Source organism: Helicoverpa armigera, chromosome 12 (assembly GCF_030705265.1).
Source record: "Helicoverpa armigera isolate CAAS_96S chromosome 12, ASM3070526v1, whole genome shotgun sequence".
Classification (NCBI taxonomy): Eukaryota; Metazoa; Arthropoda; class Insecta; order Lepidoptera; family Noctuidae; genus Helicoverpa; species Helicoverpa armigera.
Genome location: NC_087131.1, coordinates 5,366,306 through 5,436,204, shown reverse-complemented (window position 1 = coordinate 5,436,204; position 69,899 = coordinate 5,366,306). Strand labels below are relative to the sequence as shown.

At 36.2% G+C, this 69,899-nt stretch overlaps 10 protein-coding genes and 1 pseudogene across 11 annotated transcripts; 6 read left to right on the top strand and 5 right to left on the bottom strand.

The window, feature by feature from the left end:
* Positions 1-28,373: 28,373 nt before the first annotated feature.
* On the top strand, positions 28,374-31,749 carry LOC110374224 (uncharacterized). The gene is made up of 4 exons (XM_021331848.3): positions 28,374-28,676; positions 28,763-28,855; positions 29,523-29,609; positions 29,687-31,749. Exons 1-4 carry the CDS (start codon positions 28,622-28,624, stop codon positions 31,747-31,749), a joined length of 2,298 nt encoding a protein of 765 aa, XP_021187523.3. The 5' UTR covers positions 28,374-28,621.
* A 39-nt stretch (positions 31,750-31,788) lies between these two features.
* Positions 31,789-33,590, bottom strand: LOC110374240 (signal recognition particle 19 kDa protein). The gene is made up of 4 exons (XM_021331870.3): positions 33,396-33,590; positions 33,060-33,237; positions 32,277-32,416; positions 31,789-31,933 (listed from the first exon to the last, which is right to left on the bottom strand). Exons 1-4 carry the CDS (start codon positions 33,449-33,451, stop codon positions 31,867-31,869), a joined length of 441 nt encoding a protein of 146 aa, XP_021187545.3. The 5' UTR covers positions 33,452-33,590; the 3' UTR covers positions 31,789-31,866.
* A 427-nt stretch (positions 33,591-34,017) lies between these two features.
* LOC110374232 (tRNA (guanine-N(7)-)-methyltransferase non-catalytic subunit wuho) lies at positions 34,018-35,398 on the top strand. Its single transcript, XM_021331859.3, has one exon. It carries the CDS (start codon positions 34,202-34,204, stop codon positions 35,330-35,332), a length of 1,131 nt encoding a protein of 376 aa, XP_021187534.3. The 5' UTR covers positions 34,018-34,201; the 3' UTR covers positions 35,333-35,398.
* A 1,804-nt stretch (positions 35,399-37,202) lies between these two features.
* LOC110373812 (myb-like protein P) lies at positions 37,203-46,885 on the bottom strand. Of its 2 annotated transcripts, XM_021331189.3 has the most exons (15): positions 46,733-46,885; positions 46,483-46,628; positions 46,051-46,255; positions 45,469-45,665; positions 42,951-43,206; positions 42,635-42,809; positions 42,414-42,553; positions 41,778-42,333; positions 41,512-41,699; positions 41,130-41,431; positions 38,913-41,052; positions 38,590-38,837; positions 38,380-38,476; positions 38,096-38,265; positions 37,203-37,778 (listed from the first exon to the last, which is right to left on the bottom strand). In XM_021331189.3, exons 2-15 carry the CDS (start codon positions 46,608-46,610, stop codon positions 37,604-37,606), a joined length of 4,977 nt encoding a protein of 1,658 aa, XP_021186864.3. In that variant the 5' UTR covers positions 46,611-46,628; positions 46,733-46,885; the 3' UTR covers positions 37,203-37,603. The 2 variants fall into 2 exon arrangements, with proteins under 2 accessions (XP_021186864.3, XP_021186873.3); XM_021331198.3 differs by having other exon boundaries at positions 38,913-41,037; positions 46,483-46,878.
* Positions 46,886-47,966: 1,081 nt separating this feature from the next.
* LOC110374520 (zinc finger protein 830) lies at positions 47,967-52,177 on the top strand. The gene is made up of 4 exons (XM_021332270.3): positions 47,967-48,664; positions 49,359-49,456; positions 51,733-51,902; positions 51,981-52,177. Exons 1-4 carry the CDS (start codon positions 48,199-48,201, stop codon positions 52,126-52,128), a joined length of 882 nt encoding a protein of 293 aa, XP_021187945.3. The 5' UTR covers positions 47,967-48,198; the 3' UTR covers positions 52,129-52,177.
* Positions 50,152-51,507, bottom strand: LOC110374516 (ATP-dependent (S)-NAD(P)H-hydrate dehydratase). The gene is made up of 2 exons (XM_021332257.3): positions 51,185-51,507; positions 50,152-51,097 (listed from the first exon to the last, which is right to left on the bottom strand). Exons 1-2 carry the CDS (start codon positions 51,404-51,406, stop codon positions 50,357-50,359), a joined length of 963 nt encoding a protein of 320 aa, XP_021187932.3. The 5' UTR covers positions 51,407-51,507; the 3' UTR covers positions 50,152-50,356.
* Positions 52,178-52,568: 391 nt separating the features above from the next.
* LOC110374354 (26S proteasome non-ATPase regulatory subunit 5) lies at positions 52,569-55,318 on the top strand. The gene is made up of 7 exons (XM_021332034.3): positions 52,569-52,907; positions 52,989-53,133; positions 53,208-53,429; positions 53,536-53,788; positions 53,975-54,163; positions 54,244-54,564; positions 54,768-55,318. The coding sequence occupies exons 1-7, from the start codon at positions 52,723-52,725 to the stop codon at positions 54,962-54,964; spliced, it is 1,512 nt and encodes a 503-aa protein (XP_021187709.3). The 5' UTR covers positions 52,569-52,722; the 3' UTR covers positions 54,965-55,318.
* On the bottom strand, positions 55,043-63,343 carry LOC110374365 (dnaJ homolog subfamily C member 9). Its single transcript, XM_064037120.1, has 5 exons — positions 63,124-63,343; positions 62,669-62,941; positions 62,251-62,378; positions 61,980-62,121; positions 55,043-55,491 (listed from the first exon to the last, which is right to left on the bottom strand). The coding sequence occupies exons 1-5, from the start codon at positions 63,212-63,214 to the stop codon at positions 55,316-55,318; spliced, it is 810 nt and encodes a 269-aa protein (XP_063893190.1). The 5' UTR covers positions 63,215-63,343; the 3' UTR covers positions 55,043-55,315.
* On the top strand, positions 56,865-59,142 carry LOC135117616 (uncharacterized; annotated as a pseudogene).
* LOC135117617 (uncharacterized) lies at positions 59,113-60,733 on the bottom strand. The gene is made up of 2 exons (XM_064037119.1): positions 60,483-60,733; positions 59,113-60,307 (listed from the first exon to the last, which is right to left on the bottom strand). The coding sequence occupies exons 1-2, from the start codon at positions 60,608-60,610 to the stop codon at positions 59,149-59,151; spliced, it is 1,287 nt and encodes a 428-aa protein (XP_063893189.1). The 5' UTR covers positions 60,611-60,733; the 3' UTR covers positions 59,113-59,148.
* A 1,073-nt stretch (positions 63,344-64,416) lies between the features above and the next one.
* On the top strand, positions 64,417-65,626 carry LOC110374573 (uncharacterized). The gene has a single exon (XM_021332330.3). It carries the CDS (start codon positions 64,637-64,639, stop codon positions 65,453-65,455), a length of 819 nt encoding a protein of 272 aa, XP_021188005.1. The 5' UTR covers positions 64,417-64,636; the 3' UTR covers positions 65,456-65,626.
* The last annotated feature ends 4,273 nt before the right edge of the window (positions 65,627-69,899 follow it).

The following is a 69,899-nucleotide window of genomic DNA, read 5'->3' as shown; positions in this document are numbered from 1 at the left end:
TCAACACATTATCTCAAGGAGCGACTTTTAACTTGTGCTCATGGCCAAGACAATATTATTGTGATGTGAACAAAACTATTGATATAGTCACAAAATAATGATTTATTTATTACAAATAATGTTGAACAGGACTTGGCTTCTATGCGATCTCAAAACTTTTTACGGTGGAGGAATTGCGTAGAGGATTGGCTTTTTTTTACATTCAATGTTTTTGGTGGGATCTCATTTATTTTTTGTAGGTCTCTTTCTTCTCTAAGTATATAACAAGTTAAATTAACTTACATGCAAGTAACTAAATATATAACAAACTTTTGTACACCTAAAGTAGCACGTAAACAACATTTTTTTAATAAACTAAAACATTTCGAATTCTTGAATCGAATATCTTTAAGAATAAAAGAGATCTATTTCAGAGGTAAATGGCGCTATCACATAATTTTTTTTTAAGTTCTACTTATACTAAGCTATGTAACGAAACCATAGCGCGATTTAGACCAGGACAACGCCATCTATCGAGCGAGCATGCAGTATTTATTGCACTGCATTAATATGAAAGATTTTATCTGGATTTTATCATTATTCATTTCATTTTAACCTAGCTTTTTTATTCATATGTATGTTTATTTAATACATAATAACAATAGTGGTATATTGCACTACGTAACAATAAAACAAATAGTAACATTTTGTACATAAATAAATAACAAAGTTATCAATGCAGTCAAAATACATACACAATGTTCTTGAAAAACCGCAAATATAAATTTGTTTCCTATTTTTTTTTAAGTTTTAAGGTTTTTATAATTTTCCCTTTATATGTAGCTAATTACCTATCTTGGTGCCAAATTTGAAGGTTCTAAGTTTGCTAGAAGTACCTAAGACTTTTGATGATCGGTCAGTGAGTGAGTCAGTGACAAAATGGTGTAACTTTGATCGCTCATAACTCGTAAACTATTTATTCAAATGTCTTGTAATTTTGAGACTGAGCTTGTTCTAATACTTACTCTTGGTCATCGAAAACTTAAACTCCTAACTTTGTTCACATGGAAGATACAGGGGGCTGAAATAGCCGCGAAACGCTTCGAGAAAAGATGGTACGGCCATGCCCGTTTTGCTCGAGTCTTGGCTGGGGCACTGCCGTGCCCTCAGATATAATAATTTTCGTCAATTTCCAATTAATGTAATTTACAAGTGAATTCTAATAATTAATGTTATATTTTTGTTGAGTGCGCACTAAAAGAATGAGATGCCTGTTTTCACCAACAATCTCTTAACGTTTCCCTAACTAAGTGTCACTTAGAATAAGGGCTCCCCCTATACTTACAGGTATAAGGGACACTTAAACTTTGGTGAAAACAAAATTCGTATTAAGTGTTCCCTAAATGCTCTTAGGGGATCCCTAAATTTAGGTTTTTGTTGGTGAAAATGGGCATGAATCTCTGTACGCCGACTTTAGCTAGTAACTATGACAGATATATTTTTCAAACAATATAATTTAGAACGTTTTAAACAAAATATGGAATGTACTATATACAATATACAAGACAAAAATTTCACGATGTAAATATACAAGCCAAGCTGACTTCAAAAGTCTATCCGTGGTATTTACGAAACGAGACTGAGTAAATAATTTATTTGCGTGGGCTATGTAGAACATCGTCTAGGTTCTCTCTTCACTAGCAAAGGCTTCCTAATCGAAAGTAGCTCTTCTCAATAGAATCGCTCTGGTTATCATTTTAAATAGAAGGGACAGAAAGAATCGATTTTAAAGGTTAACTTTCACCAACAGCAGTAGTCAAAAGCAAGCAAGAGTTCAAAACTTTCATGGAAATTGTTTTTGTAAATGCCTATTCCGATTTCAGTTTGTCAGTTGATGATTTAATTTTAATTACAATATGTCAAATAGTGAATGTAAATTCACAAAACAATATCATCTTGAGTTAAACCGGAATGCTACTCATAGAAATCTCGGTTCCAAGCACTTGAGCTGCAAGGACAAAATTACCCGTTTAGCAAAATGTTACCATCGAAGTCTTTCAAATTCTATCTCAGATATCGGTGAAGGAAAATTTTGAAATTCATCCCAAATCCTCCGCTGCGCTGGTGGACCCTAACCTTAAGGCGGCACTTAGATAACAGACGGTCTTTTCAAGCGAGGCGGGAGCTTCCTTGTATGTATAGCGTTCATCCCGGCTTTGTCAAAGATATGAATAAGAATAATCTATAACACTTGAATAGCTTTTCAGGTTTCAGGAAAGTACTGTTATGTAGGTTCGTCGAATTTTAACGAAATTATTCTGTGTAAAGAGAAAATTGATTTTTCGACTTAATATGGGGTTTTTCATCACCCACGCTTTGTTCGCTTGAAAGTAAATTATGTAGACTGGTAGGTAAATGATTTTTTATAACATTTTTATGATTTCGAAATAGTCGTATTTTTATCCTTAATCCAGTGCTGGCAAAAGTATATAGCTTCTGACACAAAATGTCGGGCTTAATTAACTGGCGCTATCTTATTTTAGATCTGACAACCCTACGCGGGTCCATCAGCTGCATTTAATGGTATCTGTTCACAATGGCCAGTGTTAGCCACACCTCCACTACGGCCGATGGAACTACTTTTATAGGCTTACTTTGATCGAATGAAGCAAAGGAATTATGGTATACAGGCTCGAGACATTTACTTTGTTTACTGCACTATAATCTTGCGAATATTGTCCTTTTTTTTCAATATAGACAAAACCCAAGCTACTGTCAAACGGATGCGTCAAAATCAAATTGGACTTTACGATACAAGATAAACTACTACCCATGTCCAGCAGTGAACCAGTCTTGAGTGGGTTGAAGTACGGTAGTGGTATTGCCAACGGTGTCAATCGAAAATTCCTGCATGACCAGGGAATCAAACGAGCTCCTTTTGCTTCAATAACTTTTGACATAAATACGCACGCAGGTCTGTCTGATATGAAACCGTGTACTAAGTAAACAGATCTGCAAGCCGTACAAATAAACGGAATAGGACTTCAATTTTCAAATATTATTAGCTACTACAATGTATATAGTATAACATACTGGGTAGCTAGTAGGCTACCATCAACCTGTTAAAACTTTCATAGAAATGTAGGAAACTGGTTGAGCTTAACCTTTACTGTATCTACTAATATAAACGTTAGCTTAAAAAAGAACTACGTAAAAGGAAAAGCACGTTACCATGGGACATAGACTGACCAACAAGTCGTAGACACAATGAACCTATCCTTACAAGATTGTTTCAAAGAAACTAGTATGTTTTGATCAATCAACCTCCTTTCTCAATCATACCTACTAATTGGGTCATTGGTCGCTTTTCCAGGAACGGATAATTCTATGAATCCATTTCACTTCAACAGAAGATTATATCCAAAGAGACAAAACAAAGATCAATATTTTTTGTCACTCTTTTATTTAGCTAATTTTGGACTTAATAATATTGTGAAATTACTGGCTGTCAGAGAGTAAGTAGCCACGCTCACCTACAAACGCTGGCCATAAGAAATGGTTAAAATATAGTGAAACTTTTGCAGGTCATAGCCGTCGGCTGCCGGCTCTCCCACTGCCAACGTATATGTATGTAAATTCGCTTGCAAATTTTTAACGTTACAAGCTTTGTTCTACCTGCCTTCAGTTTTCTTTAGTTACCCCTTTGCTACTTTACCGAGCTGCAGAAAATCCTAGACCGTAATAGAACTAAGTGTCTGTTTACTGTAATTTCATTTGATGAAAATAATAAGTTATGATGTTTTTCCATCATTTATCTGCAAGTGATTGCTTTGATGAACATGATACTTACGACTTCAGCAAATAGAACTAGCGAATTAAAGTGAGCCTTTCAAGTTAGAGCGCCACATAGAGTTGTCAAGAAAACTGCCCAAAAGTTTTCTATTATAACAATAAATAAACCAATTCTTATATAAACAAAAGACAAAAGAAAAAACACGAAAATCACCAAAGAGATTTCAAAGCAATATCAGTTTAGTAACGACAGGACATATCGTCGCGACTGTAAAAACAGTGCGCAAACGGCTGTCCCCAACACGCCTCGACATTTGCCTTGAATACGAATATATCTGCGTCTGACCTCATTCAATATCCTTTTTCCAAGCGAACAATTTTATCGTCTTTGTTATTTCCACCCAATGAACACTAACCCCTCGAAGGGAATGATTGTGACGTGCACACAAAATCTTTTACTTCTTAAACCTTAAACTCGTATATCCTTTGAGATTTCTTTGTACTTTACATTAAATTGTTAGCTACTTCACAAAAGTTATTATTATGTTTTAAATTATTAATTGTATATTTTGACGCTTTTGAAAGAAAGTTATACGTTTTATTTTGAGTGAAAACAATATATTATATCGGATAAAAAACTACAAACCCTTATAATATAATAAATGGGAATCGAATGAACCTCAATGGCAGTAACGTGATCAGATTCACAATATGAAAACTATGAGCAACGAATTTCTTCACAGTGAAATGCAGCCATTCAGGAACGTGACTCAATATTATCCTCTTAAGATGGATAAATGATTTTCCCATATTTTACCAATTCTACCCGTAGCTGTTCGTAGTCATATTTAGTCATAATTTATTATAGAGCTGCGCATTGAATTGTATGGTACATTGGAACACTAATGAACAGTCGCTCCGTTACGTGGAAAAGCATTAATTCCGTTTTCGGCTAAAAGGACATCCGAGAAATCATATCAGCATGACAGCTCAATTACGTACTTGTGGTTGGTACAGGCGAATTGAAAATTCATCGCAGTATAGGCAAATTGAATATCGAGAAACGTGCTAAAGGAGTTTTCAAGTTTATTGTTTTACAGTTTCAGCTTTCTATCTACAGAATTTCAAGTTTACCCTAACAGTGTACCTAGATACATAAACCATAGTTCACAATAACAAAACGTCGTCTGGAAAATACAGTTCTTGGAAGTTCCCACTGAAAGTATAGTTTACAGAGCTATTCGCGTCGAACAGCTAGTTAGGCAAAGTTAACAACAGTTCATGTCGTCTGAATAAGAAAAAGCTGTCGCAACGTCTCTGATGCATTCACTGAAGAAAAAAACCTGTTATGTTAAGTTATTTTACAGTCGACTGCTCTCTTTAGCATTGGATGCGGCGCGGGCATTCTTCCCGGAGTTGTCAAGAACTTGTGGAGTTCTACACAATTCATCGACATCACTTCGCCTTACTTTGGATTAAGTTTACAAAATTTTGTGTTCGCTCAGTCGATCGTGATTTATTGTCGGGTCTGCTCGCTGGACTGGCACGTCCGCGTTCATAAACATGATGCTGGTTTGACTTTGCTATTTTTAAAACTCAGCAATTTTTCAAGTATGCCTTACATAAGCATGAATCGACATCATGTAGACGTAGGCACTTACAGAAAATAACAATTTAATGTCAAAAAAATATGTTTAATTGTCACGGAACACGAATGCGTCATACAAAGTACACTAATATACCTCTAATTAGAATTTAATCAAATATTGGACGATAGTCAGAGAAATAAAGAAAACAACAACACTAATGGTGGATTACACTAATATTTAATGGAAGCCATTAGCTAAATATAAACTACAATCCAACCATAATCCCTTAAATAGATTCATAGTGTAATCTATTATCACAGCGAAGTTGATTATTGCCGTATCCATTTATATAAGCTTGCCAGTGACACTCGTAATGCTAGGCCACTTCATTAATTTGAAGTAATATGTAGGTAATTTATGGGGAAATAAAAAAAACTATGTTATACGGAGAGTGGATTAAAAGAGGTTTAATATTTTATTTTATAATACTCTCATGATTAGGTTTAGATTTAAGATATTCCCTTTTTTATTTAAGTATCAATAAAATCTAAAAGATAGGTGTGAATATTTGGTTCAATAAAAAAGACTTAGGTATGCTTTTAGTGACAGACTAACATTTTCTCATGGCATGCATGGTCAGTCGGTCAAGTTCGGTGACCCGGAACCGCCCCTGTGCTTAGGGCGTTCCATTGTAACCCCCTATCTACAGGAAAACTATAGGCAAGCTATGGTTTTTCCTTACCCGTTTATATTATCACAAGAATTCTTAATTAATAAATACATAATATTACATAGAGTAAAATTATACAATAAAGTCTCAGATGAACACAAAACCGCCGAAAACTCAATAAAAATTTATATCGACTCCTGAGTATAACGGTACGATTTTTCAATACAATTCTGATTTTCCTTTCAATAAGTTTTATAACTAGAGCTTTCCAAGAGAAATTGCATTAAAAATAAATTGCTATTTGTATTTACGTTGAGAAAAAAACAGGTTTATTTTTTTATTTGTCTGCGTTGGTTGCAATTTTATCGCAGAAGTGAGTGCGTACTTGACATTTAAAATACTCTTGAGACTAAATCTTATGCGACGAAAGCTCTGTACACATTAAATTCATATTTAACTAGAGTGTTGCGAAGCGGCGGCTTCAAAATTGTTTAACACATAAATTATTATTAATTACATAAAACACACAACTTGTTGGTATGATTATATAATTATTCAGCTTTGAATTTAATTTGTCCCACGATTACTTCTTATAATGATCACTAAACACATTGTAACAGTGTTCATATTTCAGATTTGTGTCTAGAATCTAGATATACCAACATATTTTACGTTCTTATCCCGCAGCCGATATTCCACTTTCATCAAAGTGCTTCATAAGAAAGCTTCTTACTTCTTTATCCGAAAATATAATATAAATGAGATTAACCCGTTAGTGCTGAGGTACCGAGGCAGAGCCCCGAGCCGATGAAATCTCCGCCGCCGCCGGCGCGTAAACGGCATATAAATAACGTTTTATGACATATTAAATTCCGCTAAACGTTAAATATGCCATTCTCATGTTTGAAGTGTTCTCGACGAGAAAAATATTAATTTTCAAAGTACTGAAAATACGTTTAAAACACAATTGCATGCCCTCGCATGTGAAAATTCTGCAAACGGTCCAATCTTCATAAAAACGTTATGTTAGAACGGCTGTTTAAATTATTAATAACCATAACCGTAACGCCGAAAGATTAAGCAGATACGTGTACTTTCTTACATTCAGAGGCAGCTGATGGTGGTGAAAGAGACACGTCTGAAGAAATCTTACGAAATAATAGAGAGGGCGTTCTAAAGTTTAAAGGACACCAGACATGCAAACTAGAGATTGCACTATTTGATAGTTGTTACAAATATGTTTTAAAACCGGTCTGACATTTTCTTTCAGTAAACCCGATAAAAAAAACTGCTCGTTCAATTCAAAGCCATGTTCCAAACTAACACCTTTCTTTTTCACATTTATTTTAATATAGGGATTACGGCGTAACAGCACGATAACACACGTGTGAATCTTCGTAACGACGAATCCATTACTTTTGCTGACTACGCCCTAAAAATCTCATTAAATTGCGATTACAGTAACACTCGTCTCATCTAGCATATGCAGACTGTATAATCTAATAGGTACTTCTCTCACACGAGGGCTCCAGAACACCTTTTTTTCGTACATCGTAAAGGAAAATTCCGACATTGAATATTTTAAGCAAAGCTTTCTAGGTAAGGCAAATCAAAAATCCTTTAAAAGCTAGCGCCATAACAATTTTATGATGCTGCACTTTTATTGTTATTACAGCCTTTGCGACAAATTGGGTTTGTATGAGAAATATTTATCTCCACGTTTGCAGCACTGAAAGGAGATATGAGAATAATTTAACGAAGTCACTTAGTTGACATGCTTATCTGGCGAAAAGAGGCGGAACGGCGACAGAGTAAATGGTTTTTATCAGACCAATTTTGTTTCAATCCGAGCCAGTTAGTCTTATTATAGGTATGGCGGTAAGTATCTAAGTAAGATAGGTACTTAATACTATAGAGTACGAACAGTATACCTACCGGTATTCGAAGCATTTAGATTTTCTTTTCAAGTTCCTTTTATGGTAATCGATAAATAAAGTCGTTCTTGTTCTGTTTTTTCATATTATACAAACAGATGTTGTTATAGAATTTAGTACCTACCTACATATGAACAAAATAAAAGGTCGGAATATTTTTTCAGAGTACAGCAACTTTCACAAGGCGCGGCCACAAGGTTCAGAAGTGTTCGAGATAATGCCTCAGGTGATTGAAACTTCAGTAGTAACCCTACCTCCGTCTCGTGCGAAACATTTACACGTAAAGCTATATTTCAAGATACACGTACCTACCAGTTTTATTTTCGTCTGCGTCATCGGTATGGGGGAGATGAAAATCCGAGAAAATCCTTCAGGGACGCCAACATTAGCATATTTATTAGTATCATCCGAGCCGCGTCCGCGCCACGCTACGGATCTGTTATCAATAATGACTTACGCGGAATTACAATAAAATTTATATTGACTTGTGGCCGTTATTAGAAGCGTCTTCTATCGACCCGAATGGAAATTACTGCGAACATTGCAGTTACCAAGAAAACGCTTACCATCTAAGTACTTACCTAGTTACCTACCAAGACATGGTACATGATTTATAAACACAAGTTTTGGAGCCATAACTCCTTATAAAATGAGTACGGGAGTAAAATAAACACGGATTTATTTGAAACGTCGTTAATTGTTCTATTATGGTACTACAAAATAATTTGCATGTACTAATAGCCCAAGTAGTGACGTGGTGGAGGCTTTATTAAAGACATATTATTATACGAGTATATAGGGATCGAGTCGTCTGGTCTCCGGCGTTCTGAAGTCACGGCACGTCTTGCTTGTAGCAGCTGTATCTATTATTTTACATAGGTCTTAGTGGCATGGTTGTGTTCCTTCTGACGTGTGTCTACGTACTTACAAATGTCACTGTTGCCCTAGTGCGAGACTGAATATATTGCTGTTTATTTTACATCACAACTTATACATCAAGGCATATGCATATCTACTTTTAAATATGGGTAGGTAATGTATAGTCGATAAAGTTGTCACCTTTTTAACTTTTGTTTTTGCTGTCTACAAAATACGTAAAACCACCAGCAAAACCACATCAAATCAAAATGCAAAATGTTTAATTCATTGGTATACAAAGGTTGTCATACCCAATCACATTAAATTAAATACATTAATATACTGGTTAATATATGTCGATTAACACAAAGAAAAAATAAAAATACGCAATAATTTAAAAAAAGAATTATTCACTGATCTGTGTTGTAAGAGCGGCAACGTCGCATCGCAACAATATGTCGGCGAACCAAACGCGGCAGACTTAAACAGTCACTTTCATTTTGAATATTCATTATGATTATTATGAATCACTAGATCAATATTCACTTTGATTGCATTGCTCTTACAAAGATTCGGGAATCTATTAGGACAAACGCGACTGTTTCCATATCGCTCACGATATGTCCGCAAAGCTAGAGCATTTCAATTCAGGCTTCATTTGTTAACACCAGCAATAAATTCACTACATCATCTGTCTGTAGGTTGTACATAATCTTCTCAGCAGAGGTATTGAAGTCATTATGCAAATATCATGAGCCGGTGCAGCGGATGTTCACTTACCCCCGCTTTACTCTAAATTCTCTTCCCGCCCACGTTACACACGCACCCTTTTAACTGTACCTACTACAGTTCATAAAGAATTTAAAATGGCAAAGTGGTCTTTTTTTACGAGCGAGTTATAAAGAAAAAAATATGAGATGTGCGCCTGTCGGTCAAATTATCTACCACAACATAAGAAATTAAAGCCCATTTCTAAGTTATGGTACTATATTTCTAAAATTCTTGTAAATCAGCACATGAATGTACGTAACTACAATGTATAATGTAATTATCACATTCCAGCTTACCAAAAAGAAATTAGAACTTCGTCTTATTTATCTACAAATACTTTAACTTTCAATTACTGTTTAGTTAGTTTTTCTACTTGAGACTGAAGTTTGTGGATAAATAAAGGTTAATTTTTCACTAATACTATGTATTGTTATCAAGAATCCAGTTTCTAATTAAATAGCTTACTGTAATAAGTACAGCACCGAGCGGAGCACAGCAAACAGCGATGAATTCATCGGGGAAACAAATCAAGCGAAGCTACAAACATATCCAAGTGATTGTCGAGCGCAGTTCTGATTGTCTAGCTCGCTCATTCGATTTGGAGCTTTACAGTAAACTCCGTTGACTTTACCTTTTGTCCAGTAGCCGGTGTCATTGTGTGAGCAAGAGGTGGCCGTATGCAAATATAATTGCGGCCCGATGCAACGGACGGGCGCGCATTAGTAGCGCTTTGTGCGGGAATGACTCGGTCCATTTCACACCGCTCTCTGCAAATTAGCCGCTTTCGAGTCTACAGTTAGATACGCCTAGCCATATTTCCCTATGTTCCTCTCAAAGCGCTGAAGGGATCACAGTAAAAACATTTACGTCTGCAAAAGCGAATACTAATTTGACTCCACGCATACTGTTGACGTGGTACTCGACGGAACTAGGCAGATGTTAAAATTGTTTTCGCTCAATCAGAATGAGTCAAGAAAATTGCTTGTTACGGAACATAAAAATTACGGGCAGTATTCATCCTTATATAAAGATTTTTTTTTTATATAGGGATGATTTTTTTTTACTTGCCTTAAAAAAATATTGTAAGTACCTAATCATAGGTATACGTTCATTGTGTCTGCTATGTAAACTTTATTATGTATTGTACATATGAACGTAACAGCAATGTAATCTATTGAAATGTTAAGAATGAGAACTAATTTAGCCCCGTTAAACAATATCTTTCCAAATAAAAAGACAAGTTGACAGAAAATTTTTCTGTGAAAGAGTTTGAAGGGACACAGAAATTATGTGAAAGCAAATCAAAGGAAAGGGAGTTTGTCAGTTTTTAGCTCTGATCCACTGGAAAATAAACCTCAGGGATTTATTCATGCAGAAATATCATTAACGCTTATGCGAGTCAAACGCGGATCATTTTCCGCGCGAGTGCCGGCCGCTGCATACAAACAGAATCACAGAGTGCGCGCTAAATACGACCGTGTTCCAATTAACTTTGTCGTAGAAAAAATGCGGAATTAGGAGCGCAACTCACTCTTTGCATTCACCAGAATGTGAACGCGACCATACGAGTGCCGCCGCGCGATTTCCGAACCAACTTAGTTTAAAATTTGTTCTAAATTCAAACGAAGTCGCTCTTTGTAGTTCCCTGTGGACGCGCGATAAGGCTATTTCGAAGGTAAATTCTGTACTCGTATAAGTATCGCTTCATTGGTTTTGAATTAAAGATACTTTGTTTTCGGAAAATCTGTTATTATTGGAATCACGTACAGCTGCTGAACATACTTTGGTAATAGCAAAGTTTATTAAACGTAAAATAAAATTGAAAACTCGCGCTAATCCTAAAAGCATCCATATTACTTACGCCTCATGAGTTACAAAGATACTTTGATTAATTTCGTTTTAATCCTTTGGAATTAAATGCGCAGGTACCTAGTTTAAGCTTTAAGTATTACTTTTAGGTGTTTAAAGCTCTCTCTTATCTGGGTACAGCATTCTGGGCAGCAAGTGTTAGGTAAATATTTAGCAAAACCTTGTAATCCTGAGGGTTTTTGCTCGTCCGTACGGCGGCGGTGGGCGGCGTGTCGCCGTCGGCGCGACCGGTATTCCTTTGTCCTACGCTTAGTGAGAACAAGCCCTCTTATCATCACGCTTTGTGTGCAATGATAAATTGTTACCGCAACTTTGCTATTTTACCTTTCTTTCTTCAAACTGTATTTTTTTACGTAAATATTCAGAAGCGATTGTCATTACTGCGGAAAAGCGACGTAATTATGTACCTACGACTTTTAGCAAGTACCTACCTAACTACGTACCTATAGTACCATCACAATGTATTCCACGAAGCACACAATACCTAGCAGGTAGGTATACCGTTCACGTCGATTGGATTTACAGGCAGCGGGACAGATTGGATGCAAAAATTACAAGCGGCCTCCATGATGAATAGCTCGACGTTATTAAACTCATTCTGCTATAGAGCTCGTAAAAGTTACTATTAAAGAGCACAAAGATTTTGGTCCTTTTAAGTTTTCATCCCAAAGGCTAGCAGATGATTACGCGGACGAAATCCTTTTATAAAACCTTATAGACTGCGGGAAAAGAACAGATGCGGTGGAGCCAAACTCAAAAGTATGAGTTGCATATTTCTGACTAAACCAACGAGTTACATCAACTTCAGCGAAATTAAACGATGACTTATTAAAGCAACACGAATTCCCAACACAATTAGGGCAATATAAAATATGTGTAATGCTAGTCATAAAATATAATAACCTAACCGCGCCAATCTAACGGAGTTTGGAAGTTTCGTCAATTAGCTGGAGCCAACTAGGTCAATCGATCTATCAGGAATTGATCTGAGCCTTATAGGCTCATCTAGAACAGAAGTGACTAATAAATCAGATGTCCCAATTTACAATTAAGCAGTATTGCGTAACCATTGTAAGTATTTTCAACATAATTTTGTAAAAATTTGTCACTCAGCCCAGAATAGGAAATGCATCTCTCATTAAGTATCTGTGTACTCATACCTACGTATTGATGCATATGGTTATCATACCATGTCATGAAAACATGACAAGAGATTCGCAGTATCCTGACAGCACAGACCTGTTAATTCAATAAACATGGCAAATGTACTGCTGCTGATTTATAGACTGGCATTATGCGCCTCATCCATAACAGCCCGGTTTTAGCGCAACTCCTTATTTGCGAAACGAGCACCATGGCAAGTATCTGAGCGGATATAAACAAATAAACATCTGAATTAGTTGTTTGACAGGATAAACAATTTTATGAGCGGAAAATCTGTAGTAGCAAATCTCAGGGAGCTGTGGGGACGTTGTTGTGTGAAAGTGAAAATTTATCCGTTGGGATATCAAAAGCGCTTTTATCTCGCGAGATGACGTAACATTATCGCAATATCCGTGCGTCGACGCTGTCCCGCGCCCTGAGAATATCAAGAAGATATATTTTCACGGAACAATGCCTCTCCGGTATCTCAATTTTCATTTCCCCTCGGCGGGACATCCGGTGTGATTTGTAGCACGAGATAATATACAAAACGGTGGCTTCGCGGGACGTTCCGAACTCCCGACACTGCGTCAGCGGAAAATCTAGGCCCTATCTTTATCTCTAATACTTTAACCGGCTTTCTCTATAGAAATATCAAGCGGATCTTTCATGGCCATTACTATCTGATCCTCTCACATAGTGTTGGCTATGTTCTGTACATATTTACTTATTCACAATATTCTGTAACTATGAACTTCTCTAGTATTTAGAAGATAAATTTCAAGATGGTTTAACGCGTTAATTGACCTTCAATAAATTAATACAAAAAATAATTTAATTACAAATCAAACGCTGTCTTAATTAAAATAAACAGTTAATTGAACCCTCATACCCTAAAGCCAAAAATGCACTTATACTTATTTCTATTAACATTCAGCTATAGGAAATCCATAAATACTTAATGAAGTCAAGTACTTGCCAATAAGCAATTTTGGAGAAAATTATTTTGGAGGTAATTATGTAACTTAAGCTTTTAATCCCCTTACAAAGGCAATGTTTCCAAGTTTGTAATTTTCAAATAAAGCTAGTAGTTAATTCACAGCGAAAATTGACAAACAAAATGACGGTTTTGTTTTAATTATTAATTAAGTTAATTTTGAACAAAACGCCAATATTAACTTTCTTCTCGCAATAATTTATTCAGTCTCATGTCAGTAGGTACAATAATTCTAGATAGGTCACAGACGTCTTTGCGTCTCTTTGGATAAAATAACTGCCGTTACGTATTTCTACATGAACATCTGTTGCTACACTAATACTAGTTTTGCTAAAAGGTACGTCTGTAGAAGTGGGTAGACGTTTTGTTGTGGTTTCAGTCTAAATATTCATGTTTCACCAACACATACACATTTACCAAAGTTGCGAGGACTGTTGCAGCATAGATGTAAGTAAACTTTATCTAAGCTCAGAGACGGCTAGGCTCAGACAACCACACCTGGGCTCTCACAGAAATCTGTATTTTACTCTGCAACAGAAACAAATCTCCTTTACCGCAGTCTAAAATACGTTTATTATTTACAGCGGTAAGGAAACTGCACATCTCCTATCTGTGACGAAAAATGTCTATAAAAGTATTTTCGTTGCTCGTAAACACTACAATAAAGTTTAGTGGCCACTTACGAGTATGAACGTTTGCAACGTTCCCTCCGTTGTGTCTTCCTCCTAACGCCACTGTCCACTTTTAATTTATCTAATGTTTCCCCTCACATAACACTGTCAGGCTTTCTGAAGAATTTATCCCACCCAAAACAAAAATGTGAAAGACTGCCAAGTTCGATAATATGGGAATGCTTCGCCTATAAAAGAAGTGAGATCTGAATAAGTACCAAGTTCCATACACATACCTCAGTTAAAAATAGTTACTTTTTAATGATGTTACTTGGCAAGTTTTCATACACCTTGTTATAAACCTACTAAACGCAATGAATCAAGTATTTAATTTTCTATTAAAACTTGCCAAGTAATCATCATTAAAAAGTAACTATTTTTAACTGAGGTATGTGTATGGAACTTGGTACTTATTCAGATCTCACTTCTTTATAGGCGAAGCATTCCATATTATCGAACTTGGCAGTCTTTCACATTTTTGTTTTCATTTATTTTGTAAGGTTGTTTATTTTATTTTTTCTTATGATGAAGTTAGTTAAAGAAATGTCTCATTTATACTATCTTTTAGATTTTTTAATATGCACTATGTTTCTTACAAAGAAATGAACTAGATTAACTATGACTAGATTTACCAACTGACTGACATGACATGTTATCATATATTATGTTCGTGGATCAAAGTTACACATTCGTTATTTTCGAAAGTGATTCACACTTGGCCGTTTTCAGATTTTTACTTTACTTTGACTAAATACAAACCTTTGTACCATTCGAAGATATATTATATAAATATAGATAAATTTAGTTCGTTTTAGTTCCTTAGGGGTATAAATTTACACCGGGTATAAAACACCTTCATTATTTTGAAACCGACTCACACTTGGCCATTTTCAGATTTTTCCCTTTACCTTGACATAAAGACCTACCTCCATGCCAAATTTCAAGTCAATACGACCATTGGAAGTGGTCTAGGTTTTTGATGAGTGAGTCAGTGAATAAGTGAATAAGTGAATAAGTGAATCAGTGAATCAGTGTATAGTAAAAATAGCGATTTTCTGACGTCAATATCTCAAGACCTACAATAGGTATATTAATGAAATTTTGTATTTTAGATAAGTGAGGGGGTCTCAACAGATACTAGAAATTTGATATGCGTAAATAAAATAGATTTTGAGTTACAGGGGGGTCGAATTTGGCCCGAAATGGTTCGTGTAATATAACCCACGGCCGGTGTGTCGCCTTTTTTACTCGAACTTGGCGGACACACTGCCGTGTGTCTAGATACACAATATGACTTTCGATATATTGAGGTCTTCATAATGTGGAATTACTCTTGATATAGAATAGGGAATGATAAGGCATACCAAGGTATATTTTCTAATGCCAGACAAAATTATTATGCCTGAGATACACAAATAGTTTATTTTATCTGAGGCTGTCTCGTCAATTCTTCTGCCCGACAATCTATGTGTAATTGGACGTCTGCGAACATATTATCTCACGGTCTACTGTCATAATTCATCTCTAATATACATAAATGTACATAAAACGTACATTACGATCGTCCTCCATGTCCCCAACGTGGAGTTATCTCGAATAAATCTTAGTATTAATGATAAGCGTTATCATTTATCGCATAATTTATAGCTACCTAATAGGGAACGTACGCCCAAAATTCGACATAGATAAGTGGTTATGTAAGCAAATAAATATGAAGGACCCTATCCCAGGAATAAGATAAATAAAATTGACGGTCTTTCCTCATTTGACAATATTACTGGAGTCCGCGGTTGGCCCATACATATACCTACCTATATTATAGTGTTCCTATACGCCGGATCACTTATAGTTAACGCAGTTCAGAGGTTCCATTTTATTATGAATTTTAATGGGAATGCTCGGACGGAGGTATTCGCGAAACTCAGATAATCTTCAGAAGATCTTCTGTTAATGCCTGTTTAAGCTAAATCAAATAAAGTTAGTATTTAATAAAACATTCATCCGGTTTACATCTTATTACTTAATTTTGGGGTAACGAAGTTTGTTAGAGGTGAGTGGCGAGGCTCGTAAGTTAAAAGTTTCGTCTATGATATTAAGTTAGTAGTATCCAGTAGCAGCGGCTCGCTATTATAAACCTGCCAGTATCTAGCCGCAATCTAAGTTTCAATTCTATTTCTGTACAGATCTGAATATAAATTGAATTTGCAGCCACAATGGAGCGAGCATATTGTCCTCCGCAGGACTTTGCTCGCAGAGAACATTTGTGCTCGACAAATTGATTTATTAACCTGAACCGAAATTGCAGACGAAAAATCTATTCGTTTAACAATAACGAGGTAATAAACCCGTTTGTATATAAATTATGAACTGCACGGCTTTAAATGGGGTTCTCATTATTTTGAGCTGAATTATGGATTGTATGGACCTACTTAAAAGACCGCGTATTTATAGGATTGGCTTTCATGTAAATAGATGGCTTTCGGGTTAAAAGCACAAAGATGTTTAAAGCTTAAGGTACCGGAGCTGTGCATCTTTAGGTCGCGAAACACTGAAGTAAGCAAAAGCTTACAGCACGAGTTGTGATAAAACCATATTTTACTACCGAGAAGATTTTCTTGTCAGTCAATTAGCAACTCGAAAAGTTTATACGCAGACATTTATTACTCAGGTATGAATACAGAATATCGAAAATGAGACCGAACAAGTTAATAAAACAAAAGAGGAATACGCAATTTCAATACAGAAAGAATTCAAGTCGGCCTTATGAGTTGCGCAGAAATCATTCATGGGCAATAACACCCATTTCTGCTGGGCGCCACCTCAGTTATTGCCCCGGGATAGGATTATTGGCAAATTGTTCCGTTCGCATTCCGGCCCGACTCGCACATGAAATATTAAGCACCTATGTACCGATATCGAAGGCCTACGTGGGTACCTACTAACACACGTCTTGTACACGTATATAAATATGTGCCGAATGATGTTTGGCCTTGTATGACACGTTACTGAAACCTCTCATTTCTTTGAATATTTTATCATAATGCTGTAGCGACAAGTCTTGTTTTGTATTCCAATATTGATGTTAAGTTACTTTATTTAAAAATATACAGGTAGGTAAAATGGTGCTGATTTGAACAGCAAGGTAGGTAACGACCTGGAAAACAATTTACGTGATCAAGAGAAATAATATTGTTCGATAAAACCTAATCGACAATCATTATGAAGCAGCGAACAATAACAATAGCACTGGTACTAAAGATAAAGCACAGGTAGCTCCGTACCTTCTGTTGTACGTACTATGTAGTCCCCAGTAGGTAGTATGAGATAAAGCCGAGATTGTACTGGCGAATATTTAAATACGAGCTGAATATTTGCTCTAACTAGGTTGTAACGGTCGATTCCTGCCTCGCGAACGGATGTTAGCGCCCATAAACTGAGAGATAAGGCTCTCAGCGCGGATGCTGCTCCGTGCCTATACTCCAACTGACACATTAATGCGTGAAAATCAATTTTCATATGATTTTATACGTTGTAGTACAGTCGCAGGTATTGTACTACTGACCGTTATTACGTAATGTGGCACATAAAAGTTCCTTCCAACAAAATTCTTTAACGTTCAACGCATTTATGAGGGTTTCCACCTACACAGAGCTATAGTGTCTTACAAAATAAAAAGTCATAGGTATACATAAACATATTACATTTCAGTAATATCTACGTATACAAACAAGTTTTCTCTTTTTTTCTTAACAACGTAAGTATATGCCTACTTTTGGAATGTTGAGATGGAAAATAAAATTTTCAATATTCATATTTTTATGGTTTCATACATAACAAAAGGAGCTTTGAAGGTGAGATTTTACGTAAAAATGTAATACATACATACAATAGTATCACAAATTGTTAAATATGAATGTTTTATTTTTTTATGTTCCATGACATGACATTAGAGATAATCGAAAATTATACAATACGGTAGTTTCCAACGAGTCAAATTCATTACTTTTATTTAACTGTCAAAAACTGTCACTTTCTTTGCAATATGTATGAAAGCGCAACTTATGACGTCACAGATTTTTCACATCAAACTGGATTCTTATTTAGCTTATATTATCAATAAAAAAATTTAATCAATTATTCCATCAAAACGATAAATGGAAGTGACATTATTTTTAGATGCTTCACTAAATGAATATGACAACGTAATTTATTTTTGACCTAGTCATCCACCCAATTCTTAACATACGAGTAGGTACTGTAGCGCGTGGCGCGCTAGGAACCGGGGATCTTCAGGTTATTAAATTAAAACATTCAATAATAACTTTAACTTTGCGTTTATTCGCTGACTGGGGGTGAAGTGACATACTTCAATATCAAAACTATTCTACTTCTATTTATATTATTGTCCGGCCAGGTATTAAATATAAAACACCAAAAAGTATCTAACTAAGACTACAGCTCTACAGTACCTATGACACACATTGTTTAATCCATACATGAATTGATGACCTAAGTAGGTCAGTTTGATTGTTATTTACCTTTGTTGAGCAGACGTTTCATACTGTACAAGTTTTTCGTCATCCAAAATTTGAACCATATAAGTAAAACAAATAAAATGAATGTTGAAAATTCGAAACTCCCAACTATATCCTACCAGCTGAACAATGCTACATTACGTTTGAAAGTTACATGAAACATACTAAAACGAAATTAGGTAACCGAGCACATAATTTTCTAAACAGAAATTGTATATCAGGCACACAAAGCTTGTATGCTTTAAACCAAAAATATAGACAATACGGAGAGAGCAACTCCTATTGTGGTCTCACGTCTTTGTTCACCTATCTATGAATCCTATCGCCTCTCCTTATTACATTTGGGCGTACATTCTGCGGATTCAATGGCCACGGTATGCCGGGGATGGTACTCAATACAAAATATGCCTTTACCCTTACGATGACACTGTTTTTATGATTTCAGGAACATATTCGAAGGGACTGAAATTTGCTTTTGGAATAAGATGGTATTCTATCTTTGATATGCGATCTATCTATATTGTAATCAGGCATTGTTTATCAGGAGTTATGAGTTCAAGACATTAAGAAAGCAAATCTACTAAATTGTCCCTTCTGAGATATAAATTGTAATAGAAATTGAAATAGGTAAAGTAAAATTAAGTTAAGTAAAATTAAAAAGAAACACCATGTCAAGTACAAGTCGTGTCTAAAGAAATACCTAAGGGTTACAACGAAACAGAAGGAAATGAAAGTCATAAGTCGGACCATACGAGCGAAGAGTTTGTTACTGGGGCCCATCAGTTCCGGCCATGTTACGAGCCTGCGAATTTGCGTGCAAATAAAATTGCCAGCCACATTGGTATCGAACGAAACTGGACTACCCTAGAGACGGACGTAAAGCGGGTGGGATATAAAATGTGGACTCGCCCAAGTCATCTCCTGCGGATGTTTGCAAGTAGGGACTTGGACGTATAAACAACCTTCTGTGCCGTTACGATGGAGATTTTTGTAAATAATTTTGTGTGCGAAAAATGTTAGGTCTATATGTATATAACCTTGGAGAACCTCCACATTCAAACTGATAAACTTCTCTAGTATTAGTAAAATAAATACTTTTTCCCATAAATAATGCTACAGTTTTTGGATTACCTAGAGTTGTTCATAACTAATGCCACAATTCCAATTGTTATAATATTGAACAGCATAATGCTACTGACAGTAGATACTAACAATATTGTAAAATCCGAATTTGAAATGCAATCTAATTGGGTTTAATATTCATCTAAATTATTAATTATTTGACTAAAACACACATGTTGAAACTGCGTTGTCAATTAACTAATTAACGTAGCTACAAACATACCTATTGCAATAAACTGACCTACGTGACACTGATACGATCTACTTTATGCGGGTGTAGCAGCAATGCAGGTAGTGTTCAAATGAAACAGCGATGATGGTGTAAAGTATAAAGTATATTTTGCAAATACAGAACGAGCTTAAGTGTAAAATTACAGGGGCCGAAGTAGTGCTAACGCTCAGGCGAGAGCGTCGCGCGATTGTCCAATAAGAACGCTCTGATAAGACTCTGTGAGTACCTAAAAGAAACGAGACAGATGCGCGCGCGAGCGAGATAGCACTAACGTAAATATAACGCGTTCGGCGCGAGCGGTCTTCAATCCCATGTTGTGGGTGGTGTAGCGTAGCGTACCTCACAGTACCCCCCCCTTAGCGAAGCGTACGTTTGGCTTGCATACTCTGCCGGTCCTGGTGACGTAGGGTTGCTGTGAAGGTACAGGATCCACGATGCTCGGTGTACTTGCTGTGTTCGTAGGACACGTAGTGTTTGACGAATCATTTTCGTTGCAGATGTATGCCGGTTTCAGTCTATCCAGCGATACAACTGTCTCTCGATTCGGTAGCTGTATCTTGAAGAATTTTTCGTGTCGCTGTAGCACTGGATACGGTCCGTCGTAAGGTGGAGTCAGCGGCGCTCGCACGGTATCATTCCTCACAAAGACGTGTGTGCACGTACCGAGGTCCTTATGAATGAAGGGACTGGCTGTTGTTCTCGCGGTAGTGCACGATGGTGAGAGTGACGTCATCGTTTGTGTGAGGCAGCGTACGTAATCTTCGTCCGACATGTTAGTTGTAGTAGCCGGCGCGAAGAAATCCGATGGCACACGTAGCGTAGAACCGTAGGTCATTAGCGCGGGACTTAAGTTGTTGTCTTCACGCAGCGCTGTTCGGAGGCCAAGTAGTACGGTGGGAAGTTCGTCACTCCAGTTCGTAGTTGCGCCTCTAGCCATTAACGCAGCTTTTAGCGTACGATGCCAGCGCTCTATTTGACCGTTTGATTGCGGATGGTATGCAGTTGTACGTATGCGTGTAATGCCGAGTTTCTTCATTAGCGCGCTGAACAACGACGATTCAAACTGCCTGCCTTGATCGGTAGATATACGTAGTGGGCAGCCGAATCTAGCAATCCAGTTTTCATATAGTGCTTTTGCGACGATCTCAGCTGTTATTTCGCGCACTGGTACAGCTTCTGGCCACTTTGTGAATCTGTCCATGATAGTAACACAATATCGATAATCGTAAGATAGTCGAAGTGGGCCGACTATATCGATATGTATGTGTTCGAAGCGTTGAGATGGCGGGAAACTTCCTAGCGGTGTGACGACGTGACGATGTACTTTTGCTCGCTGACAGCCGATGCAGTTTCTTGTCCACGTTGTTACATCTTTATTCATAGATGACCAGAAGAATTTCGATGTTACTTGCTTCCTAGTCGCCTTGATACCAGAGTGGCAGAGATCATGTTGCGCTTTGAATGCAGCAAAACGATGTGCCGGTGGTAAGTATGGGCGAAGCGTGGATGTTGACATCTCGCACGTGATTGGTCGTTGCGTGCCAGGCAAAGTAACTGAGATGAATTTCAAATTCGGCTGCAGCTTCAGTTGTTTCAGTTCGTCGTCTTGATCTTGATCACGTGATAACTTGTCGTAGTCGATGTTTGACGGGCATTGTATTTCGTCAATACGAGACAAGGCGTCAGCGACTGCGTTTTCTTCTCCCTTTACGTATACGATGTTCTTGACGAATTGACTGATAAAGTGGAGTTGTCGCTCACGTCGCTGAGTGTCGCTGCTACTTTGCGGCCTTGAAAGCGCATAAGACAGCGGTTTGTGATCAGTGTAGACAGTGACGTCACAGCCCTCGATGAGTCTTCGGAAATGTTTCACAGCCGCGTAGATCGCTAGTAGTTCGCGATCATACGTGCTGTATCGAGATTGCGTAGCACTCAATGATTTGGAAAAGAATGCTAGCGGTTTCCAGGCTGCGTTGTCACGTTGTTGTAGCACCGCTCCAATGCCGTGGTCAGAAGCGTCCGTCATGATGCAGAGTGGGGTGCCGGCGATAGGGTGCGATAGTGTTGCACATTCCAGTATGCTTTGGCGGCATTTTTGAAATGCTTGTTCGGCGGCCGGCGTCCACGTGATAGGCGTTTTGTCATTTTTTTTCCCATTGTGCAGATATTTGTTGAGTTCACTTTGCATGTCGGCTTGATTTGGTAAACAATCTCTGTAGAAGTTTAGCATGCCCAGGAAACGACGAAGCTCGATGATAGTTTTAGGTTGAGGATAACTGGATATGACTTTTATCCGTTCTTCAGTTGGTTTTATGCCGTCCGCTGTTACTTCATAGCCGAGAAAGTTGATTTTTGTCTGTGCAAATTCACATTTGTTTACGTTGAGTGATACGCCGTATTGGTTCAGGCGGTCAAGAACTCGATGCAGTAATTCCTTGTGTTCTTGTTCGTTGTCTGAATACAACAAGATATCGTCGATGTATGAGAAACAGCCTTCGATGCCGCGCAGTACCTCGTGCATGAATCGTTGGAAAGTTTGACTAGCGTTACGTAGGCCAAACGGCATGCAGGTGAATTCAAATAACCCGAAGGGTGTGATGATTGCCGTTTTCTGTGCGTCTTCTTTGTTTATTGGTATTTTGTAGTAGGCCATTTTCATGTCGAGTTTTGAAAAGATCTTCTTATTGTGTAGTTGATAGGTGAAGTCTTGTATGCGCGGAATCGGGTATTTATCGGGTAGCGTGACTGAATTTAGACGCCTGTAGTCGCCGCACACTCGTAGACTGCCATCTTTCTTCTTAACCACATGAAGTGGGCTGGCCCATGGGCTCTTGGAAGGTTGACATATGCCCATTTCCATCATGCGCTCAAATTCGTCCTTAGCCGCTTTGTATTTGTCGGGCGGAAGGGGGCGAGCACGGGCGAAGACAGGTTGTCCCGTAGTCTCGATGTGATGCACGACGTTGTGTTTAGCGGGCGTTTTCAAGGACATAGGTCGCAGTAGATCTGGATACTGCTTGAGTATGTCTTGATATGTTTGCTTGTTGCTAAGTACGTAAACGGCTTGTTGCATCGACGAGGTTTCTACGGCGTTTATCGAGAGTTGTGTCACCTTGTCGATTAGCTTCTTTTGATGCAAGTCGACGAGGAGTTTGAAGTGGCGAAGGAAGTCAGCTCCGAGTATTGATGTTTTGACATCTGCGACTACAAATGACCAGCGAAATCGTCTTCTGAGGCCTAGGTCGATTTGTAGTTCTTTCTCGCCGTAGGTATTGATTGGTGAACTGTTCGCGGCGTATAATTTGTATGAAGTTGGCGAACATTTCTTCTTGTGTATCGGGGTGGCGGCTAGGACGGAGATATCCGCACCGGTGTCAACGAGGAAACGGTGATTCGTGTTGCGATCGAAGACACATAGGCGGTTACTTGCCGTAGTTACACCGACGTCCGCCACGGTCGGTGCCTCTTCTAGTTTTCCGACTTCTTTTGATTTCGCCTAGCGCACGGTGACACGCAGCGTCTCGCTTGATCTCCAAATCGGTAGTGATAGTAGCATACTCGATTAGGATCGTGTTGATGCCTTGCAGTAGACTTTGACCTTGAGCGGGAACGCTGATGACGGCGATGGTTTGGTCTTCCACGGCTACGAAGTTCGGAGATCTCGAGCGTCAGATTCTCAAGTTGTTTAGAAAGCACTTGTATTTGCGCGGACATGATTTGCTGGTTGACTGCCGCAGAATCTGGTTGTGATGAAGAGACGGCTGCGATGTTGCCCGACTCGGAATACTCCATCATTTTGTCTGCCATTGCCGCGAGCATATCGAGTGATGAATCTGTGTTCACAGACAGCACAACTCGAATTTGCGCCGGAAGGTGGTTCATCCACTCAATCTTGATGCCATCTTCGGTGATCATGTTGCCGCCGAGTTCGCGCATACGTCGTAGCAACTGAGACGGTTTTTGGTTGCCAAGCTCCAATCCGCTGATGAGGTTCTTGAAGTTTTTCACCTCGGACTGCTCGTACACGGAGAGAAGGCGTTGTTTGATGGCCTCGTACTTCTTAGTTTCTGGCGGCTTGATCACGATGTCTGTGACATGTTGAAGGTCGGTCGGTTGTAGTTGACCCAGGACGTAACGATATTTGTTTTCGTCACTGGTTTTCTGCGGCTCGACGACGGCTTCAAACTGAATGAACCACATGCGAGGATATTCACGCCAGAAGGGAAGGAGACGCGACTGCACGGAGATGACAGCGAGGTCTGTAGGCTCACTGACTTCTTGCTTGTGTTCCATCATTTTTCTCTCGGGGTCACCAAAATGTAGCAGCAATGCAGGTAGTGTTCAAATGAAACAGCGATGATGGTGTAAAGTATAAAGTATATTTTGCAAATACAGAACGAGCTTAAGTGTAAAATTACAGGGGCCGAAGTAGTGCTAACGCTCAGGCGAGAGCGTCGCGCGATTGTCCAATAAGAACGCTCTGATAAGACTCTGTGAGTACCTAAAAGAAACGAGACAGATGCGCGCGCGAGCGAGATAGCACTAACGTAAATATAACGCGTTCGGCGCGAGCGGTCTTCAATCCCATGTTGTGGGTGGTGTAGCGTAGCGTACCTCACACGGGTATAAAATAAAAGTATGCAAAATTTAGTTTAGAAACTTTAACGGTTCCAAGTTTTCATGTAACTCTATAAACTCAATCATAAACTCTACAACGGCTTAAAGAGTGGCAAACAAAGTAGTCCTAAAACAGAAGCAGTTCTCCATTGAACAATACTACCCACCAATTGCGATAATATCTCTTCGCCAGTCATACTTTTAGCTTGCGGCGATTCTGCGTGGTCGCGCCACCAGATTTTATAAGGCATAAACCCTGAGATAGCGGCAGTAAAACTTGGAACTGAGGCAATATGCCAGCTCCCTATTGCCAGTTCCATTGCTTTGTTTTAAACTGACTAGGAGGGCGATACCTATACCACAGTACGGACACTTCACAGTAAACTCAGTTAGATCAAACATGTCTAATTGCATTCCCATAGTAATAAATAAACGGTCTGCAAAATTATCAAGTACATCGATATCCAGTCACGCCTTCGTAGAAATAAATTGCTGACGTTAGAAAACCCAAGTAAACAACACATATTGGACATTTCGTGCCGCTTGCTTACATATTTATTACATAAGCACGAAGCGTATGAATAAAAGTAAGTTATAAATGTGTCAGCTAAATTATTTATTTCCAAGAAACTATAAAAGAAACAAATTATTATCAAAGGCGAGAGGCTAGCAGTGAAAGCATTATTTGTTCGTAATATTTTGATACCGCAAATATGATATCATAACTTTTTATGGCTAAACCAAATAGTGTCATCAGTTTCCTGAATGGTCCTAAAGAAGTATCACTCTATTACGTCGGAATAATGCCAACCCTCCCAAATCCGTTTATCGCTACAGTGGTAAGACTCTCTGGGAGGCGTTTCAGCCTGTTTAGATACACTGCACTCGATATACTTCGTTCAAATTGCGAATTTCGCTGTTCTCCCTGCAACATCATACCGAAATAGCCGAGAAAAAAGAATACTGTGATAATGTTTAACAGGAACCAAGCTCTGAGGAAATTGTTTTATACTTACGAGAAACGAATTTTGAGCTCTTAGATATTTAACGAAAGTGTTTTCCCTGTTTATATGTCTGACATATTTATGTTTTAAATGTCTTCTTCAAACTCAATATTTTTATTAGGTTTGTGTGTAAAAAGATCGGCGCAAAAGTGAAAATCCTGAATGTTAAGGACACGAATAAAAAGTAGGTAGAGTATCGGGGAGTATTCTAACAAACAGTAAGTAATGTTTATTGGCTGAAATATAAATGCACAATATACGAAGCGTGACGGCAACGATACTAACTCCGGGCTATGTACGCTCGTAAATTGAGGAAGTAACCGACCACTAGCGTTCGAGCCGCGACCGGCCTTCGGATTTGGGTACAAATAAAACGAACGTTTTATCAACCGCAGGGTAAAATGTCTACTGCAATATAAACGTGAAAAGCATCGGTAATACAGTTTAAAATATGATTTTAAAAACTTATAATTATGGAACCAGTATGAAGTTAACTTAGGTATCTAGTTTAGTATTTTACATAGGTTTTTAGTTTCTCAAAATAGTGTCTATCACACTTCTGATTTGTAAAGGTAATGGAGCGTAATATAAAACTAGTTTTACATAAAAGTGTTTTTTGAAAGTAAGTAGGTAACCTAGTCTGAAAACTTTCATAAGTACAACAAAATCTAACAAGCAAAACACCAACAACTTACCTTATCCTTCACAAAAACTCCGTCTATAATTTGTAGACAGATGTGACCGTTTTTGAAAACTGAATCCTCATCTGTTCATGTCTATAGACACCTTCACATGCTTGCATGCAAACTTAGTATAGCTTTACCACCTAATAAATATTCTCTTATCTGACACTCACGTTACAGAATCACTTTAAAATAACTGACATCACTCATCTTGAGAGAATACATCCTTTTTCAACCCCATTTATTATATAAATTCATATCATAAACCCCATTTATATTATAAATTGGGTTGAAGGGAGTCGTACGTTCTTCGCCTCACAAACTCAAATAAAGAAATTTGTGATGGAACGCTATAGATCCTACTGAGTAAAGCCTCCTTTAAGATAGCTCTACTTAGGCCTGAGAAATAAGGATGTTTAAAAATTCAATATTTAATCAAATGCTTTTATAGTTACAAACAATTTATATAACATGTGATAAATTCCTCCATCACTTTCGTATTTAATTACGTAGTAATTACTAGCATCTGCTCACGTTTATAATAAAATACTTTAGTATGAAAACAATTTGTATTTATCTTATACCATCTTTTATCATACTCTATCTACATATTCTATCAATTCATATTTTTCGTCCCAATATCAGAATTTCGCACCACATTTTTCTATTAATGTCTCCATTGGGCAAAATAAAAGTAATGTGAAGTGCCGAATTATAGGGTCGTTGAAAAATTATAAGCTCGATTAGTTTTATGGCGTTAGGGAATATGATTTACTCGGCTATAAGTTGTTGGACTTATCTAACTATTTTGTTCCGGCCGCTAGAGCCCACTTTACTTCCACGTAAAACTTGGATCTATACGATTAAAGATTTCATCCGGCGATATTGGACGATCGTAATATTTTAACGATGGCCCAACCCTGCAGCTACTCCTTTGTTTTACTGCCCTTATTTTATTATTTATCGAAACATTTGATATAAAAGAGCCATTATCTACAATTTTATGTGATAATTTATCACCCAACCTGCAAATAACAGTAGTATCGCTTTTTAAAAAAGATCAGACACTTACATGTGTGGGAAGAAGATGGATGTTGCTATTTAGGCCGCTTTGAAAAGAATTATTACTAAAATTCCACCTACCTAATACCATTTTCTTTGGTAGCTCAGGCATGATAAATTAATCAATTAATATTACTATGAATTGCACAATCCAAGGGCTATTCTGTTCTAAAATACAATAGACTTTGGAATAAGTACATTTTTCATATTTTTAGCTACGACATCACGAAGAGATATTATTATATTACGGATAGTGTTGTTTAGTAACCAATCCTGGTTTTCTTTTATAAAAAATAATGGAGCTCAAATATCTACACACCAGAGATACGTTACAACATAGTTTACCCTTATATATACCGTTACACATTCTTTCTTATATCACAAGGATATTAATACAACGAATAAATACTGCAGTAACATAAATAGCAATACAAGAATAACATTGTCGTTTAGATACCTAACATTTTGTTACAGTAGTTATAATATTACATACAATGTATATGTACGTGATCCGAGAAAGAAATTCCGTATGAAAGCGGAAGACACGTCTTAGTACATTCATAATGACTCAGGGTATTCACTATTCCCTTTATACTCCGATAATATCGGAATATGTTGCGAAGATTTCTTTCGTTCCGTTTATTTTCTTACAGGTTACTTGTAAAACAGGTGGAAATTGAGTTTTCTTTTCAAGACAAAGAACGTTAAATACTTACTTATGTACCTAGATACTCTTATACTATTTGTATATATAGGTAACTACGTATTATTAAATAAGTGTAGGTACATAATTAATCCTCTATTTTTTTAATGATTACAATTTTTAATTAATAGGTAGGTACAGTTGGTAATCTGAGTAGGCGCCTATTTTTTGGGCTCATCACAACTTTGGCAAGTATAAATAATTACCATTAAATCACGTAAAACATTCATACCTTAACCTGACGGCAGAGTTAACAATGGAAACGTGCTCATAACATAAAACTCGTTGCTGCTTCAGCATTTATTAGAGAAGTTTATAAATATGAGTGCATCGTAAAAATGTACGTAATCAACGAAGTCGTTTGATCAAACGAGATAAAAATGACAGAAAATGGAAATCCGAAGATGGCTTTACTATGTTCTCTTTAACTGTGTGTTAATTAAATGTACGTGTGACATATTTCTGAAAACCGTTGGCAACTTTAATTAAGTAAGAGTAATATTTTTATCATAAAATTCATATTTTCTTCAGATCTGGAAGCAAAAACGATTTCGTTGAATGAAGTGATCACCGCAGAATCAAATCAAAAGGAAGCCTTCGAGACAACACTTCCGCCTATAACAGGTTGGTGAAAATTGTATTGGTTATATTTAAAAATGCCTTTGACAGCAAACCAAAATATCATAGCGAATTGGGTCTCTCGAAGATTCTAGAAATGACGTCAGTCGTTTGTCCTAGGTCTGAAACTTCTGATTTTAGGTACTTAAATACCTAATAGTATCTACCTATAAATTGAGCTTGGTTTGAACAAACCTAGTAACTCTTGAGTCTAATTTTTGCAACTGTTTGCATTCTGTGGAATGTTTAGCTGCATCGTTATCAGACGTTTTAATTCCGATTTTTAACATGTAACAGATAGGTAGGTGCACATTGTATTTTAAGTATGTATACCTATCCAAGAAGTATTCGTCACTATATAGTATACACTTAGTTTCTAAGTGGTTTTAGCACCTAGTCTTATCCTAGCGCCGGTCGACATCAATCATCGCTCATTCATCAAGCACAATCCTTAATATTTAAGATGTATTGTTAATTAAACTAACACTGTTGTGTTCTGCAACATAAATATACTGTTCTCTCTCTGTAGAGTCTTCTCTTTAATTTACGGGTTCGATTCTATAAAGGAATAATATGAATTAGATTTTACGCCTTTTAAGATAAACGAAAAATACTCAATACGTATCTACTTATGCGTGCCTAACTTTAACTTTTTCTTTTATATATTTTTCAGAAGGCATTGGAAAACGTCTGCCGCTTATAAAACGCTTGAAGTCTACCTCGAGGATTAAAGATTTCCTTAAATCAGGTCTATCACTAGGTACGTACTTACTTGATTGAATTGTTTTTTATTTATTTCTTACAGTAAGTAACAGTGCTTTTTTTATCATTCTCCAGATCATTCAGCCATAAGAGGACATACATTATCGCCACTAAAATACAGGAAGACATTTCTGATAAAAAGTCCATTAAGACCTAGAAAGTTAAATCTGTTACAAAAGTCAAGATATAAACGTAAAAACCAATCAGCAAAACGCGAAATTAGTGGAAATGAGAGTCTCAAACAAAAATATATTCCACTTCTCAAAAGTCTTAGCATGTTGTTTGATAATCTTCTTAATTCAGACGAGAGCGAGTCCTACGAACGCAAAACAAAGAAATTTAAGCGAAATCGATTTTATTCAGAGGAGACTTTCAACGTCCCCATCAAACTTACAAGTGAATCCGATTATGGAAGTCTTGAAACCAAGTCGCAAGAAAAGACAATTACTGTTTCCACGCCTTTCGCCACTGAGACCTCGCCTTCTCCCAAGATTGCCACCACTGCCGAGGCTGCCTCCAAGACAGCCAATTTTACTGCCACTCGTAACTTCGGTACTTTCAGACAGCATAAGAACATACCCTTATTACTTACAAGAAATACCTTTAGCAATCGGAGAGTCGATAATGGAGTCAGTAAGAGAAGCGGCGCCTCACTTCACGGGGACATTGAAAGAAATATCACCCGGCATTATGGAGATCATGAACATGCTGCCGGAGTCAGAGAAAATGTATCCAGCACAGAAGATGATGAAAAAAATACCTACAGTGATACACGAAGCAGTACAGGAAGCTTTCGACACCCAAGACCCTCGGGACATGGAAATAATACCGGATTATTTCAGAGAGGAATCGGAACTGTTTCCGAAGATAAAACAAAAAACGCAAGCGTCAATGACTCCCTTGGAGAAAATCAATTCAAAAATAGAAGAAACGAAACAAAGAGCCCAAGAATTTTACAAAAATCTGTTCGAAGATTACGAGGATTTGCATCCGAAAATAACGACCACATCACAGAGCATTTTAAGCCCAAAGAAATACGTGAAGAAGGCGACAGCGATGTCACATACATTGACGCCAGTTATCAACGAATCACTGACGGAGGTAGCACAGTTACCAAAGAAGATCAAAAAGTTCGTCAAAGAGATGAAACAATGAAACAAGTAGATAACTCAGCAGGTATATTCAGGAAGCCTTCCTTTAAACGACTCAAAGACGCAGACAGTAAAGTTGCCAAAAAAGATCAAAGGGATGATCACGAAAATGATGCAGTGACGCTAGTAAATAAGTCGGAAGACAACACTAAAGTCATAACTGTTGAAGCCGGTTTACAAAGTACCAATGATGAAAGTAGCACAGTTATCAACGGTAATCAAAAAGATCTTGAAAGCAATGAAGCAATAACGATAGAAGATAATTCAGCAGGAATATTCAGAAAACCTCACGCCGATTTTAAACGAGATGGCAATGCCACAGTTACCAAAAACGATCATAATATCCATCAACGAAATGAAAATAATAAATTGGTAGATATCGTAGATGACCCCAATGTCTTAAATGATAGAGTCAGTTATCAGTCAAACACAAACGGAAGTGGCTCAGCTAAAATGAGACATCAAAAAATGCGACAAGGTAACGATGTGATTTCGTTAGAAAATAATATAGAAGACAATGGCGTAAATGTAAACCGCGTTTATGAAGAAATCACAGACGAAGATAGCATGGTTGGCAAAAATCAAAAAGCTGGTCCAGAACAGGAAACAATAACTGTAGGATATAAGTCCACAACGTTTGACGATATGACGCTCACTGACACGAGTAATAAGCAAATTATTGATGACACAAGCTTATTTGCCAATGATCAAAAAGCTGATGATAGTACTGAATTAATGACGTTAAAAGATATATCAGAAAGCAACAAAAGTGTCCTAATTATTGATCAACCAATCACTAACAAAGGTAGCCTGGTGGCCAAAGAAAATCAGAATGTTCTTGGTAATGAAATTAATAGGTTGGCAGCTAATATAACAACAGTTCAGAAAAAAACCCCAGTTGTAATGATCTTTGATGGGTACAGTATAGCAAGACATAAAAATGGTGAAAACAAATTCTCAGAAAAATCAATTCGTGTCCGTTCTTAGTGAAGGTTTTCAGTGTTAGTATTTTACTAAAACTCTGTATTTTGTGTTTTTGTGTAGTATATTAGAAATAGATAAGTATTTTGTACAAATAATTACTTTTGTAATAAACAAATAAAATTAACGGCGTCCTTTTTTCCCCTTGCTCTTGCTTGTTTGGGCTGCTTGTTGAGGTTGATCAGCAGGTCTGAAAATAAAGAATAGAAAGTGATTCAAATTAAGAAAATAGAGGTTCATACTGGTTAATGAATAGCTATTTCCATATAAAACAATAGAAAATCAATTGTGCCTCAGCAATGCATATCTGGTCAACAGGTTAATGTTTTCTTAATTAAAATTGGTAAGCTAACAAAAGCATAAACCAAAAAAATCATTACTCCTATATAGAAATTAGTAATGTTTTATTTTATTAACTGAGTAGAAGAGAGAAAAAATAAGGAAGGCAAAGACGTTTGTAGAAGAACCAAAAAGGATACTAAAGTAAGTTTATACATAGTAAAAGTAAATCACAGAATAAATAAATAGATTACCTGTTTTGTCTTGTCTTCAGTTTAGGTATTGATTCACCGATATGCTTCATGACAGCCTCACGTGTTGGAAGGTCTGGTTTGACAGGAGTTCCATCATCATTTTTTAACTGTACTCTGATCCTACCTCTGTATAATATTTCCTGTGTGGTAAAAAATAAAAATAGATATAATAAGTTTGTTTAAAAGACTTATTTCTTTTATGTTCCAGATTCAGTCAAAACCATTGCAATTTTTATATTTAATCGCAATAATATTCATATAATGAGGGTCTTCTCAATTTTTTCTGCCACAGGGTGGCGCCACGTATGCGTCTGTTCCAAACAGCTGTCAAATAGTATGGAATTGTAGGGTCCGAACTTATTGTTTATTGAAATTCTGTTATATTGGAAGTGTTATTGACTTTATTATGGACTACGGTCAGAATAAGGTTTCCGAACTAAAAATTGAGCTAAGAGAGAGGGTGCAAAAGTCACTGGTACTAAGGAAAAGCTTGTAGAAAAATTTGTTAACACAATATGATTTAGTTGTTTTTATTTACTCAACCGCAATAGTAAAACAATAATGCAGTGCTTTAATTATAAAATAAAAAAACACTAAAATCGTTCACTATTCATAGTAAAGATAAGCACTTTGACAGTCACCTGGACCTGACGACTCGGTGCTGCCACCTCGTGGACGCCATTTTAGAAAACCCTCATTGACCATAACTTAAATCATCATAAAGATATGACAAAATCGCTGCAGTTTTGTGCTAAAATTTTCAATACAAAGTTTAGCAGTTACCTTACTGGGTTCCCTAGGATACAGCTTGTTCTCAACCCCCACTCTCAAGCCAGCTGCCACCAAAACATCTCTAATCTCCTGATGAGTAGGATTCTCCACACAGTATGATTTGGATAGCTTACGGCCCTGAGCTAGCGTCTTCTTGCTATTCAAGTATGCAGGGTAAATACATATCCATCTGTAAATTGACAAGACTATTGTTAGAATAATGAGTAACCCTGCGTTGCATTCAGCCTGTTACTTTCACAATGCAAATACTCATCATTGATTTACATGGAGTTTAAAAGAGTTTTGCACTCAAAACCATGAATATTTAAGTTAACCAGGATGACTTACCTTTCCACGTCGCTGTGCTTCTTCTCTGGATTCCAAGAGCTTATCATAGCAGCCATGACCTACCCTTTATAAAATCTGATAGATACGATGTTTTAAGTTAACTCCAGAAAGTAAAATTTTAATCAACAATCTGCAATTTTAATAAAAATACGTATTGGTTTTGGTTTTGATTTTCTATGACATTATCAACCTGACAGTGACATTATGTTCCACGTTTTAATGACATTGACTTCAAGTGCATCGTCTTAAAAAAATGCGAAGAAATAGCGAGAGATACAGAAATTATTTGTTTCGGTATAACTTAACGAACAGCTGGACAACGGGCGCGGCGGCCATTGAGAATGCATTCAATTAATCACTCCAGCTGGAGGCAGGCAGGGAGATCTACCCCCAGCTGGGGCGAATGCTGCGTAATGGAAAACGGAATAATGTATGCAGAAATATGTCCATCATATATTTTATCAAAATTCAACAATCAATTGTAACAAATATTCTTTATCCATGGAAATAACAACGAAGAAATAAAATAATATTTATTTTCATGGTTTACCTTTTACACCACAATCTTTAATAATGTCATTCCAGTGATAACAATGCCGGTGCCAAGTTAAAAAAAAAACTGACATTGACATAAATTGAAACTTCAAAAAAAAATAACCTGCGAGTGCAAAGCAAAAAGCCTAGTTATAAAGTTAAAACTTTAAATTTTATTAAAATCTGTGCCTTGTATTTAATTAAGTATAGTGTTAAATATTTAAATCATACATATAACGTGCAATAATATAAATAGAATACTTAGTGCAAGAATGTCTCATTTAGTAGTAACGGATAAATACATTGCAGTAGCTAAAGAACTTCATGTGGATTTTTATGACTACTCAACCCATAAAACTATTGACATTCCACTGACGCCCAAGCAGTCCGAGAAGGATTATATATCCGATATTTCAATTTCTAGTGATTCCAGCCACTTAGCACTTGTAACAGCTACGTCAAAGCAACTAATTGTATATGATTTGCTTCAACTTGAACGTGAGCAAACGTTTATTGTACCCAGAAGTGCTAGCAGAATAAGGTTCACAGTAGATAATACGCACATATTATTGGCTGACAAAAGTGGTGATGTGCTGATTTACGACATAAAAAAGGAGAATTCTGGAACTAAACTTCTGGGCCACTTGAGTTTGTTATTGGATGTTATCCAATCAAATGATACAAAATCTATCATATCATGTGATAGAGACGAAAAAGTCAGAGTATCTTGCTACCCCAATACATATAACATCCAAACATATTGCTTAGGCCACAAAGAATTTGTGAATCACATAGAATTTCTGCCACACAATGACAAATTCTTGACAAGTTCCTCAGGAGATGGTACTATAAAAATCTGGGACTTCAATGAAGGCAGATTGATTCACACAATGGATACATCAAATGATGTAAATGATGATCAATTGAGGCAGAACTTTATTAATGTAATGGATGAAGGTGGTATTGAAGTAAATACCTTGCCAATCGTGCATTACACTGCGTCTAAGCTTAATGACAATATGAGTATATTGGCTGCAACTGTGCACACATATAATTCAGTTCTTATTTACTCTGTAAATATGGTTGACAATCAATGTAGTCACAAGTTAGAAGAGAAATTAAAATTGCCACGGTTTCCAAGTGCAATGAAACTTCACAATAACTCACTTTTTGTTTATGATGACACGGAGAGCAGCATCATTGTATATGAATTAGAAGAGAGTGATGGAAAAGTTTCTGTCAAAGAAAAAAACAGAATAAAAATGTTTGAAAATAAAAACATTGACTCAGAAACTGAAGAAAGTCAATTAGAGTCCATCAAAGTGTTGTACAAAAGAAAGTTCGACAATGTTCAAGAGTATCAAGAAAGAAAGAAACAAAGGCTAGAGAAAGCATCAAAATAATCTTTGTTGACAATTTGTTTTATAAGTATAACATTGTTAACACTCAATAAATACATGTTATTCAAACCTATATTTATTATTCATCCACCATAAGTGTTTTCTACCGTATTCAAGACTGGAGCGCATTTTGAATACATTTCTTTTCTCAAACCCATAGAAAAACAGTAGTCTATGTTAGAAAGAAAGAAAAATGATTATGCTTTATTTTTAGACAAATATTTTGATTCTGTGGCACTTTTGGGGCACTAAGCCCTAGCTACTTTCATGGCTCCTCTTGAGCGCAACCTGCCATCCAAGAAGTAACATTAAGGTTTTCCTCCAGCTTTCACTTGTTCTTAAAAAAATATTAGCTACATAATGTTCAGTGTTCATAAATTAAGTAACTCCTAAGGCGATTATCACACTGCCCCGCATGATGCAGCGTAGTGCGTGGATGCGTTTTTTTCCGTTGCTTGTAAATATCTCCGTTTGTATGGAAAACACGCATAGTCCAACACACTGAAAATGCATCCACGCGCGTTCATGCGGATCACGCACATACATGCGGAGAAAAACGCACCCCCGCGCGTAGGTGCGGGGCGAGACGCAAGGTATGGCACACTGATCCCGCAGTGACGCGCGTGATTTTGAATGGGCGTGACGTGTATATTTGAAAATGGAACTCGGGAAAATGGAACTAAATGGATGCGTGCGGGTTTTTCGCGCACTCACGCGCGTAGGTGCGTTTAGTAGATTCACGCACGGCGGCTCTCATCGAGTTCCATTTTCAAATATACACGTCACGCGCGGCACTGCGGGATGAGTGTGCCATACCATGCGTCTCGCCCCGCACCTACGCGCGGGGGTGCTTGTTTCTCCGCATGTATGTGCGTGATCCGCATGAACGCGCGTGTATGCATTTTCAGTGTGTTGGACTATGCGTGTTTTCCATACAAACGAAGATATTTAGGTGATCTTCACACTGCCCCGCATCACGCTGCATCTTGCGTGTCGACGCACCTACGCGCGTTCTTGCGGGAGTGCGGATCTGCATCATCGTGCGGGTTTTTCACGCACTCACGCGCGTAGGTGCGTTTTGTAAATTCACGCACAGCGGCTCTCATCGTGTTCCATTTTCAAATATACACGTCACGCCCATTCAAATTAACGCGCGCGTTACTGCGGGATCAGTGTGCCATACCTTGCGTTTCGCCCCGCACCTACGCGCGGGTGTGCGTGTTTCTCCGCATGTATGTGCGTGATCCGCATGAACGCGCGTGGATGCATTTTCAGTGTGTTGGACTATGCGTGTTTTCCATACAAACGGAGATATTTACAAGCAACGGAAAAAAACGCATCCACGCACTACGCTGCATCATGCGGGGCAGTGTGATAATCGCCTAAGGTGTGCATTTCCAACAAACGGTAATGAGATCCTAACTTTGCCATCTGCTATCGGTGACCTATTAAATAGATAGAAACCAGCAGCAGCCAGCTAATAGTGGTATCGCAACCTATGTGACAAATCGCTTTAGTGCCATTTCGACTTTTTAAGTTATACAGAAAAAGCTAGGCAGATGATAAGAAAGGTAAACATTTTGGCTCCTGTCTTGTGCTACACGCCATACACACAAATACCCTTGCCTCCGCTGCGCCGCCATCCGTACTCAATCGGTTAATGATAGGGTCAATCCCCGTTGACAGAGCAGCGGCCGTAAATGCAAGTGATTGAGCGCGAGCGCGGCGGGCCGCGCCGCACCGCGCCGCGCTCTTACTGTCGGTACTCTTACGGCCGCTGCTCTTTTAGTGGGAATTGACCCTTATACTTCAAATAGTAACTCGGCAAATAAGGTAGGTAAACCATTTGCTGACAATGAAATAAAACAAGAAATCAACCAGGTAATTATTTATTATCTTTGTTACAATTCAAACAAGAAATGTGAAATGTGCAAGTCTTATGGGTTTTATAAAAATAAATGAAACCTAACATTAGTTAAGCTAAAAGTTAATCTAAGCCAATTTCGTTACAAAAACAAAAACCTAAAAATCACAATATCACATTTTAACTAAACACAACAAGGCATGTTATAACTAAGTTATAAGATTCTGGTATTTTTAATACTTATTGCTTTTTGAGAAGAGCAAAGTTCAACCTGGCAAAAGATTCAAAAAGTTCATCGAACTTTGATATATTTTGTATCACTATAATAATACATATTTAGGTATCTAGTTTTTACAATCGCCATATAACTAAATGCAATAAATACATACAATCTGGATTGTTTACGTAATTTACCTAGATTTAAGCACATTAGCAAAGTTACGGAGCTGAGAGCCAAGATTGTCGATTTCATTCAATACACTGTCAACTTCATTTTTCAGTTCCATTAAATCAGGCAAATTGTTACAATCCGGAACGTTTAGTAGTGTTGTAAATATCTTGTCCCATAAACCAACCTTCATGTACCTAAAAACAAATTTAAATATCAATTAACAAAACTACATATATGAAAACTTTCAATTATTTCAAAAGCCGTTTTCTCTCGGTTTCACCCGCATCCTGCCCTTACCAGGATAAAATATAGCCTATGTACTTCGGAAAGAGTGTAGCTTTTCAACAGTGAAAGAATTTTCGAAATATGTCTAGTAGTTTTTGAGTTTATCCATTACAAACAAACAAAAAAAACTCTTCATAATATTAGTAGATTTAAAGTAATGTGTAAACTGCACGCGATACGGCAAAATTGAGTTAGTTTTATAACACAAGAAAACCAATTAACTCACCTTGGAAGTTTCTTGTCTATATTCCATTGTCCTAACCGATTAGCTACTTTCATATAACTGCCCATTAAAATGACGTGTATTGTACCCGCCAGGCAGTAAAGATCAGTTTGATAAGTCCAAGGTTTTCTTTCCCTCATCTCAGTACATGTGAAACCCTCTGTTGCAATCAACTAAAACAGAAAAAAAATGTTTTAAAAATGCTTAATTAAAAAAAAAATGTTTTATAAAGATTTTTCTTTTAAATAAAATTATAAATTTTACAATTTTTTGTCCTGAATACTTACTTCTCTAAATGTAGTCCCTTCAGGAAACAGGGACATGTCTATTGCACAGCCAAGATCAATCAGTTGCAAAGATGGGGTTCTCCATTCCTGTGTAGGTCTGCAATAATATAGGGGTAAGATACAATTTTATAATGCAACTAAAATGTTTGGCACATATATGGGATAGAGAAGGCCTGTTAGTATTTTCATAAATTGGTATGGTATACTTACATCTTCATCAGCAAAAAGTTGTCAGGCTTAATGTCAGCATGTATGATCTGAGCTTTATGTAAGTAGTGAATTATCGACAACATCTCCGATGTTAGTAGGATTACGATAAATTCATTTATACATTTAGAAGTAGCAGCTCTGATTTTATTAGCGACATCTAACAGAGATCCATATTTCGAATATTCCGACACAAATAAGCTGGCATTATCTCCTAAGAAGGCAGTTGTTATGTCCATGTATCCTGGAAGCTGGAATGGAAAATGTTATTAGTAAAATTTTATTTCAATATTCTTTCGTGATTTTAAATAACAATAAAACATTACCATGAATGGGTCTTTTATTCTTGCTTTTATTTCCTGGCAAATGTAGAACTCCCAAGGTCGGCTCGGCTTTTGGTATTTCACTGCTACAGACTTATTAGAATGTAAATCGAGGCACAGAAAAACTGCGCCGTAATTTCCTTTACCGAGCTGCTTGTCAATGGATAATTTGCTGTGTCCGACACTAACAACAGTTGCCAATTGCACTTTGGGAATGGTTCTGACCTCGACATATCCATCAGCATGCGTCTTATTTGGAAATTTAACATATTCTAGCAGAGAATTCAGTAGTTTTTTACTGAATGGATCAATTAATGCAGGAAATTCAATATCAGCTGGCCTAGGTATGTCACTGGTCTCTACTAAGGATATAGAATTAGTAGATTTAAATGCAGCACACTCCATGGAATTTTCACTGTCCACATCCATTCCATACCCATCAGAATGTCTAGAGTACACTCCCGAAATTCTACTGTCTTTGCTTACAGAGTCTCTGCTATCTTCAGATTGGAATTCAACTCTGTGCTCAAAGTCCAACTGCCTCTTGGAAATATCTTTTTGTTTGTCAACAGCTTGTGAAACCTTAGCAGATTGAATAGGTGTTCCTGTTTGTGCTGTCATGCCATCCTTACTGTCTGAGTCAGACATACCAGAGGAAGGAGGTATTTGTGCCTGCTCTGGACTGGACACATACAAGTTTTTATGCATTTTTTGAGAAATGCTTGGACTGTTTGAGAATTTAGGCGTATTAGCATTATCTTTTGGTTCATTTCTGTTAGAAATGAAATTGAGGTACTGGTTTGAAAAACCAATATCTGGTGATTTCTGACCAATTTTTACTGGATTTGGTTGGTCATGTCTCACATTTCTGAGTGCAGATGTAGGGCTTTTATGTGTTTGTTGATTTTTAGATCCAGTATTATTTTTGTTTGATACATTGTGATCTCCTCCTGCAGCATTGTCCGGCATCAAGTGCATCTCTGAAGACTGCTCTGGCACGTTAGTAGCGTGCGCCGCGGGACTGCGGTAGTTGCTTTGTGCTGCTTGGGGACTCTGATATATTTGGAACGACTGGTTGTTAGTAGCTCCATACCCAGCGGGTGAATTTTCAACCATTTGCTTAGGATGCTGTCTGTATTGACTTTGCATAGTATTATAACTTTGGTTACTTGAATGGTTGGGGTACATATTAGCATTATTGTACTGATTATGCATATGGTAGCCCTGCTGGTTGTAACCTTGGTTAGCTGGTGCCGCTGCAGGGCTAGGTCGCTGATAGTACTGAGCATTTTGATACTGAGTCTGATGTGGAGGACTTTGAAAAACAGCTGCTTGTTGTTGCTGCTGTTGAAGCTGTTGTTGCTGCTGTTGGTGCTGTTGCTGCTGCTGTTGGTGCTGTTGCTGCTGCTGCTGCTGCTGGTGTTGCTGCTGCTGCTGGTGTTGTTGATGCTGTTGTTGGTGTTGTTGTTGCTGATGCTGTTGCTGTTGTTGGTGTTGCTGATGCTGCTGCTGTTGTTGATGCTGATTGACATAAATATGCTGCCTATCAGTTTGACTAGGATAATGATAATCCTGACGGCTTGCGAAATTTTGTTGAGGGCTCATCATTGCATGACCTGGACTATGGTAACCAACTTGGTTGGAGTAGGTAGGACTTTGAAAGCCAGGAGCAACATTTGACCCCATGGCATGAGGACTTTGCATGCCTGTGTGCTGGGGACTGTGGTAAGCATTAGAACTAGGACTCACATAGCCCTGCTGTTGCTGTTGATTCATCATCTGGTTATTAGAATAGTTTTGTTGGTAACTATAATTTTGCTGCTGGTAGTGTGCATGCATCGACCTTTGCTGAGGAGAGTAGCCGTTGTAATTCGGCGGCATAGGCTTCTGGTATTGATGATCATGCGAAGGGTAAGCTGAAGTTGACGGCGCAGCAACTTTATTTTCCGGCATTTCTCGCTTTTGAGGATGGATCCTGGCAAACTGTCCATTAAGCTGCCTAGGCTGAGAAGATATAGAACTCCTTTTTGATGTTGTGGGCTGTTGTGATGGATCATTATTGTTGTACATAGAGTCATAGTTAGTTGTGTAGGCAGTGAAGTTGGTTCTTGTTGATTGTCCAGAAGAACTAGAGCCCGATTTACTGAAATATTTAAAAGGATTATTCATTTTTTACTGACTCCATAAATCGTTTTAAATACCTTGATGGATGGCACATACCTATTATATTCCCTTGTAGCTTCCATGATTACTGAGAGTCCATCTCCTTGATTAGCTACTGTAGCATGTTGATCAGTTGCATGTTGTCTAGAACTTTCGTCCCTCTTGGTAAGGCCAGCTTCCTGATGTTCTATGGCACTCTCATCCATACAAAATTTAGGCATAGATGGGAATTTAGTCGACTGATCAATGCAGGAGGTTGGTTTCTTGAACTGAGACATGTTTGGTGTACTAGCATCCTTTATATTGAAATTAAAAACTTGTGTACAGGAGGGCTCTTCATAGTATGCAGTTTTATTAACCTGTAAACATCATTATGATAAATGATAAATATATTTTATTACTTTCTTATAATATGATTCCTAAAAAAAGTGAAACTTACAGTTTGCTGCACAGCAGGTGCAGGTGCTTGGAATTTAGAAGCATTTTCTTTATCTTGAGGCACCACGTTCATTTCAGTTAGTTCCTGCTTCTTCTTAGTATTGATAGCCATTGTAATTGACCTATCCTCGTGAATGTCAAAATTAGGAACTTCAAATTGTTGTACAACAGGCTGGACTATTGATGGTTCTGAAAAATATTAAAATGTAAGTAACATAATAATTTAAAGTAACTTGCAAAAAAAAATCTGATGTAAATACTTATTACCATTGTCATTAAAGAGGTTTCTTAGTTCCCATCTGGCCTCTTTGGTGTTTACTGTTACAGAATCACCTAAAAGGTTACCCATCAAGCTTCTGTTGAATTCCTCCATCAAGTTGTTTTTGCCATAATTTGGTACAGCATTTTCATTCCCATAGTTGTTACTTGAAGTAAGCATGTCATTTTCCTTGTCAGACATACTTGAACTTGGTTTGTAATTTTCATCAACTTTCTTAGCAGCAGTCAACTCACTGAATTCCTTAGAATCTAAGTTAACTAACACTTTAGGTTCACCAGGTGAATGCATGTTAGTTACTTTTGTGATGTTTTGTAATGTAGGCATAGTCAAAGGCATCAGTTGTCCTAAATGATCTTGTTCTGTGTCCAGGGCACAGTTAGCTAATGTTTCTAGAGCACTGCACTGGGCAAGTGTCTCATTAATATTTTCATATTTCTGTGGAACTTCAGTAACTTCAGTTTTTTCAGTCTTCACTTTTATCTCTAAATTATATTTTCTAGATCTTATTTCTTCTAAACTGTATTCTTGTTCATTCACATACACCTGGAAAGCACAATAATGTGTTACAATTAGCATATTCTGTAGAATTAGTTGATTTACACTGTGTGTATGTAAATTCTTACCTGTGACTTATTATAACAAGGAATTTTCGTTGAATCTGGGGGATCAGGTACACATAGAGGCACAGTAAATGATAAGTCATCCACACAATAAGGCATGTGATTTGCTGGAAGCCTTAAGACATCATCCTCATCTTCATATGCTGTTGAATAACAAACAATAGAATTACATCTTTATTTACAAAGTCCCCAATTAGTAATTCAATGATGTAAATTATACTTACGTGTAAATGGCAGAGGTTGATGTGGTACAACATTAGAATGTACCATTTTAGTTTTTGGATTAGTCCACATCCCAACTTCTTTCTGATTTTCAACATTACTGCATGCCTGAACTAAAGATGCTGGACCTGGGTCCTCAGCAATAGGAATAGTAGCTTGTGATGTTGATGGAGCATCCTACATAATGATACGAAAAATTAAACACATTTCATGTAATTTTCTTAATGTGGCTACTTTTTTTCATATAGCAGGTAAAAATTCTGTTTTCAAGACCATCAAACTAGCTTTGGTGTTTCAAGAACGCAGAGATGAACATACCTCATACACATTGACCATGACATTGGAGTTAGGCAGCCTGTTATCATAGTTGCCAGCCTGCTGCCTCACCACTCCAGGAACTGAACTCCTAACACTCTCCCCAACCCTCTGTATCGGCACGTTGGCGATGTTACGACGTTTGAACGACTTCAAGGACGTGAGAGCCATTCTAGTCTCAGCCAAAGCTGACGCTGCCTTCCTTTTCGTTGGAGAGTCATCGTGTAACATTCTTTGCGCAAAGAATAGTTGGAAGTTCCTGGAAGCAATGTTTTGAAGAGTGACTATTGTTAAGAAGTTCTGTTGTTTACAGTTCTCTTAAATTTGTTGTCTCAGTCAAGTAAATTCTGAGTACAAATACATATACACTCAGCGGCACGGAATTTGGCCCAAACAAACACAAGTAGATATCAGCCCAGATAGCTGTTTTAACTTCTAATTTCATATGACATATTGTCAGTCCTTTCGTATTTGTTAATTTAAATACAGAAAAATGTGTGTCTGTCTAACTTTTATAACACTAGAAACAGATTCCGTTGTTGGAACACAAAGCAGAAAGTTAAGTTTAAATTCAGATAGAAATTGCCGAAGTACTAAGAACGTTCCAAAAAAAATAATGATTATGATCGCTTTTTGTTTCTCTTTTTTTCACAATTTGATCTGAAAATTACCCTTACAGCAGCTCAAGTTGCTCAAGTAGAGTTGCTAAGACGTCAAGGGCGTACGCAGTGGAAGATGGTTGAAACTTTAAGTGCACCGCGTACAAGTGAAAGATATGCATAGAAAATGCATGACCAGACTGGCCTTTACACAAGAAGACCAGAAAGTGGGGTGTAAGGTGTTCGTCGGCGCACGACGACCGATTTATCGTACGTGCAATAATGAAAAATGGGTTTCTCACTGCGTTAGAGATACGCCAGCCTTTGCAAACAGCAAGAGAAGTCAACGTCCATAAGTGCACAATAAGAAGAAGGATAGAGGAACGGGATCTGCGTGCTCGAAGACCAACTCGAGGCCCGGAACTTCTCCCGCACCATCGCGTAGCCAGACTTAGGTATGCAAGAGAACATGCAAATTGGACGCATGACTAATGGAGTAAAATTTTATGGACCGATGAATGCAGAGTCGTCTTAAGAGCTCCAGACGGCCGTGAACGTGAATGGGGAAAGCGCTGAGAATGGTTTCTTCCCACCACTACCAAGCAAACAGTTGGTTTTCATGGTGGGTCCATCTTGGTTTGCCGAGGCAGAAGTTTAGAAGCCCGTACTGAATTATTGGCTGTCGAAAGTCGTCTGACAACAGTGCGGTATATTGAAGAGATCCTTCAAATCATGTTTTACCCTGTCAGGGATTCATAGGAAGTGAAGAATTTCGTATAATGCAGGACAATGCTCAACCTCACACAGTTCTTTGAGTAACCGATTACTTGTTCGAGGTCGGTATTCAAAAATTGGACTGGCCTGCAAGAAACCCAGCCATGAATCCTGTAGAACATGTCTGGAACATGCTTAAAAGACAGGTCCAAGCAAGTCGTAACTCACCACGGACTTTCAGTGAACTGAAAACTGCGCTGGTAGCTGCCTGGGAGGAGATCTCTCAGGTGGAGATAAAAAACACGATCCAGAGCATGCCAGATCGTATGCAGGCAGTCATCAGATCAAGAGGAAGAAACATCCATTACTAAAATTCGATAACTTTCTGTTTTGTTAAAAATGTTGAATTTAAAAGTTTTTGGTGATTATTGCGGTAAAGGACTCTGTTTTCTAACTCAATGAAACTTAATGAAAATTCTCACAATTCTGTTGTCTGTTAGTCATTTTCTTTTGGAAAATGAGTAAATTAAACAATTTTAAAATAAAAATTCTGATTTTTCATTTAAATAATGGTTATAAGACCCAAATGTGCTTGGGCCAGATTCCGTGCCGCTGAGTGTATGTATGTAGCCCGCATCACTCCTACCGTTACCCACTAATACCTAATAATGGGGTTGGTGCAGCAAGTCTTCTTCCATACCTTCCTACCTGACCTGTCTTCCTGTTACTTAACATAATGCGGAAGTAAATTCATAATTATCCAAATTCAAGGCTCAGTTACCACATTTTTATTGAAGCTAAGATGTTTAAAAGAAACATTGAATTCATCTTATAAATCTGGCTGATTGCCAAAATTATAAACCACAGTAAATTTCCAAAGCATGCTGGTAAAATTGATTAGATATCTCAATATTTTATTATTTCTTAAGGCTTTTCTTGTTTAGTTTAAATCTCAAACAAAATCAATCAGCTAGTGATTTGAAATACATTAAAATGTTGGAACATTGTTGCTATGATCTACTTCGGTATATTTTGAAAATGCATACTGAATCCTAAAAAAAGTTAAGATTATTTTAACAGAAAATTATACTTGAATTCAATAGTTCAACCTAAATCTATTCTTGATGATCTATATTAAAGACTTATAGTACAATGAAGCAAGTCAGATATACTATTGAGAAATTACATAACTTAGCCATAAGACTTACATATGCGCCTGTTCCAATTCATCCAAAGGTTGAGCCTTAGCCTGCAGACCCAGCATGTACACCTGGTTAGCTTTCTTATAGTCTCCGGACTCCTCACAGTAGCATGCCCAGGCACGGTAGAACTCTGAGCATTCTACTCCAATACCAGTGTTATACAGCCTTTGGTATATCTCCAAAGGGTTAGAAAGACAATCAACCTACAAAAGTAACATGTGTAAAGCAACATAGAGTTTCCTTTCAAAACAGTATGACATAAGAATCATGAAACTGTATCAATCATAATTTCAGAAACAATACTAAAGTTTAAAATAATATCAATGTTTATAAGAAGCAATTGTTTTGACAATTACATTCAATTTAATTAATTGCTAATCAGATTAGCCTGCAATGGCAATTTTGTTCTAATAACCTGCCATTTTGATGACACAATGGTAGATTTCATCATTGTCATTTTTAGCAGTTTTTTATTGAATTAGTACATAATGTAATATTTTTTTTGCATAGATATAATACCCTTGAGATTACCAAACTTCAGAGCAGAAATACTTTAGGGAAGCAGTAAGATGGGGACTTTTCACTCACATATTTTATCCACAACTTAACAAATCTTCTATCTTGATAATATTTCCTTTCATTTTCAAACAACTGTAGGCAGTCTTTTATTAACTTGTCAATATGCCCTTCATGTCCATGTTTAGGATAGCACTGTTCAACCCATTGGATGTAGTTGAACCATGGATCCAATGGATCAGTTCCTTGATAGAGTCTGATAGCTGCTTCATGTTCCCTGTCGATATGATTGATAAAATATCGGTTACTTATGATAAAAACATACAAATCCGCCAAGATGCTTGCACCATAACGAAATAACACCACAAAATACGTGTGGAACTACAAAATTATTGTGATTTCAAAATGAAGAAATTTTGGATAGAAAACATGTCAATTTATTTATCAATGCTTAAAATGTGAGAGCTAGGTGTAAGTTTAAAAATAAGTTCAGAAAAACTTTACTCTTTTTGCAATTGCAGCTGTCTCTGGGCTTCAACATCCGACTGGGCTTGCAACGCTGTACCCAACTGCACAAGGTTTCTACCACCTCTCAGTGGTTGAATGTTTTCTTTACTAACGTCGATGTCCATTGTAGAACTAAAATAACGCTGAAATATCACAGCATGAGGGATAAACACAGCACAGTGAACCACAAATAAGCGATCTTGAAAAATTAGGTTTTAAGCCTAGATATTAGTTAGAATTATTGTACCGCGTAGATGATAAAAGTAAACTTATTGTATTACTAGATTAACATTTTACTACAAGCAATAGTAAATTATTTAAAGTTTTAGCTTTGAAAATCCGAAAAAAATTGGCGACTACCAACTGAAGCACCAAAAACTAACCCGAAATTGACATAACTCTATAGAATTTCAATGTCTTTGACAAGATTTGAATTTTCACAAAATAAGTCCGTTACAGAGCGTGACTTGTCTTGAATACAAGCAACTTATGAATCAAGCAAGAAGGAAGTCAATTCCTTCGGTTGATAATGAAGACTTTAGTTATTATTCTTAAATGGATTGGTCAGATTCAACATAAAAATATTTTGGACTTCCTGTTCATTAAAATGTTTAACTAGATTTAATTCAGTAATTAAATATTACCTAACTGATTAGATAATTTATCGTCAAAACAGCAAGTAGAACGAAGAGTAAACGAATGTAGCGAAGTTTGTTACTGATGAATGAATGTCTCAAACTGAAAATGAAAAATGTCTTTCTCGCACTACCTGTTAAAAAGATTTTGCACGTCTCGCTTGTTATTCATATCATACTTTGGGTAGGTTCAGATGACAAGCGCTCAACGCGCGTTTTGATAACGCGCGTTTACAACTACATACATTTTAGTACGTTAGCATGTGTACGGCCTGAATAAAATGTATGTAGTTGTAAACGCGCGTTATCAAAACGCGCGTTGAGCGCTTGTCATCTGAACCTACCCTTTTATTTGTTTGTAACCTAAAGGCTCACTTTCACCGTCGGCAAGCTACGCTGTAGCGGGTGACCGTTATATTTTATGTGGGTTCGGGAAGATGTTTCCTTGGCAGTCCCTGGGACGCAGGTGAAAACGCGAGAAATGGCTAATCCCATGTTTTTTAATGCAAGTGGATCATATCCACTTCCTATCACTTCGTATTTGAGTTGACCATATTTAACTAAGAAACCGTATTTGAAGTTGATTGATGGGATCTTACTGAGTCTCTCAATCATATGTTTCTTCTTTCAGCAGTAATTTGAAGGACACACTATAACAGCCTTTTTACAATTTCAGATTTTCCGGGAGGAATAATATAGAGCAACATGGTCGATTTCTATGTCTCGAGATCGTCGCAAAATATCACTATCTACAGAAATTAAAACTATTTTCATGAAGTAATATTCTACAGTCGACGACAAATAATGTCATATTCAAAAATTGCTGTCAATGTCAGTGTCAAGTTTTTGCCAAGCTAAAGGTTGGTTGGTTTCTGTTGTTATTAGTGAAAAGGTTATTTTTATATTGTACAAAATATTCCCTTTCGTAAATTTGAAATTTGGTGATGCCGAATAAATATTTATGATGTTCAAGATCATTTGAATGAATTCAGACACCAATATCCCTAACTGCCATAAGTGTATCTGTTTAAAACGTTGAAACACCTTTTTATCCTTCAAATATTTGAAAATATCCAGAATGTCGCTTCGTTTACAAATAGAGAAGCAAAAGGCTCAAGAAGAGATGCGACGGCTGATGGCTGAAAGGAAAAAAAAGAATATAAAACCTACGAAGATAGATAATCCTCTTGCAAAATACAATAACACAGGACAACTTATGTGTATCCTTTGTAATTCGGTAGTTCGGTCTGAGCATGTTTGGCAAGTGCACTTAAATAGTAAACAGCACCGAGAGAATGTTGAGAAAGCGAAGAAGTTAAAAGAACTGACAAATAATTTCACAGTTGGAAAGATCAAACATAAAAGTGGAAGTCCTCCGAAGGATGCACCACCTGAAAAAAAATTGAAGGGAATTTTGAAAAATGCAGAAGCCCCATTACCTATTGTTCAGCCACCTAAAAACAATGCTCCTCAAGTCATTTCATTTCATGATGAAGAAATCAAAAGAACACCATTAAATGTTCCACCTGCTGCTAACAGTGGAGGTAATTAACTTGGTTAAAATTTAAGAATAATTCTACCTATCTATTATGGGTATATTACAAAGTTAACCATCTGTATCTTTACTTGGATTCTTGTTGAATAAACTAGCTTAGATTTTGATTTGACCTAAATTGCAGTCATTTCATAAGTTGAGTACTTTTTTTACACAGTACTGGACGCATGAGTTAGGTTTTGTATTATTGACTAAAGTAACCACAAAGCAAAAATACCTAAATCATTTTAAATTACAGCCTAAAAACTGACTGTTAAAATGCTTAGATGATATGCTTATGCTTGCATGATATTCATGAAATTGGCACAATTGATAAGATGGTATTTCTAAATTGGGCACAGGATTTTAATATCTTTTCTAAAGGACTTTCACTACCTTTGTTATCATAAAATTCATAGCTCAAGTTCTGTTCTTACAAGACCTATTTTGACAGAAACCATAATAAAATAATATAAATTAAATAATAATATAATTTAATAATATAAATTACCAATCAACAACTAGGTATATTCAACAAATATAACAAATAACATACCTATATCGTTTATATACAATAACATAACAAATAACATACCTATATTGTTTATATACAATAACATAACAAATAACATACCTATATTGTATATAAACAATATAGGTATGTTATTTGTTACATTGTACTGATTGGTACTTTTGTATGTCAGATGTTCCAGCAACAAGTTCAACAGAAGCAGAAAGCGTACCAGGATCGGAGCAACCTATCCCTGAAGGGTTCTTTGATGATCCCATCCTAGATGCCAAGGTATGCACTGAGTAAAAACATAGTTTTATCATTTTTTTTCCTATAATGGAAAAAATAAAACATAAATACCTTGAAGCCCCACATTCATGGTAAACTTTTACTTCATGGTAAGATAGAAACAAGTACTTTCCCTATTAATATTTACTTTGCAACATATAGAATTGTCAGCAACATATTGCCAACAAGTGAGCATCATGTTAATGCAACTTTGTTTATAAACAAAAGTTTACCATGGATGGGTTTTACCATTGTCCCTAGTCAAGGCATCCGCATGCATCCTTTTCATATGCAGCTGTGAGCTTACAGCCATTCCTTGTTTTAAAAAGAGGTCCCTTTTGTACCCTTAGCCACCAATAAGGTAAAGAAGGTTCAAGAATATGTTCCAATAAAATATATTTCCCACAAAAAGAGTATACAGTAAATAAATGCAGTATAAAACGGGAAACAAGTAATGATATAACACAAAATTTAAATTAGTATAAATTAAATCTTCATTGTCATTAGTTTATCCCTCATAAAAGAACAGTCCAATATTTTTGCTTATCTAAAAGTCGAACTTTGGTGTCAACAACAATAGGGTAGTGTCCAGGGTCGAAATAATGAAATAATATTTAGTCCGCTTTTTAGATAATCAAAAATTATTGGATACAAATTTTTGCTTTTTTTAATTAAACATAAAATGACAAAGATAATACACTTCAAAAATTAGGAGTGGGGGCCTTTTACGTCACAGTGTCCTGAAAATTGTAGCAACTTGTGACGTCACACTCAACTTTAACACGCTATATCTTAACAAGTTCTGATCCAATTTAAAAAAGAAAAAATACGTATCGCTTAATTTTGGACAATCTACAAGACGGACTAATTATTATTTTTTAGGAAACTAGCCTATTGTAATGGTTATTGACCAAACAATTCTTCAAAAGACTCATGGATGTGTTCAACCATATCTGAAGCTACCATACTTCTTCCTTTTTTTGCAAAAGCTTTCTCATTGCATAATCGTATCAAACGGCTTGCCCCATAGCAAGACAGGGATGAAGCTAATAGTACCTTGTCACATGTCTCTATTTCTATTTTGTCTTTATTGGCTAAGGTCCAGTTCATCATAGTAGCGATAGCACCAGACAGCAAGTCTCCTTGCCCGCCACAGCGTCTTCCAGATCCACCAACATTCGATTTCCATTGGACTGCAGGATCTACACTATACACTTCATCTTCAGCACCCTTTTTAAATACAGTCACATACTTGCCCAACTGGCTTAACCCTGAAGGCCCATTTGTTTTGGCACAAAGCCTTTCAAACTCTATTTTGTTTGGTGTCAATATAACTGGAGACATAAAATCTTTTAATAAATGTATCTTTTCATTTATCAGAAATAACCCATCAGCATCAATAAGCAGTGGGATCCTCTTCTCTCTTATGACCTCTATTAATTCAACAACTACATTAAATGTTTCTTTCAATCTACCCAGTCCTGGTCCAATAACTATAGCGTGGAGTCGTTCAAACCATACTGAAATTTCTTGAACAGAATTTGGCCAATCTAATAAGGGATGCACTATAAGCTCTGGACTGTATGACTTTATAACAGCAGCTGAATCTTTTGTACAGAATATATGACTTAAGTCTGCTCCAACCTGCAATGATAAAGTGCTTCTTAGTTATTATGTTTGTCATAATCACTCTGACGTTGAAAATATATCTCTGTAGTTACATAAACTGACCCTCAATGCACTTATCCCTGCAAAGTATGGTGCACCTGTGTACTCTAGTGATCCTCCTATTACTCCTATCCTTCCTGCTTGGCCTTTGTGACTGCTTAAATCTAAAGGCGGAATACACGCCTTGATGTTTTTCATCAAACATGAATCTTCCATTTTGTGTAAACTACTCAAGGACCTAAAATGATTTCTAAATCTTGTCGCCAAACCTTGGGATAACACCATCGATCTTCAGTAACTACGCGTTTGCTCTGATAAGCAAGAATTAAACAGAATATTTATCTACGGGTCCAACAAATTACAGAGGTCAATATGAAATTCAAAATCAAAACATCGAAAATGTTTTGTCATCACATCATTGTCATGCATAGTTATGTCATTGTCAAAATTTTGACATGAATGTTTTTTTTATTTTTCACCGCTCTCGGATTCGCATAAGGCAGCAGCACTATTGTACCTTCGGAATTATTTCGTACATTTTTTAACATAATAATTTCGCTAAACTTATTCATGCCATTGAAAACAAGTTTTAAAAATGTATATCTTTACAGGTACGAAATATAGAATATAAAGACCCAATTGAAGAGGAATGGGATAAATTCCAAAAAGAAATAAAGGAGGAGGCAACTGCATCGGCAGAAATTATTGCGGGTGAGCAGGAAGAAGCAACTGCTGAGCGACAAATTGATGAGATCGACGAACAAATTCGGATTTGGTCTAAGTACGTATTGTATTGCCTTTGTGATTTCGATTTTCCTAACAAACAATAGTTACTGATGGTATTGAATTTGCTACACAGGGTTCTTGACCTGGAGTTAAAAAAGGAAGAAACCAAAAAAACTATACAAGAAATGGAAAAGATGAGCGAAGACGATATTGGAGATTCGGAAAATGAAGATGATATCGATGAATTTTTAGATTGGCGAGCGAAGAAATCGTATACCTAATATTGTATATTATTATTTATAATAAGGAAATAAAATTACATTAACTTAATTTTTTGCTCTGATTTTATTACCATGACATTGCATTTACAGTCTTCGTCATTATCGTTTTAGCCGAGACTTCCAATGATTGTGTTAACTTAGCTTAGTTTTTTTATCAACACACACTCATTTTCGCGTATCCTGCAGAAGGATGAAATTGTCGTAATAAGGCTGAGGTAACACCATCATTCGGGCCTCAGTTTAGTTTGCGACCTTGACTTTAGTTTCTAAAAAGCACCGTCGACAATAGAGCTAATCCGAGACAAACATCTTCGGTCACAAAATGCTAGAAAAAAAGTGTCAGAATGATCGTGTAACCTCCACCTAATAACAGAAGTGCGTACTAATTTCGATTAAAGAAGGACATCTCTAACAATGACTTGACAGATTTCTGCAGAGGTGCTGATTTATGACGTTTACGTTTTATTTGTTTGACAGCACGAATTTGAATTTGTTTTGCATTTTTTTCAAGATTTACCAAAGTCTCGTTTTCGCAACCATATAATATTTTTATATTGAATACTGTGAAATAAATTTGATAAAATACGAAATAAGATGTCGACTGAGGATACAGAACAGTATCGCCAGTTCATAGAGAGATTGCAGAAAGAAGAACATAGACCGGCTGCACTGAACGACATCAAAAACTTATTGGCATATAAGCCTGCAGGCGAGGCTATCACTACCATAAGAGATGTTGGAATATCTAAAATCGTTCAATGTCTAAATGTACCTAACACGTATGTTTGTGAACTTTCTTTCATATTATGCATTTTCCATTAGAACTAGTAAATAGACCATTGAGACGATTTCCTTTCCAGATCTCATGTAGATTTAACGTGCGAAGTACTAAGGATATGCTTTGAGAAGTTTCAACCTGGAGATGTGGTGAAGAACTATACAAGTCATATTATGTACTTGCTTCGTCATGGAAACAGTTGTGTGCGGAGGCTTGCTATTGATCAAGTTAGTATTATATTTGACTGAGATCAACAGCTTTGATAACAATATGGTTTTATGGTTGCCATGTTTATTTTTAGGTACAAAAGGCAGTTACTACAAGTCCTACAACATTGCCGGTACCACAATATATTGATGTGTATGTAGCCGTGGCTCAATTAGTCAGCGATCCAGATATTAGTGTTGCCAATTCAGCTGTGTTGATAACATCTAACTTGCCACATGAGGCTTATAGTAAAGTTTTGGAAGAGATGCGGATCGCCCTTGAGTATAATAGCAGCAGCAAGTGTAATGTTTTTGAGGTAATTTATTATCTGTACACAAATTTTATAGGATGTGTGATTTGCAAATTACAGCACTATGGGGATAAAAGTTACATCTGAAATAATCATTTTTTTTCTCATTTAGGTTGTGGTCCACATCTCAACAAAATCCTATGAACTCTTTAAATTATGTGCTGACCTGAAATATGTGGATTTCATGATATCAGAACTACAAACTGATGATGTACTGTACCAAGTCAACATTCTAGAACTGCTATCAAGGTTGATTATCAAACCTCATGGCATCAATTATCTTGTGAAAAATGGAGCACTGCAGAGCATTTTGGGTCATGTTACAGAGTTGCAAAATAATCCTTTGCGTGGGTTGTTAATACCAGGTATCATTGCACACATTTACATTATACATATTTAAGTACCACTTCAATTGTGTAGTGCATTTTAATCTCATAAGTTAAATAAAGGTTTAGTAAAAGCTTTAATCATAAATATACCTAACAAAATTTTAAACTGCGATAGAATAGGGTTCTTGTATTTATTCATAATATATATTGTTTTAACCCCAGGATACATGAAGTTCTTCGGGTGCATTGCTCACAGTTACCCTAAAGAAATATTTGAGAAACACTCAGCAGTTTTTGATACACTATTTGAAGCCATTGAATCTGGTGACCAAACTGTTTTACCTGTTGCACTGGATACTTTGGGATTTATTGGTACAACTGTAGAAGGAAAGTTATGCTTAGCTGCACTAGGTATGTAATAATTTTATTCTGTACAAATTGAGATGAAATAAACCTGAAAATAATTAACCAACCATTTTTGTCTTGGGCAGGTATCAGATATACACAAGCTGTGGATCACGTCAGTCAGCTCATCAGGAATAGTGACACTGAAACCAAGATTCGGGCTTTGCACTGCTTTGCTGGCCTTATGAGTATTGACAAAGATCCTAGTGTGTCCAAAAACACACCTGTTGACCACAGAGTGACCTTAATGACTAGAGAATGGTTCAGAACTTTGGATCCTAAGCCCATGGAAACCTTATTTGAAATCTGTAAAAACCCATTTCCTGATATAAGACAAGCTGCATTTATATTGTTGGATGCAGTTTGTCAACATCAATGGGGTGAAGAAATGGTTGCTCGAGCTGCAGGTATTTTACATTTAGCAATTCATAATATATAGCTTTCAAAAAAAAAAACACATTTGCCTTAATTAAAATCAATTTATTTTAATTATTTTGTATTTAAGACTAAAAACCTTAAAGATCTATTTTATAAAATAAATAGTGGAGCTGATAATATAAGATACATAGTACATATAAAAAAATAATTAATACTTTTATGTCAATTTCAGGTTTCATTGAATTTCTTCTAGATCGTTCCATAGTTTATACAAAGGAGACCAATGAAGCTAAGTACGATATAATTAAAAGGCTGGCCAATTCACCAGCATTTGATTCTACGATTATTGGGCGACTTCATACTTATGTAGAGCAAGGTCCATTTTATTCTGAAAGTCAGTTGGAAGTTGCAATGGAAGAAGGAGACTGAATTATTTAATTAAGTCAATAAAACATGCATTGTGTCATTATCGTTTTAACATTACTTTCGGCTTTTGTATGTCAAACAATTTCAAAACATTTAACTCACAAAGTGTGGCAAGAACAACTTATCTTTATACATTAACAATATTAACTATAGTAATTGGATATCCATTTTGTTCATGTTATTTCTTACAGGAAATTGACAATTGTGTTGTTTCATCCAAGTGTAATGAGATTGTTCAAGAAACAATTCATTCTAATTGAACTATACTGTTGGCATATTTACTAAAAATACAAGATTTGTTTTAGTTTCAAACAAGAAATGTAAAATTTAATTTTTTATTAAAATATTGTTGATCTATTTCCTTCTTTTATTTTTGGTTGTTGTTTCAGTCTTAGGAGTTCCTTTCCTTTTAGTTGCTGTTTTTTTGCTGCCGCCTCCATATTTTGCGGCTAAATTTTCAATAAAGGAATCAATCTGGTTAGCCCTTTCTTTTTGCTTCTGCTTTATTGTTAATTCCAAGCTGTTTGGACCTGAAAATAGAAACATGTTGAATGTATGTGTTGCTACCTGTCTAGTTGTTAAATTTCGTTGTAATGGTATTATTACTCAGGTATCCAGAGGGCTCTAGAAGGAACAGAAGTGGGGATAGCTATACTATAATTTTCATTTACATTTCAGTATATACATCATGTTAACTCTTTTTTAATACTCAATACTCAATATCAAGTCCTAAGGGAACTTTTTCAATGCCTGCCCAGATTCAATGTTCAGGCTTTCTATCAATATCTGTACCTCAAATCGTGTGCGTTCGCGCAGCGGAATGTTGTTGAATTTAAACATTTTAATTATGCAGATAATTAGTGTAAGACGTCCTATAATTGTGTATGGTAAATAAAAATTTGTGTATGCAGCCATTGTGGAGAAATTCACCAAAAACAGATTCCGCTGGGCGAACGTTGTCCTGGCGGAACTTTTTTTAATCCATAGACTTTAGAAGAAAAGAGATGTGTCCGAAAATTAGTGTGTATTTGTGTATAATTGATTATGTATGAATGAAATCAGTGCATGCATAAACTTCGGAGAAATTCAAGTTTCCGCTACGCGAACGTTTGGCCATTAGCTAGTTTTCATATAAAGCGCTTACATAGAGAGTTGTAGATTTTTACATACGTTGTTTTGAATTTGTTTATATTTGTTTAAAAAACAGATTTAGAAAAAGTCGTAGGGTTTAAAAGATAAAAATATAAACGTAAAATACACTTATTAGGTCTTAGTTCTTAAAGTATGCAGGTTGGGGTCTAGATTTTCACGTTCGCACAAACCTTGTAAGTGTCTCCAACATGTTGCCAAGTATCAATGATGTTCCGTTAGTAATTAAAAAGTTATAGGATATTTTACCATGAACAGATCACTGTTTACAAAGCAGTCGAATATCACGACGTTCTAAAGGAATTGCATGGTAAAATGTATGCCAATAATTAGTTTAATCATTCAACTATTCACTTGCAAAATTTCATGTCATTAAATTCAGTAATTAAAGAAAGACAATTATAATACTGACGGAGCATCGAAACCCTACATAATCCGACCAAGTTCGGATAGCTACAAAAAAGCGGCCGTGCCATATGTCTAAGCAACGTTCTTAACTTGGAAGGTTAGTATATTTATTAATATGGTACAGTTGCGTACACAAGCGTTAGGAAAAAATAAAACAATTGTATTTCTTGAATGAAAAATATTTGTTTAATAATAATGCCACTATCTACGACATTTTAGTTAAAATACGTAACGTTTATCAACGTTATTTTTAATCACGTAGGTAGTCAAGTAATTTATGTACCTAAGTAATAATAATAAAAATATTTTTGTACACGGATATTTAAATAGAGAAGTACTTGTTAATGGGCAAGACGACAATTTTTGAAAATGTGTTTTAAAATATTCTTAACTATCTACTATTTCTAAAAAATATAATATTTCTGTAATTTATTAAATAATTATTGAAAAAAAATAAATTTTAATGAAATGTTAATTTATTCGCGCCAAAACGCAGTCACCGACGTTGACATTTGCTGTGACGTCAATCCTTAGCAAACTTGTAAACATTAGAGTCGAGTAACAAATAAAACATATTAAATATTATTTTAATATGAATTCTAAAGGATATAAGTGGTGTGCGGTCCCGCAGTGCACTAATACGTCAATAAAAACTCCTAACAAAGTGTTTATTTACGTGCCAAACGATAAAACGATGCGATATAAGTGGCTAACTCTTGCACGGCGAGATCCTAAAGCTGTTCGTCTTGATACATCTATTTATTTCTGCGTAGATCATTTTGACGTAAGTTTTAACGTTATTCCTTATATTCATAATATTCTGCGACATTGTTTTACAAACTAAACATTAATTACAAGGTATTCGGTAGTAAATCTAACCTCGAAATGTATAGAGCTTGTTTATCGACTTTATATTCACGATTGATTATTGATTACTTTATTCATTTTCCAGTTGCCACATGATATGGATAATTATATGGAATATCACATAATGGGTTCTGTGTCGAAAATTCGAATGAAACCAGGGTGTATACCCACTAAATTTGAATGCCAAGCAGATAGGAGAAAACGAGCATCTGATATGACCGAACGACCATATACTGTGAAAAAGCAAAGACAGGAATTAATTCAAGATTCTATAAAAGATCTGGAAGATAAAAGTATTGTAAATAAAGCTATAGAGTTTGGAGAGACATCATCAAGTTCAGGTACCAATCAATTTTGAATGTATGGTTCTTTGTAATGTATAAGCATAACAACAACTAAAAGAACTAGAAGTAAAAAACCTGTATAAAATGTAAATCATTAAAGTTTATATTCTGTTTATGTAAATTGTATCGCATGTTAATAGTAGTACCTAATTTTTAATTATAATAAACAATATGGGTACTAATACTTTGTGTGAGGTACTAAATGTGTGTACTAATATCTCATTATATATGTGTATCTCATTAGGTATGGAACACCTTTAAAATCAAATAATTTCTTTGAGTTTTAATTATGGGGTTATAATTGTAAGTTACAATAAATATTAATTTATGTGTTTGCTTTTCAGCTGTGCATGGAAATACAGAAAGTATTACACAAGAGAAAAATAAGTCTGCAAATAAATCAATCTGCAACACAATACTTAAAATTAACAGAAATCCCCGTCTTTATATTGGTGTACCTAAAGACTGTTATTATTTAATAGAAAAAAATACAAACATTCCTCCAGTTCATTTACTCATGTGTTTGAAAAAGATTAGGCTAAATAACTCATTCAAAGAGCTTGCAGATGATTTTTCCCTAACACCAGGTTATGCTAGTAAGATATTTTTTTAAAATATTCCTTTGTTGGCTAGTGTAATGCGTCCTTTCTTGGTAAAATTAGATAAATTTAAAATAAAAAATAATTTACCAATGGCATTTAGGCATAAATATAATCAAGTAAGTTGTATCATGGACTGTTTAGAGATAGAAATACAAAAGCCATCAAAAGCTTTAAAACAATCTCTCTCCTGGTCGGAATATAAAAAAGCAAACACTATCAAATATCTTGTGTCATGCACCCCAAATGGTCTGGTGAATTACATATCACCTGGGTATGGAGGAAGAGTAACAGACACATGTCTAGTGGAAACATGTGATTTTTTAAATGTTTGGAACCAGGCATGTGTGTAATGGCTGATAGAGGGTTTAAGCATGTTGAAACATATTTATTGAAACATGGTGTAAAATTAATGCGACCTCCTAGTGTTCTAACAGGGGCTAAACTCTCAAAAACTGAGGTGAGGGAAACTAAACAAATTGCCAGTTTAAGAATACATGTGGAGAGAGTGATTCGTCGCTTAAGAGAATTTCGCATATTGAAACCACATGCATGTGTAAATTACAGTCTTGTTAAAGTTCTGGATGACATTATAACTATTGCCTGTGGGTTAATAAATTTGCAGGATTCTTTAGTTAAGTAACCTATGATTATAACCATTAAGAGTGATAACACCCCTAGCGGGACGTCAGTGCAGGACCCATCACCTCCCAAATTAGAACCTATGATTATTTAACCTCTTTTTGTATGATCATAATTAAATAGGAAAAAATAAAAGCACTAATTAACTTTGTTTGTTTTATTTACATATTATGACTAACTAAACAACACTTTGGTACAATAGTGGGTACACATTATGCTTCCATGAATGGACTAAGGCTAAAACAAATTCTGAAACATATTTGTCATCATATTGCACACAAATTATATTTACATTTTTATTTATGTTATAATTGCAATCTGCAACACAGAAGTAGCCTTGTTGACGACCAGACAAATACATTTGCAACTGCATCTGTGCATAATATTTTTTGGTTGGTTTCCCATTATTAACATAATTTTTGAGAGTCTTAGTACTTATCGGACATTTAATTTCTATTATACTCTCATCACAGACCCCATCTGGTGATCCAGCTATCGTGGGATATTTTTTGCTGATGAACAGGCCACATTTATTTATTGTTTTTCTGAGTTTAGATGAAACTGTTTCCCTGACTTCATCCTCCAACATTCTGCCACGTTTAATTGCATGTGTGTCTGGGATTCTTCCACCCATTATCTGAGCAATCAAGGTTCCATCATTGGTATTACATCTGGTGAATTCATATGCTCGTGAAGCAGTAATCCTACCATACCTTAGTTCATACCAAACACTACTTTTATTTTGTTGTCTTGTTTTTTCTTCAATAAGTTTAACATCTGCATCGGTTAATACAAGCTTTTCCAAGAATATGTCACAAGATTTTTCCTTATATTTTAATATTAGTTTGTGCATGGAGAATGTAATCACTTTATCAGGCACATAATCTTCCTGAAATTTGATCAATTCACAATTGTGAAGTTGCCTTTTCCTCCCTTCCTCGATAAACTTGTCTAATACTACACTATTTGATGGCAAGCTAGGCTTAGCATCAGATAAATCTTTTGCTGTCATGTATTTTATGGTAGTCCCAACTTTTGATAGCTTGGATTTCATCCAGTAGCATTCAACTGATGTAACAGATGGTTCTTCACTCCTGCGATGCACCCACATAAGAAAAGCCACGGCATGTTTGCAGCCTCCTTGTGATGCAACACAGTCGTGGCAATCCACCGAAACAACTGTCTCGTTGACTTCGTCAACTACTAATGTTACTCCATATAACTTTCCATGGAACTTGTGTTCTGGACAGATTTTTGACTTCACCACACACAGATTGCCATCGCGTTTTAACTGGACATAACTTATGGCATCATCACCGTACGACGGCCTGGAAGACCTATAACAAAAAAATTGGTGTGTAAATATAGAGTTACATACTTAATCGTAGATTACATACACAAAACATATTCTCATAACGAAAACATAACCTCAAATACTTAATATATCAAGTGATATTTTACAAAATATCTTCTAAATTTATAAAAAATTCATACAGTAATAATAGTACTTACGCTGCAGTTTTCACGTTTCTGAATTCTGCTGAACAGAAATCTTTGTTTGACGCCAGGAACTCTCCCAACATTAACAAATCCACTCGAGGCAAATTAGAACTGTTTGCCTTAGTAAATCCTTGTTCCATGGCTTAATTAGTAAAGCAAATTTAAGTAAGTAAGCAAAAGACCGATATAGATCTTATGATACTACTTTTAGTCAATTTAAACACTGATAAAACTCAAGAGATAGTCTATTCTCGAAATAAATTCGGTGACAGTGACAGTATTTACTAAGGGCTGACCTAACACTCTGTGATTGGCGTTTTAAAAAACATGGCGGATGGCAGTATTTTGTAATTTTATTTTCTCAAATAAAATAATAATCTCGTCTTAAATCTTAAAATGGAGACATTTTCCACCATACATACACAATATTTTATCAGTTAAACACAATATTTTAATGATTCCGTCTTACTGTCGTCTTGCCCATTGAAGATTTATTTTTATCGTAGATAGTGGCATTATTATTAAGAAAATATTTTTCAATCAAGGAATACAATTGTTTTATTTTTTCCTAACGCTTGTGTACGCAACTGTACCATATTAATAAATACTAACCTACCAAGTTAAGAACGTTGCTTAGACATATGGCACGGCCGCTTTTTTGTAGCTATCCGAACTTGGTCGGATTATGTAGGGTTTCGATGCTCCGTCAGTATTATAATTGTCTTTCTTTAATTACTGAATTTAATGACATGAAATTTTGCAAGTGAATAGTTGAATGATTAAACTAATTATTGGCATACATTTTACCATGCAATTCCTTTAGGACGTCGTGATATTCGACTGCTTTGTAAACAGTGATCTGTTCATGGTAAAATATCCTATAACTTTTTAATTACTAACGGAACATCATTGATACTTGGAAACATGTTGGAGACACTTACAAGGTTTGTGTAAACGTGAAAATCTAGACCCCAAACTGCATACTTTAAGAACCAAGACCTAATAGTGTATTTTACGTTTATATTTTTATCTTTTAAACCTTACGACTTTTTCTAAATCTGTTTTTTAAACAAATATAAACAAATTCAAAACAACGTATGTAAAAATCTACAGCTCTCTATGTAAGCGCTTTATATGAAAACTAGCTAATGGCCAAATGTTCGCGTAGCGGAAACTTGAATTTCTCCGAAGTTTATGCATGCACTGATTTCATTCATACATAATCAATTATACACAAATACACACTATTTTTCGGACACATCTCTTTTCTTCTAAAGTCTATGGATTAAAAAAAGTTCCGCCAGGACAACGTTCGCCCAGCGGAATCTGTTTTTGGTGAATTTCTCCACAATGGCTGCATACACAAATTTTTATTTACCATACACAATTATAGGACGTCTTACACTAATTATCTGCATAATTAAAATCTTTAAATTCAACAACATTCCGCTGCGCGAACGCACACCCTCAAATCATCTAAAATAGAATCAGTCTTTTGTATGTATGTACCTGAGCTCAGATTTAGTTCCTTCTGCATTTCTTCTGCCAGTTTAGCTTCTTTTTTCTCTTTTGCTATTCTTTTTTGACGGCGACTAGCTGGTTCGTGAGTAAATATTTTATACTCTGGTACTTCACCAGTTTTTATCATTTCCTAAAAACAACATTTGAATTGATTTCAAAACCTTATAAAAAGTTATAGTGTAAAATATGTAATATGATATAGAAAATGCATATAATAATATGATCAAATGAAAGTTAATATAAAGCATTTTTAACTTACATTGACAATCTCTCTTATTCTTGGTTCTTGGTCAGTCCTTGCAAACTGAACATGGTCAACTATATAATTCATGTCACCTTTGGCTGTCAAATAGACTTGTTTGATATCTTGTCTTTCTACTTCCGAGCCTGAAATATAACATTGCCCATATCTATATAAATAAAAATGAATTGTTGTTAGTTAGTCTGATTAAAACTCGAGAACGGCTGGGCCAATTGAGCTGATTTTGGTTTTAAAATGTTTGTCATAGTCCACGGTAGATCTAAACGGTGAGCAAATAAGGAAAAGGCGGTACGGTACGAAGTTCGCCAGATCGGCTAGTAGTTAATATAAAAGCCTATGAAATCAAACCCTTCGGTGCATCATGTGGAACATGTTAATTGATTTATATTTAGATTGTTTTTAACTATTCACTTACCAACATATTCCTTCTCATAAGCCCTGATATCTTCATCAGTAATTTTTTTAAACAAACATCTCCAGTATATACCCCAATCTCTGTCAACAATGACATTAAAGTCATCATCATCTACAGATTTTGTTTCATCATAAATGGATCTCTTGTCTTTGTCAGTAAGGATCTCATGAATACTTCCCAACACTTTAAATTTTTCAGTTGCTTCCAGCTTTTCATCTTCCTCAACTCTGTCGGGATGTACTTTTAGTGACAACTTGTGGTATGCTTTCTTCACTGTTAATCAACATATAAATAAATTAGTTACTGGTGTTGATGAATCCACTATACGATTTATGTATATTACCCTTAGAAACATTTACAGTAACAATATATACAACCTTAAATCAAACAAAACTAAAAAATATTTGCAATTAATTAAATATTACAAGAATTTATCTTATACCATATTGTCGTACCTTCTTTGTCTGAGGCAGTTTCAGGAATTTGTAAAACTTCGTATAAGTTAGTGGTTTGGAAGTACTTTTCACAAAGTTCGAGGAGACCCATATCTCCGTTTTTTTAATTATGTAAGTATCGTGAACTGTAGCTGAATCTATCCAATAAACTATTGACAAAAATCTATAAACGCGCCAAAATTACCGGTAAACTGCTGAAGTGAGTAAACGTCAAATGTGTCAAATGATGACGTTATTATAAGTGTTGCCAAAAAATTGTTTGTTTATGGTGATGTAATGGTGCCTCGAGTCGGTATCAGAGATAATAACAATGTATTTTGAGCGAACTGTATAGAACGTTGAGATATAGAGTTATACCTGTCTCCAAAGTAGCTCTATCCCGGCTGTCTTCGCCCGGGACGCGGGTGTTAAACTATTATCTGTAAAAAATTAACCGATTTTTGCGAAACCGCGATGTTTATTAAAAAGCTTATATTATTAGCTTCACTTGTAGGTATGTGGGTATATAAGAAAATTTTAGAATCTTAATTTGGCTCACTTCCCGGTCTTCGATTAGGATGAAATTTTACATACCTACATAAGAAACGTCATTATAAAAAGCGTGTTTTTTACTTTTTTAAACTATTAGAGTTTTTTTGGTTCCATTTAGGATCCAGTTCCAGTGACGATGGCCTGTTTGGCAAATATATTATTGCTTTAAGCAAAAATTACGGATCAAATTAGGTAGTCCTGTAATATCATTTTGATGTATTTACCTGCCTTTGGGCCATACATACTTTTTATCAATAAATTGGCTATTGGGTCAAATTAGCTGGTATACAAAAAAGAATACCTATGGAGTACATTATTATGTACACTTTAGACAACATTATGACGTACATTTTCATGACATTCGTATTTCTGTAAAGATATATTGTAATACCTCTACCCCCAATACCTATTGGATTGTTGTCGGTCTGTAGGGTCAGGTGTCGGCTGTTGTGCACGAGGGCTCGGGTTCGATTCCTGGGTCGCGCCGAAATCGCTTTGTGGGTTTTAGATACATTCAGAAAACAGCCCAGAGCCTGGAAGTTAGTGATTGATACACCCGTGCATCGGAGAGCATGCAAAAGTCGGTCCTGCGCCCGAACTATCCCCGGTCGTGTCGGAATGCCGTCCCATCACATCAGGCTATGAGAGTGAATAAATAGTGAGTGCACCAGTGTCTTGACCGATTTGGCTGAAAATTAGAGGGGAAGTAACTTAGACCCGGCAGAAGGTTTTAGGATAGTTTTTGTCACCACCCGGCTACGGGACGCGGGTGAAACCGCGGGCGAAAGCTCAAAGTCATCAATAATATTAAAGAAAAAGGTAGGATATAGGTACAACCTCCATGTATCTCAATTTCTACGACTTCATTTGTTTAGAAATAAAACCTTTGGTATTTTGACGGATAATTAGCTTTTATCGGAATTTATTATTTACTGGATCTGATACACACTTATTTCAATATCCATATGTGTTTTTAATAGAAATGGATCCTATAAAACTAGCTTCTGGCGATAATAAAATTGCTATTACTTCAAGACAAGTCTACGACACGAAAGCATATGAAGCTGAAGATGATAAGCAATCACCTAACTGTGACGAGGTGCAGACAGAAAGTGATATTGAAAAAGTAGGACAAAGTGACGTCACACCACAAATGATTGATGATAATGAGGCCAAAATGAAGGAGAGAATAGCGCAATGTAAAAACATTATTGAGTCACTAAAGATTGAACTTAACGAAGAAAAGGCGAAATTGGAAAAACAAAGTCTCAAAAGCTGCCATCGTTTATCGGAATCTCCGTCAAAATGCACCACTAGCCACCAGTGTGTATCCTCATCTAACGCATTTGCAGGTGATCTGACATACAATACCAACTTATACAGGGAATGCGTGGATAGCAAACTAACTTGTGATGAAAACTTAATAGAATATGAGAAACAATTACAGAAATATCAAAATACCCTCAATATGGCCCAAATTGAAAAGAAAAATGCTATAAGAAAACAAATGCTAGCTAAAGCTTATCGACTAAAGCTTTTAGAAGTAGAAAACCAATGCAATATAGAACTGCTAAGGGTTAAGCAAAGTTTACAGTGCCTCGAACCTTTGCAAATGATCGCTAGCAAGTGGAAAACTAATACTGATGAAATGTATGATGTAAATAGCTTTGAGTTGATCCCGAGATATCCAGAACTTAACGCTAATTCTAGTAGTGACATCACCTCCTACGAACTGGAGATAAAAACAGCGACAGAAAGAATTGAAAATGTCGCTAAAGAAGATTCCGTCTTTTCAGACTGAAACATCTATCAAGCTAAACAATATGCTATTTTTAGATACTATGTTTTAGGTCCTGGCAAATTTTTAAGCTTTTTGTGAGCTTACATAACCCTGTTTTAAATTTTTCACTTGTATGGGATTTACAAAAATATTATAAAATTTACTCAATAAATCTATTGGTATTTTTCAGTACTTATCATATTATTTATTCTAATGTTTTTCCTTTCTGAAGTGAGAGCATAGTTAATTTTGAAAAATCACATCAAGCATGTTGTCTACATCTAACAGATCTATGAACATTCATAGGAGTCACACAGGAAATTACAACAAATGACAATGTAGAGGTGCAGTGTTTTGGGTGTCACTTCATTAGTCATCACGGCATCTGAAAATTGTCTATTTATTATTATTTATACGTAATTATTAATTTAAACTTACCTATTTACTTAACTATAAAAAAAATATCTACCCAAAAATAAACTAAAAATAAAAGCAAACATCACAACTTGAAAATTTGCACAACAGCAATCAAATCAATTACCGAAAACGGGTGTGAAACTCTGATTTCAATAAATCAAAAGCCGAGGAGGACCTCCGCAGTGGACCACACACATCGAGGCACGCGCTTTGAATGCTGCTGACTTTTTATTCTCGCCGCTTGAGAGTCGATCGTGTTCACTCGGCGCTCGTCGGCACCCGGTCGGCAAGCTCCCGCACTGACATCACACACGTCTGCCTGCGCCCGCGCCCGTTCAGTTAGGAACTTGAACTTTATTTTAATAAGATTCCAATTTGTCAATTAGAGGGCATCGCATGAACGAAACAGGTTTGACTCCTTTACACCTTGTGTCTTTATGAGTTTCATTTAAAAAGTGCTTTTGAATACCTACATGTTGATGTGAACACATTGCTAAGATTAGCAGATTTAATATTTACTTTTCGTATCTAACATTTCAAAAGTATGATTACCTACCTTCCTAAGTAATTTTTGACCTTTATTTTAATTTAAACTTAGATCATACTATGTTTAATTAGAAATATTTGTTTAACACCAGACCTAGACTGATTCTTCTTTTTTGTAAAAAAAAAAACTTAGGAATTACAAATCAACCAGAAAAAGACAATTTATTTACATTTAAAATATACTTTGTACAGTTCGCGCCAAATAAGTAAATCTACCTAACTTAGCAATTCTGAAGTTAGCTATTTGACTCCTTGTGAATTTGTTCGTAGTTAGTTATTATTGATTGTAATTGCAAAGTTATTTAGTGCGAACTGTATGCAGTAATTTACTGTGAATATATCAAGAGTTACAAAAAATATTGAATTTAACCAGTCCCGTATTCTATTTTTTTATATTAATACCAAACCGTGATTTCAGAAGAGGCCATTGCTGGTTGTTTACATTTTGCACTTGATTATTTAAAGGGCAAAGTAGGTAGACAAAGGAAATTAAATCAAAGAAATGTGTTAAAAAAATTAAACAGTAATACGCTCCGGTAGCTACGCGCCGGCGATACGAAAGTATGCAAAGTATTTTGGCCAAGCAAGTTTTCGATTCTGCATCTCAGCAACCTTTAAACTTTGATGTTTTTTTATCTGAGTCTGGAATTTAAGCGAATTCCATGTCCCTGGAAAGATATGTTAAGTATTTTAATCCATCTCTGACTAATTGCATACAGAATTTAAATAAATAAGAAGGTTTGAAGTGGAAAAGAGGGCATTAGTCACTAGTTATCCTTTTTAACATGCAGTGGTGGCTGCGTTCGCAGGAAACTTTGTTTGTTGTTGGAGTAGGGAGATATCTCACTCCAGCCGCGAGTTGGACGACACGGCACCCGTCTTATGTGTACGAGCTCGAGAGTTTTATGGAAGAGTAAACAATTTAAAACACTACACGCCGGGCGTATTGGTCCAGCACTCTCCTCCATTAGCCTTAGCCGACACCTCGAGTTGCCGGTCCTTTGACGAAAATGATGTTTGTTCACAAGCGCAGTGACGGAGGTGCGGGCGCGACACTCGCTCGCCACTTGGTACAGTTTGCTTTAGCTGCCTTACAGAGGATGGTAATCGGCTTGTCGATCTTGTTTAGTTATGTATGTGTGGGTGATCAACGACATGTTTTTAATAATAACTTCATGTTGCATGTTTGATTTGCTTCTTCTTAATGTAGAAATGAGGAAGAACGACTACAAAGGTGTATCATTTTTATATAAAAAAATCTAAAAACTTCAGCTACACCTATTAGGTGCAGGATTGTTAGAACACCTAAAAAACTATTTACATTATTTTTATAAAGCACGATAAATTAGTAGGTACTACTAGATTTTTTTAAATACACTAATCATTATGGTCCATTCAAGTCCGTGAATGATGAATAGGCTACGTAACTTATTAACGTAAGTTTTTATTTACCATCACCATAAGACGCTGGAAAATACGCAATGTTACTCATCCGTATTGACTCCGAAACCCAGATTTTTTCTAATAGTCTAAATATTTCAAACTTGAATGCTTTTAAAACAGATATTTCGATAAAGGAGTGTGTATTTTAAAAATTCTTGTAGAACGCAAATCCGTTTAGTTATGAATGAACATTTAAAGTTGTGGCCGTTACAATAACATCCCTCAGTTATTGGTCTAGTTTATTGTATTGCGAACGTTTTTATTGTGCCGGGAAGTCTCGGCTATCAGCGTTGGCGCCAGAATTAGTGTAGGTTGTTAACACTGATTACGTAATACGTACCTTTTTGTGATTACTTCCTGCCCTTTCTTTTTGAACATTTTTTTTTTGTGAAAATGTACATACGTTGATCTGACCGCCATCGCCAGTGTTAAAGACAAAACGCTTGAACTTGCATAAACTCCTGTACTGAAAATTCGTCCAACAGCTTAATCAATACATTTCTCGCAATTTTATTTTATGACTTAATATAGGTAAAATTTTCGATTTACACGCACTTTCCCACGAACATGAATCTAGTAGTCACGTATGAACTTGCCGCACTACTACATTAATGAGTTATCAGAATTAGAACAAAAGTAAGGTGCTTTTGTTGTAGCGAAGCCGCAAATATTTAGCACAAAGGGGTTGCACTAACGTTACCTACTAATTGTTGCAGGCCGGGTAAACGATGACGTCATCGGTTGTATTCCAAGGTAGTTAAACAAGGAAGTTACTTATCGTCACCTATCTTATCAGTGGTCCGCAGCGCAAATCTTTGTGTGCGAGGTGCGAGCACGTTGCGTTCGCACCCCTTTTGTTAAAAGTTCTCATGGGTCTTTTCTGGGTAAGGCAGATAAGGATGTGTGAAAGTCTATCTAACCGAGTTTACTCTATTTGTAAATGATTGTTGTTAAGCATTAGATACCTCATGGATTAAATGTATCTCGGCCATCTCAAAGTTACTGGTAGAGAAAGAAAAGTAAAGGGATAGGGTTACACTTATCAAAGAATGTTTTAGTTATCACGGATTAGTTATCAAGCTTGCTGCTCAGTAAAAATATTTTCCTTGTTGTGTAAGCGATAAAGCAAAACAAGCGGGGTGTCAAAGAAACAAATCTTGTCCTTACGTGAGACTTACGGGATCATTATGCAGATTATGCGTTTTATTGCTCAAATATGCGTCAGAATTGTCCTGAATAGATCCAGTGTTGTCAATTTACATACAAAACTTCTCTGTCATTTTATTTCGAGTTTATAGAGGAAAATTGTGGAGTTTATTTTGGGTCGTTGTTGTGGCTTCTGAAATATTAGTTTGAGCTTGATAACACCTACTTTCGTTTATGTAAATAAAATTACTTGACAAATTATTTTCAGGTCATTTTTGTTGAAATAATTTTATGTGATTAGATTGATTTTAGTGTGAAAGAGGATACTATTAGAGGCCCATCTGCTTTAATTAACATTGTAGACAGATTATTCAATTTATCACGTAGTTGACATGTAGCAAGGCTTTATAGTGACTTAACTTGAGACGTATCAGTTATATTAAGCACGCCTCTCAGATATGACTCAACGCTTAATTCGCAGACAGTTAATCTTTGATCAATGGGGTTGAGCTAATATGAGACTTACTGATATTCCATTAAACTAATGATACAGCAATAAAGAGATGTACGTAATCCTTTGTTAGTGTCGTCTTGCCGATTATGTTACAGCTAAAATTAGAACTGGGTATAAGTTGGGATATTTGATACCCGAACCGGAGTCTTGTTCTTGTCATTTTGGAATAATCTTTTTACCTCAGATTGTAAAAAGTCACATATTACTAGGTAAGTATGTAGTTAGTGCAGGTTCAGTCCCGGGGTTTTCACAATTTATGTAGGTATAGAGGTAAGCGTCAATATTTGAACAGTTTTCAAGTAGGTATTTCTTGACTATAACTTAAAGCACGAATTATTCGTCACTCAAAATAAACTCCACGTTCGTTGGGGGTAAAACCCGAATACGCTAACGATATGG

What these genes read in the sequence shown, in the direction of transcription:
- LOC110374224 (XM_021331848.3), top strand. Translation starts at nt 28,622, where the DNA reads ATGGAAATCCGAAGATGGCTTTACTATGTTCTCTTTAACTGTGTGTTA. An exon ending in TAACTGTGTGTTAATTAAAT is followed by an intron (nt 28,677 to 28,762) that starts GTACGTGTGACA and finishes TATTTTCTTCAG; the next exon opens with ATCTGGAAGCAAAAACGATT. An exon ending in TAAATCAGGTCTATCACTAG is followed by an intron (nt 29,610 to 29,686) that starts GTACGTACTTAC and finishes ATCATTCTCCAG; the next exon opens with ATCATTCAGCCATAAGAGGA.
- LOC110374240 (XM_021331870.3), bottom strand. Translation starts at nt 33,451, where the DNA reads ATGGCTGCTATGATAAGCTCTTGGAATCCAGAGAAGAAGCACAGCGAC. An exon ending in AAGCACAGCGACGTGGAAAG is followed by an intron (nt 33,238 to 33,395) that starts GTAAGTCATCCT and finishes GTCAATTTACAG; the next exon opens with ATGGATATGTATTTACCCTG. An exon ending in CTGAAGACAAGACAAAACAG is followed by an intron (nt 31,934 to 32,276) that starts GTAATCTATTTA and finishes CTTTATTTTCAG; the next exon opens with ACCTGCTGATCAACCTCAAC.
- LOC110374232 (XM_021331859.3), top strand. Translation starts at nt 34,202, where the DNA reads ATGTCTCATTTAGTAGTAACGGATAAATACATTGCAGTAGCTAAAGAA.
- LOC110373812 (XM_021331189.3), bottom strand. Translation starts at nt 46,610, where the DNA reads ATGGACATCGACGTTAGTAAAGAAAACATTCAACCACTGAGAGGTGGT. An exon ending in CACCTGCTGTGCAGCAAACT is followed by an intron (nt 41,432 to 41,511) that starts GTAAGTTTCACT and finishes TGATGTTTACAG; the next exon opens with GTTAATAAAACTGCATACTA. An exon ending in AAGGGACTACATTTAGAGAA is followed by an intron (nt 38,266 to 38,379) that starts GTAAGTATTCAG and finishes TTTCTGTTTTAG; the next exon opens with TTGATTGCAACAGAGGGTTT.
- LOC110374520 (XM_021332270.3), top strand. Translation starts at nt 48,199, where the DNA reads ATGTCGCTTCGTTTACAAATAGAGAAGCAAAAGGCTCAAGAAGAGATG. An exon ending in ACCTGCTGCTAACAGTGGAG is followed by an intron (nt 48,665 to 49,358) that starts GTAATTAACTTG and finishes TTTGTATGTCAG; the next exon opens with ATGTTCCAGCAACAAGTTCA. An exon ending in CAAATTCGGATTTGGTCTAA is followed by an intron (nt 51,903 to 51,980) that starts GTACGTATTGTA and finishes TTTGCTACACAG; the next exon opens with GGTTCTTGACCTGGAGTTAA.
- LOC110374516 (XM_021332257.3), bottom strand. Translation starts at nt 51,406, where the DNA reads ATGGTGTTATCCCAAGGTTTGGCGACAAGATTTAGAAATCATTTTAGG. An exon ending in CAGGGATAAGTGCATTGAGG is followed by an intron (nt 51,098 to 51,184) that starts GTCAGTTTATGT and finishes TTATCATTGCAG; the next exon opens with GTTGGAGCAGACTTAAGTCA.
- LOC110374354 (XM_021332034.3), top strand. Translation starts at nt 52,723, where the DNA reads ATGTCGACTGAGGATACAGAACAGTATCGCCAGTTCATAGAGAGATTG. An exon ending in TGTCTAAATGTACCTAACAC is followed by an intron (nt 52,908 to 52,988) that starts GTATGTTTGTGA and finishes TTTCCTTTCCAG; the next exon opens with ATCTCATGTAGATTTAACGT. An exon ending in GGAGGCTTGCTATTGATCAA is followed by an intron (nt 53,134 to 53,207) that starts GTTAGTATTATA and finishes GTTTATTTTTAG; the next exon opens with GTACAAAAGGCAGTTACTAC.
- LOC135117617 (XM_064037119.1), bottom strand. Translation starts at nt 60,610, where the DNA reads ATGGAACAAGGATTTACTAAGGCAAACAGTTCTAATTTGCCTCGAGTG. An exon ending in AGAAACGTGAAAACTGCAGC is followed by an intron (nt 60,308 to 60,482) that starts GTAAGTACTATT and finishes TTTTTGTTATAG; the next exon opens with GTCTTCCAGGCCGTCGTACG.
- LOC110374365 (XM_064037120.1), bottom strand. Translation starts at nt 63,214, where the DNA reads ATGGGTCTCCTCGAACTTTGTGAAAAGTACTTCCAAACCACTAACTTA. An exon ending in TTATGAGAAGGAATATGTTG is followed by an intron (nt 62,379 to 62,668) that starts GTAAGTGAATAG and finishes GTTATATTTCAG; the next exon opens with GCTCGGAAGTAGAAAGACAA. An exon ending in GGAACTAAATCTGAGCTCAG is followed by an intron (nt 55,492 to 61,979) that starts GTACATACATAC and finishes TTCTATTTTCAG; the next exon opens with GTCCAAACAGCTTGGAATTA.
- LOC110374573 (XM_021332330.3), top strand. Translation starts at nt 64,637, where the DNA reads ATGGATCCTATAAAACTAGCTTCTGGCGATAATAAAATTGCTATTACT.